Genomic DNA, 72,089 nt, shown 5'->3' with positions numbered 1-72,089 from the left:
AATAAATTTTGTTATTTTTTATGAAATTGTTTTTTTTTTCCTTTCTATTATTTATCTCTCTACAATACATAGGCAAGGGTATTATTGATAAATTAGTAGTTAATGTTGCATTGAAACTTGAGAGTGACAAGTAAAGTTAAACAAAATTATTCTTCAAAAGCGACATGTATTGTAAAACAGAAGAGTTATATTAACATATGTCTCTCATATTTACCTTTAGCCAATGTGATTTTCATGTAGTAACAATATCCGAAAATATTTTGCTTTGGGAGGAGCAACTACAAATAAAAAATACACTTTGGATGCAATTGATGGTAGAGATACAATGATATGGTCAAAAGACATTGCTATCGAACCTTGCGAAAAGATGTCATCCCGCCATAGACTTCATAATCAAATGCACAAAGTTCGCGCACCTTTGAAGTCTAATACTAAATGTCAAAAGGTACATTCACAAATTATTAAATTTAGTGTATAGTATCTTCCGTTCGAGGACATAAGTTAACATTTTTCTTAAAAAAATATTGACACTCCTCTATATGATTTATACTTTTTTTCTCTTTCTATTCATAACTATTATTTTTTCTAGTTTAATGGTTATCTATGAAGAAACATAGTGATCATTTTTTAGTGGACCTTGTTAGAAAGTGTTAGACATCTTATCCAATAGATATCTCACTTCAAATCGTTTTTTATACTCTTCCTATAAAATTTGGAACATGGATAATGTCCATGCTTATTTGATAAGATAGAGATTCTTATTCTTTATTTTATATTGAAATACAATTCATTGCGATGAATTGAAGAGTAAAAATCAATTTGATAAATTGATAGAGACTCTAACACCTTGTTAATTAAGGCATACTTCTCTATAAATGTATAGATTTGTGAATAGTTTTGTTTATAAAATAATTTTTTTTTTCTATTTCAGCAGAGGAAATTTGACCAATACATATTTGATGGCATATTCACTACTAGTTCTGAACTGATTAGTAGACAAAAATATGATATTAAAAATGTCAAAGATGTGAGAAAAAGTCCATCTTCTCCCCTTTCATGTTCAACATTATCTGAAATGTGTATAGAGGAATATTCTCAGTTAAGCGACTCTGAAGATTCTATTAAGGGGCCAAGTTACCCTATAAATCAAGGGAGCTTGAAAATCCAACCGAGAGATTTAATGGCTAGTAGTAGAATTTCTTTAAGCTCAACATATGAAGACCTAGAATTTGCTTTCCCAAACAAAAAATTTCTACCATCCATGGGTAATCATCTTCCAAGACTAGTTATTCCCATTGGACCAAGGTTTCAAGCAAAAGTTCCTAAATGGGAAGGTGTAACCAACATAGACCAACATATTAGTGATGATGGTTTGAAGTGGTTGGGAACCCAAATTAGGCCAATTACTATTATTTCTGAAACTAATACAAAAAGGAATAGGAAAAGGTAGGGTAGAATCATGCTGGTTTGTGGATCTTGACAATATTGAATTTTTAAAAGACCATGCTTTATGATGACATTCAGTCATATAGTATTTTTAAAATCAATTAAGCGATATTTTAGAGTTTTTTTAGCAGGTTATCAATTTTTTTAATCGAGTTTATGTAACTAATTCAATGGATGGTCATGGGAAAGTAATTTGAAGCACAAGGCCTTGAACCACGTCAAATCACTCAAACGGGACAACTTTGTGGCGTGCTATGCTATTTACAAGACTGATCAAGTGATTTCTTGGGGGCGTAGTCACCAAACGTTTTAGTGAGGAGGAATAGGACAAGTGATGAAGAATCAATGAAGGTTCAACTACTACCTCATGTGTAATGCGTGCTAGGAGCTACACATTGTGCAACCATGAAGGATGATCATGTGTACAACTACTGGACAATGTGCGCATTGAGCTGCGCTTGGTGCAGCTTGGAAAGCATTTGAAGGTGTTCAGTCATTGCCGCATGCGCGATGCGCACAAAGTTGTGCACGTCACGCACAGTCTGTTTCAAAGATATTAGAAAACGTTCATCTAGCTATAAATAGAGATACTTTGCCTTATTTGAAAAATACGCTCTAACGAGTAGAAAGTGATGAAATCACGATTTATGAAGACTACTAACGATCAGAGACATCTCGAAGGTGGGGAATCGACCTACGATGATCCTATATCATGTGTTATTTTTACATATTCTTTTGTTTATGTTTAGATAGTGGGTAACTAATTTCCTAGGTTAGGTCAATGTAATTGACCTTCTCTATAATTACTTGAACCATGTAATTAGTCGAGTTTCCTTTGAATACAATTTCTATGTTTAGTTTTATTCAATGATGATTTATTCTTAATGTTTTTTTATGTGTTTGCAGATGTTCATAAACCAATATTGTCTAATTAACTATTAACCCTAGCTTTGGGACTTTACTTAATTATAATTGTTCAAATTGTAATAGCTTTAGACATATTCTATTACCGCTTTTGTGACAATAGTTTGACGCTCATTAAAACCTTCAAAGGTTACAAGCTCACCTAAGACATTAGAGGATTGTAATAGGAGAAGAGTGCTAATTATAAAGTTATTGGCATAGTTACTTTGTTCAAACGTCGTGAAACTAAGTAGGCAATCGTAGATATTAGACCCAGAGACCAAGGAAATAATGAGTGTGAAATAGAACATGGCCCAATTGGTGCTTTATCTATTTTTGTTGTGAATTTGAATAGAATCACACCATACTTGTGTGGAGCAAATCAATGGCGACTAAAACCAAAAGGAATGCAATAATAATCTTGCACAAACATAAAGAACAATATGAAGAAAGAAGGAGAACGAAGAAGAAAAACACACAATATTTATTTACCCAGTTCGGTCCAATAATGAATTACTCTGAAGGAGAGAGCATCTCTCCCCGTTTCACTAGAGTAACTTTACACAAAGATTACAAAAGGAATTATAAGAATAAATCTTCAAACCTAATTCTACCTTTTTCCCAAATCTCAGACTCTATGATTTAGTATTCTAGAAGGAGAATCCAGTATGATGATATTCTCCCAACCCTAGAGCCCTTAACAAGAGAAAACCTAAGAATTCTCTCTAAACCCTGGTTTTAGTGTTGGCTGTAAAACCCTTGTTCTTCACTCTTGCTGAAAACAGGAAAATCAAATATATATATATATATATATATATATATGAGATGGGATTCGTTGACACCAGGTGTCAACGGATTTGTTGACACCAAATCTTAGTTATTTAATACATTTAATCCAAGGGTCATAATTATTTGAAATTAACTCACGTGAACTTTTCTCCATTTGATCCCTCCTAATCTGCACACTCCTCATTCTTCTTTGCTCTAACCAACAAAGCTTGAATGAACAACAATGAAAGTGTCTATTTCAAAATTATAATTGATCAACCAACTGAATTATTTCATAAATTGATTGTTGTCGGTGATTACATTTTCAATTTTACCTCCTTGTTCAACGGCCGACGGAATGTTCATCGTCTCTTCTCTTCCTCATTTTCTTTATACCAATTTGCATTCTAAACATTAAGGTCAATGGGGAAATTAAAGTTAATGGAATAGTGTATGTGGAACGTTTTTGATTAAAACAAATTAAAAGTTATACCCTTTAATTTCTTTGGTCAAATAAAAAACCAAACCTATCGAATCAATTGGTAAGATCATGAGTGCTCTTTGTTCATGCACAAAACTCAAGCCTATGATATCAATTGTATTACCTATCTTATGCACAAAACTAACGCTCTCTTCTTGCATCCATTTTTACGACGACCAAACAATTTGAAATTTGGATAGATTTGCTTTGATTGTTGGTCATTAACTTCTCTGTGTTGAAGCTGGCGGAGAAGAAGAATGGGCGTGGATCAGGCAAGTTAATGGAAAGCAATGATCATGTGAGATTTCAATTAAATAAATATGAGCCTTTTGATTAAATGAAATGTACGGTTGAGATTTGGTGTCAACGGATCCTGACTCTCTCTCTCTCTCTCTATATATATATATATATATATATATATATATATATATATATATTGTTGTCCCATTGCACCTGGCCGCAAATTTCCATGCCTAGACGCAAATTGATAGTAGCAAACCCAATGCTATGCGTCTGGGCGCAAAAATGCCATGCCCTGATGCAAATTGGTAGCTCTGAAGATTGAAAAAAATCCTTTTATCATATCTGCTGATTTTCAAGTCAATCATCACAGTTTTCGTTCTTTAGTGCTCTCTAAACATTATAGGATTTAACATGAAGCCTAGTTACCCACTAGGGAAGAATTGATACGCATGAGTCGTATTCATTGTGTCCATGATAGTTTCAATGTATGGTGTTTTTAATTCGGTGAAAATAATAGTCCTTTGTTTTTTACTTTAACTTTTGACTATAAGGTTTGGTCAGCAATTTGAAATTGTTTACGTTTGGTCATTTTCTACTATTTGGGAAATTTTCTACAATTACTCATTTTTTTACAATGGCTGCCATAGCATTTTCGAAAATAGAACAACCAGACACCAAAACTGGTTGATTATTCAAAAAATCTATTAGCAAAAACCATTGCAACCACCTTATAAATTACATTGCAAACAGTAATAGGTAGCCAATATCTCTTAGATGTTTTCTTATCTCCTTACGGAATAAGATTGAGAGTATAGGGAAAAATACCCATTACTAGCAAAGAACAACATTCTTGAAAAGTATTGGTATGCTTAAGTTCAAGAAAACTTTGCTTCAAGAAAATCCTCTATGCTAAACTGAGTTGTAAGCATAGCATTGTCATATATAGTAATGGTCAGAGAAACGACATTAAGGATTTGTGCTATTCTGCATATGAACAATATCATTGAAATAGTTTTGGGAAACATTGCATAACTCTAAAGCTTTAGTAACTATAGGATCCCATAGGTAAAATATATGATTGACCTATATGAGTAAACCATCAAATTGGTCTTTATCTTTGTAAGCCACTCTCAAATTAATCCCTGACTCTATTAATATATTTCGAACTAATCCTTGTTCTTGTCAAAAAAAAATCTCAATTAGGTCCTTGTCTTTCTATTTTTGTCATATAATGAGGGACTTGATTGAGAAACTATTAACAAAGACAGAGACCAGTTTGAAATATTAACATAGTCAATTTGAGATTGACTTATAAAGACAAGGACCAATATTTGGTTTACTCGTCTCAATATCATGAAAAAAAATTGAGTATTGAAGTTGTCGTCTCTAAACTAGTGTATCATAGCATGTTGATGCCAATAGGAGGGCAATGTCTAAGTTAGGCAAAAATAATAATATTGTACAATACTTTTGAGTCCTAAAAAGTTCTTCCATCTACACCCATCAGTTGTAAGTAAGGCAAAAAAAATATGGTGGGAAGCAGTGGAGGAAATATTTGAAGGTTATGCTATGGATATAATTTTGGATTCCTTTGATGGTGTTGAACTGGATTTCTTTGAAGATGTCACTGCAGTACAATATTTAGATTTGAACAACATGTTTAAGAAGATGAAGTTCAATTTGAAAATATGGGACAGTCTACTACTCTAGGTGTTTTCATTGAGGTGCAGTCATTGAGAAACAATTTCTAGTCATTGATTTGAACAAATTTCCTAAAGCAAAATAGATCTATGCAGAAGAGTATAAACCATTGTTCAATGATGTAAAAGAATTAAAATTGATCCTCTTCCAAAGTAGAACCAACTCATCAGCTTTTAAAAGTAAATCATAATATAATTGATTTTTTTACTCTATACACCAAAAAAAAAAATAGAAATGAGGTAGAACCTTCTTTCCTTGGTCATCAATTTAAGTTAATCAACACAAAGAATAAACTGCACTAGCAAAACTGCTAGCTAAAACTTAAAAGAACACATCAAATAATTGGCACACCATCAAAGAAAACATTTAAAATGTCTAAACCGGTCAAAAATGCATTAAACACACCATAAATTTTCCAAACATTGCTTCTCGTGGCACAATCCACATTCAAGACCAATTCAGATTATATAATCTGAATTTATTTCCATATATTTTGGATTATACGATCTAAAGGGTCTTGTCACACAAGTGTGTTGGAACAAAATGTGTTTCACAAAGAACCTTATTAAGTTTTGATGATAACAAGGTATTAAAAATTGTCAATTGGTTATTACTAATAATTGTTCAAGTGTACAGGACCAAAGGCTACTCAAGTTATTTCAATAGGTCTTGGAAGAACAATGGAAAGAAAAAGAAATTCTGAGCATCTGAAGAAAACTGCTCCTGAAGCTAAACTGCTCCTGAAGAGATGACGTCATCAGAAGCAGAAAGTCATCAGAAGCAAAAGTTTTCATCAGAAGAAATATCTTCACCAGAAGCTACATTTGATCCTTTAATCAAACTGAAGATTCAAAGTTGCTGATTCTCAATTCAGTCTTATCAAAGAAGAACGATGAATTGAAAGGGAGGTATCAACGGATATATGGAAAGCACTGAGCACTTGTCTCTCTTTAATAGAGTTGACAAAGTACAAGTGTACAACCACTACCTCCACTACTCTGTTTTCTGTCTACGCTACAAGACAAAACAACAGCCATGCCTGCAGAATTTGTACACTCAAGATGGGAATGAATTTGAAGTTTATCCTTCAAAGGACTACACCCAAATCAGGCAAAGGATCACTGGTGGATAATCAAAGGATTTCAAACGACTCTTTAGACGTGCTGATTATCTCAACGTCTCTTTCACACCTCTATATAAAGGAGTGAAGACTTGAAGATTTTATAGAGAAATACATAAGTTCAAAAGCGCCAAAACTCTGTCAATTTGATACTACAAAGCACACTGAATTTCTGCACTGATTTGATACATCTTAGAAATTCAAAGTCTAGAGTCTTTTCTGTATTGTATTGTGAACACCACTGATTGTATATCAAGTGTTCAATTCAAACTCAATTCTCTGTATTTTTGTTTGATTAGAAGTCTCTTGCCTGCGTGCTTGAGCATTAGAAGTCTCTTGCTTAGTGCTTGAGCATTGGAAGACTCTTGCGTGTGTGCTTGAGCATAGTTTTGTGAAGTCTCATACTTTGAAAGTATTGAGCAGTTGTAATCTTGTGATTATAGTGAAATCTCCTTGGAAGTGCAAGGGGGACTGGACTACTTCCGTGTTGTGGAAGGAACCAGGATAACTGCTTGTGTCTTTGTCTTTCTTTTCTCTGCTCTGTTCTTTCCGCTGCATATCTGATTCTGATCATTTCATCAGAAGCACTCTCAAACTGCTTCTGAAGTTTTATCAGAAGAAGAATTTTCTAGACAGAAAAAGAAAACACAATTCAACCCCCCCTTCTTGTGTTTTTCTCACCTTCAATTGGTATCAGAGCTTGCTCTGTTATCACAGCACTTAACCGTGTTACAGTTCAAGATCTATTAGAAAAACATGTCTGGAGATGAGGAATCAACTACTACAAAATACACAAGTGTCAAGCATGACTATGATACTGCTGACAAGAAAACAGACTCTGGAAAAGCTCCAAAGTTTAATGGAGATCCAGAAGAGTTTTCATGGTGGAAAACTAATATGTACAGCTTTATCATGGGATTGGATGAAGAGCTATGGGATATACTGGAAGATGGAGTTGATGATCTGGATTTGGATGAAGAAGGAGCTGCTATAGACAGAAGAATACATACTCCTGCTCAGAAGAAGCTTTATAAGAAACACCACAAGATAAGAGGAATCATTGTGGCTTCTATACCTCGCACCGAATACATGAAAATGAGTGACAAATCTACTGCGAAAGCTATGTTTGCTTCTCTTTGTGCAAACTTTGAAGGCAGCAAGAAAGTAAAAGAGGCTAAAGCTTTGATGCTAGTTCATCAGTATGAACTTTTCAGAATGAAGGATGATGAGAGTATAGAAGAAATGTACTCAAGATTTCAAACTTTAGTTTCTGGATTGCAGATACTGAAGAAAAGCTATGTTGCTTCTGATCATGTTAGTAAGATTTTAAGAAGCTTACCTTCAAGATGGAGACCCAAAGTAACTGCTATTGAGGAAGCTAAGGATCTAAATACTTTAAGTGTTGAAGATCTTGTTAGCTCACTCAAAGTGCATGAAATGAGTTTAAATGAGCATGAAACCTCTAAGAAGAGTAAATCCATTGCTTTACCATCTAAAGGAAAGACCTCAAAGTCTTCCAAAGCCTACAAAGCCAGTGAATCTGAAGAAGAATCACCTGATGGAGATTCTGATGAAGATCAATCTGTAAAGATGGCTATGCTGTCCAACAAGCTTGAGTATCTGGCAAGGAAGCAGAAGAAATTTTTAAGCAAGAGAGGTAGCTACAAGAACTTCAAGAAAGAAGATCAGAAGGGATGCTTCAATTGTAAGAAGCCTGGTCATTTCATTGCTGATTGCCCTGATCTTCAGAAGGAGAAGTTTAAAGGCAAATCCAAGAAATCAAGCTTCAACTCCAGTAAATTCAGAAAGCAAATCAAAAAGAGCTTGATGGCGACCTGGGAAGATTTGGATAGTGAATCTGGTTCTGATAAAGAAGAAGCTGATGATGATGCTAAGGCAGCCGTTGGGTTAGTGGCAACAGTATCATCAGAAGCAGTATCAGAAGCTGAATCAGATTCAGAAGATGAAAATGAGGTATATTCCAAAATCCCTAGACAAGAACTTGTTGATTCTCTAAAAGAACTTTTATCACTGTTTGAACACAGAACCAATGAGTTGACAGATTTAAAAGAAAAATATGTTGATTTGATGAAACAACAAAAATCAACTCTATTGGAACTGAAAGCTTCTGAAGAAGAACTCAAAGGGTTTAACCTCATATCAACAACATATGAAGATAGACTCAAGAGTCTTTGTCAGAAGCTACAAGAAAAATGTGATAAAGGTTCAGGCAATAAACATGAGATTGCCTTGGATGATTTTATTATGGCTGGAATAGACAGAAGCAAAGTTGCTTCTATGATCTACAGCACATACAAGAACAAAGGCAAAGGGATTGGATATTCTGAGGAGAAATCCAAAGAATACAGTCTCAAGAGCTACTGTGATTGTATCAAGGATGGATTGAAATCCACCTTTGTGCCTGAAGGTACAAATGCTATAACTGCTGTTCAGTCAAAACCTGAAGCTTCAGGTTCACAGGCTAAGATCACATCAAAGCCAGAGAATCTTAAGATCAAGGTAGTGACAAAATCTGATCCTAAGAGTCAAAAGATTAAAATTCTGAAAAGATCAGAACCTGTTCATCAGAATCTGATTAAACCAGAATCTAAAATTCCAAAACAAAAGGATCAGAAGAACAAAGCAGCTACTGCTTCTGAGAAAACAATACCAAAAGGTGTCAAACCTAAAGTATTGAATGATCAGAAGCCACTCAGCATTCACCCTAAGGTACAAGGGAGGAAAAGTAAAACCTCCAAAACTAACCCAAAAGGACCCATGAAGATATGGGTACCTAAATCTGAATTGGCCAAAAATGCAGGTGTGCTTAAGGGCAAGAGAGAAACAAAGGTCATGGTACCTAGACAGCGGATGTTCAAGGCACATGACTGGAGAGAAAGCTTTGTTCCTTACCCTTACAATGAAAGATGGAGGAGAAGTGAAGTTTGGTGGCAACCAAACTGGAAAGATCATTGGTACAGGTACTATTGGTAATTCCTCCATCTCAATTAATAATGTGTGGCTAGTAGATGGTCTGAAGCATAACCTATTGAGCATTAGTCAATTTTGTGACAATGGGTATGATGTAACGTTCAGTAAGACCAACTGCACACTAGTCAACAAGGATGACAAATCCATTACATTCAAGGGAAAGAGAGTTGAGAATGTCTATAAAATAAATTTCTCTGATCTGGCTGATCAGAAGGTAGTTTGCCTTCTGTCAATGAATGATAAAAAATGGGTATGGCATAAAAGGTTGGGACATGCTAATTGGAGATTAATTTCTAAAATTAGCAAGTTACAACTGGTCAAAGGATTGCCTAACATTGATTATCATTCAGATGCACTTTGTGGTGCATGTCAGAAAGGGAAAATTGTGAAAAGTTCTTTCAAATCTAAGGACATTATATCAACCTCCAGACCCTTAGAATTACTCCATATTGATCTTTTTGGTCCAGTTAACACTGCATCTTTATATGGAAGTAAATACGGATTAGTCATTGTTGATGATTACAGCAGATGGACTTGGGTAAAATTCATTAAAAGTAAAGACTATGCATGTGAAGTGTTTAGCAGCTTCTGCACTCAAATACAATCTGAAAAAGAATTGAAAATTTTGAAAGTCAGAAGTGATCATGGTGGAGAATTTGAAAATGAGCCATTTGAACTTTTTTTTAAAAAACATGGGATTCTCCATGAGTTTTCTTCTCCTAGAACTCCACAACAAAATGGGGTTGTAGAAAGAAAGAACAGAACCTTACAAGAAATGGCCAGAACCATGATCCATGAAAATAATTTAGCTAAACATTTTTGGGCAGAAGCAGTCAATACTTCATGTTATATTCAAAATAGGATCTATATCAGACCTATGTTGGAGAAAACAGCATATGAACTCTTTAAAGGAAGAAGACCCAATATCTCTTACTTTCATCAGTTTGGATGTACTTGTTACATCTTAAACACTAAAGACTATCTGAAGAAATTTGATGCCAAGGCTCAAAGAGGAATCTTTTTAGGTTACTCTGAAAGGTCAAAGGCATACAGAGTGTATAATTCAGAAACACAATGTGTTGAAGAATCTATGCATGTAAAATTTGATGATAGAGAGCCTGGAAGTAAAACTTCAGAGCAAAGTGAAAGTAATGCAGGTACAACTGATTCTGAAGATGCATCAGAATCTGATCAACCTTCTGATTCTGAAAAGTATACAGAAGTTGAATCTAGTCCAGAAGCTGAAATCACTCCAGAAGCTGAGTCTAATTCAGAAGCAGAACCTAGCCCAATAGCACAGAATGAAATTGCTTCTGAGGACTTTCAAGATAACACTCAGCAGGTTATTCAACCTAAATTCAAGCACAAATCTTCACATCCTGAGGAGTTAATCATTGGAAGCAAAGATAGTCCTAGAAGAACAAGATCACATTTTAGACAAGAAGAGTCTTTAATAGGACTGCTTTCAATAATTGAGCCTAAAACCGTTGAAGAAGCTCTCTCAGATGATGGATGGATATTAGCTATGCAAGAAGAGCTAAATCAATTCCAAAGGAATGATGTGTGGGATCTGGTACCCAAACCTTTTCAGAAGAACATTATTGGAACAAAATGGGTATTCAGAAACAAGCTGAATGAACAAGGAGAAGTAACCAGAAACAAAGCCAGACTTGTTGCTCAAGGCTACAGTCAACAAGAAGGCATTGATTACACTGAAACATTTGCTCCAGTTGCAAGATTGGAAGCAATCAGGTTACTTCTATCCTACGCAATTAATCATGGCATAATATTATATCAAATGGATGTCAAAAGTGCCTTTCTTAATGGTGTCATTGAAGAAGAAGTGTATGTTAAACAACCTCCTGGGTTTGAGGATCTTAAGCATCCTGACCATGTTTATAAACTTAAGAAATCACTATATGGCTTGAAACAAGCTCCCAGAGCTTGGTATGATAGACTAAGTAATTTCTTAATTAAAAATGATTTTGAAAGAGGACAAGTTGACACAACACTCTTCAGAAGGACTCTTAAGAAAGATATTTTGATTGTGCAAATATATGTTGATGATATAATATTTGGTTCTACTAATGCATCTCTTTGCAAAGAATTTTCTAAGTTAATGCAGGATGAATTTGAAATGAGTATGATGGGAGAATTGAAATTCTTTCTGGGAATTCAAATCAACCAAAGTAAAGAAGGAGTATATGTTCATCAAACAAAATATACAAAGGAGCTTCTGAAGAAGTTCAAGCTAGAAGATTGTAAAGTGATGAACACTCCAATGCATCCAACCTGCACCTTAAGCAAAGAAGATACTGGAACAGTAGTAGACCAGAAGCTATACAGAGGTATGATTGGTTCTCTGTTATACCTCACTGCATCTAGACCTGATATTTTATTCAGTGTATGCTTGTGTGCAAGATTTCAATCAGATCCTAGAGAATCTCATTTAACTGCAGTTAAGAGAATCTTCAGGTATCTGAAAGGAACAACTAATCTTGGACTCCTGTATAGGAAATCCCTAGATTATAAGTTGATTGGATTCTGTGATGCTGATTATGCTGGTGATAGGATTGAAAGAAAATCAACCAGTGGAAATTGTCAATTCCTGGGAGAGAATCTGATATCCTGGGCAAGCAAAAGACAAGCAACTATTGCTATGTCTACAGCAGAAGCAGAGTACATTTCAGCTGCAAGTTGTTGCACACAACTACTTTGGATGAAACATCAGTTGGAAGACTATCAGATCAATGCTAACAGTATTCCCATTTATTGTGATAATACTGCTGCTATTTGTTTGTCAAAGAATCCAATTCTACATTCAAGAGCCAAGCATATTGAAATCAAACACCATTTTATCAGAGACTATGTTCAAAAAGGAATTTTAGATATACAATTCATTGATACTGAACATCAATGGGCTGATATATTTACAAAACCTTTGTCTGTTGAAAGATTTGATTTTATTAAGAAAAATTTGAACATGCATTTTGTGTCTGATTGAAAAATTGCTTGCCTCTGAATAAGAAGTTTGGTTCTGAAGTTTATTCAGGAGCATTTTGGTTCATCAGAAGCTCTTAACTGAGGTTCTGAGGAAAATGTGCTTCTGAAGATGACGTCAGCACTAAAACTTCAGAAGTGTTATTCTTTGCTTCTGAATAGCTTGGTTAGTGGGAACGTTGGAAGTTACTTTATGTAACAGCTGTCTCATTACCCAAAAGGTAGTTTTCTGAAGAGTCTCTGACGTGGTCTATTTGTATTGGAGTATAACAAAAAGGGCAATGATGTTTTTATTCGCTTTTTGACGTACTTACACGCGCCCCCAATTTGTCATTAATGCTGTGTTTGTTTGTCCCCTCTGAATTACAAACGTTTTAATAAAAACACTAAGTCATTTCACACACTTCTCACTTCACAACAAACACTTTCTATTTTTCTTCTCAACCCTCTGCGAACGTAAGCGCATTCTCTCATCCTCTCAAAAACTCTTTAGAACCCTAAAACCACTTCATATCAATGGCTTCTTCAAGTTCTGCAACTGGTTCATCATCAAACAAACAACAAGGAGAAGCTCCTGCATATGAGATAAAGGGAAGAACCATGTCAATCGAAGAATGGGAATTAATTATTCAAGCGGAAAATCCAGTGGATTTCGTTTCTCTAACTCACCATGGATGCGACTTGGTAAAATTTTACAAGAAGCAAAAATTGATGGGTTATTTCAGTCTTCTCAATGGTCCCATTTATGAAGTTCTGGTAAGACAATTCTGGGTTAGAGCTTCAGTGTATGACAAAGTTGCTGCTAAACAGGAAGAAGCTCAGATGATTCTGATTAATCCTACTTTGGAAGGAAAAACCAGAGAAGAGATGGGTCTAAGCGCCTTCAAGGGGACTGAGATTAGATCATCTGTCATGGGTATTCCTGTAACAATCAATGAGCAAGTGATTGCTCAAGCCATGAGAAGGGATGCTTCTGGGACTTATGATGGAGAAGAGATTCCTAACCCCAGAACAAGCCCATGGAAGGAGATAGTAAACTACACTATCTACGGATCAAAGGATGCTAAGTCTTACAGCACCTTAAGCATGGAAAAGAAAATGCTGCTGAAGATCCAGAATGAAAACATTTTTCCCAAAGGTGGAGGAAATGATCAACCCTCTCTTGGTCATAAGGTCTTTCTGCATCACACCATCACTCAAGAAACAACAATGAATGTTCCCAAGTACATGTTTAAGTACATGATCAAGGAACTCAAGAAGAGCCAGATGGAGAACAGAAAGTTCGTTCCTTATGGAAGGCTGCTCTCCATAATTTTCCAGGAAGGAGGAATCTTAAGTGTCCTAAAGGATGTGGGCATTTATGACAATCAGAAGCTGGGAGCAGTCACAGGAAAGATAATAAATGGAGCAACCTTGGTCAAAATGAAGCTGGTCTCAACTTGCCAGAAACTAGATTCAGATATGCATGAATCTGATGTCATATCTGATCTAGTCTCTAATGAGATACACATATGCAAGAAGGATCCTCTGGATGTTCAAAGGGCATACATTTTGGACTTCTACACAACCTACAACAAGAAAATCAGCTTAAAGGATGTCCCTGATGAAATGTATGGTGGTGCTCTGCCTGTGGCCAAAAGCAGAAAGTCCAAGAAGAAGCAGATCACCAAGGAAGAGTATCTAGCTGATGATGCTACTGAGAAGGGTGCTCAGAAGCATCAGAAAGCTATGAAAGAAAAATCTGCTATGTCCACCATTCAGGAAGAAGTGGAGGATTTGGATGATGTCCCTCTTATCAAGAAAAGGACAAGGAGTACTCAAGAAACAGCAGAACAGCCTGATTCTGAACAAGCTGCTTCTGAAAAGCCTCCAAGTCCCAAAAGGAAAAGAGAAGCTGCTCTTCAGACCATCAAAAGGAAGAGGTCTAATTTAACAAGAAATCTGAAGACAGCTGAAGGAAGAAGGGAACAAATGATGGAAGAACTGGAAGAGAACTGGGATGAAGACTCAAGCCCTAAGAAAGCAAAAAGGACTGCAACTTCTGAGCCCATAGTCATGCCCAGCTTCGAAATGACTGAAGAAATGAAGCAGTATACTAGGGAGGTTGCTGCATCCAAGATAGCCGAGAAGAAAAGGATGAAGATGTTGTATGAAGAAGAAAGGGATGAACGTCTCAAGGCTGCAGGGTATGTGCCTACTCCTGACATTGCTGCTTTATCATCAGAGTTAGAAACTGTTAAGTATGGAGCAACTCTGCTTTCTCAAGCCTTGAAGAATAAGCAAGCTTCAGGAGCAACTTCTTCAGAACCAGCATCAGAAGCTCCAGAAGCAGTTCATCCAGAAGCTCAGTCTTCAGGTAATCCATCTAATGCTCCAACTAATACTCAGATTCCATCTCTACCCTCTTCACCCTCTTCATCATCAACAGAATCAGATGACCAACCCCTTAGCCAACACATAGACAAGCTTCTAAAAACCAAACCTACCAAACTAACAGATTTAGGAACACTTGACTGGGAGCAAACTCAAATAGAATTTTCTAAGAATAGAATTAAACTTTGTGAGAAATTCAATTTGCCTCCTACTCATCCACTCTATCCAGATAATCCTGAACCTGTTAGTGTACAACAACCTCAACCAAACCCAGAACCTACAACAAACTCACCACATAACTCAACCACACAAAAAGCCTCTGAAGTAGCTTCAGATGCAACTACTTCAGAAACCCCCCAACACCAAGAATCCTCAACCCTTCACAACTTAGAAAAACATCTAGGTGGTGAAATGCAACCAACACCCACTAAAGCCTCTAAGACAGTTCCTGAAAAGACTGTTTTGGAAACCCAAACAGCAACCCAAACCATCCCTGAGCAAACTGTTCAGGAGCAAACTGCCTCTGAACAAGTTGCTTCTGACCATCAAACAGCTCCTGACCATCAAACAATATCCTCTAACCATCAAACAACAGACCAACAACAACCAAACTCACCCACAATAATAGACTTAACCTCTGACCAACCAATCACATCAAATACAACTCAAACTGAACCTTCACCCATCCCTGACCATATCCTAGAGTCTGAGTATATAGAGGAACAGCTGATCAGACTTAGTGATGAGATTCAGGCACTGATTCTTCGCAGAACAGTTCCTGCACCTCCTATTCACTATTATGATCAGTGGATGGATCTTCAGAAGAGCTTTGATGAGTTGCTGGATCAACTCAGAACCAAATGTGTGTCATCTCACTCTGCAATGCTGAAGAAGCTTTTGGATGATATGCATGAAGCAGCTAAGGACAAAGAGCTGAATTATGTACCTCTTCTGGACATCACTCCTTTCTATCCTGAAGAAGAGTATATCACAAGAGCTGCAAGAATTCATGCTGGGCATGTAAGAAGAATGAGGGAAAAGGATGAGCTACTTAAGAAGAAAGATGAACAGATCAAGTATCTCTTAGAACAGCTGTATAAGCAAGCCCAACCTTAGTTGCACACCCAACTCTAGCTTGTTTTTACTTTTGTTCTGTGTAGTCTTATCTTTGTACCTTAACCTTCATTTATAAATATTGATTTTAATGTCATATGCTCTGATACTTCTTGCTCTGATACTTATTATGTTTTTATTTGGTTATATGCTCTGCTACTCTGTCTTTTGTTCTTATTCTTTTTGTTGATGACAAAAGGGGGAGTAAATGTATAGTATTTTTAAGGCACTGAGCCCTACTATAACAACTTCTACATTTTTTTTAAATACCTCTGATTTGATTTTTTTATGAGTATTTTATTGAAATTTAATTAATAAGAATAGAACTTAGGGGGAGCTTACAAACCTCACCTTAAAGATCTATTAGACTCAGGGGGAGCTTACAAACATCTGTCCCAGTAGTCAACTTATTAATTAGATCAACAACAATTGAACATTTTAAATACTATTGTTTGTCATCATCAAAAAGGGGGAGATTGTTGGAACAAAATGTGTTTCACAAAGAACCTTATTAAGTTTTGATGATAACAAGGTATTAAAAATTGTCAATTGGTTATTACTAATAATTGTTCAAGTGTACAGGACCAAAGGCTACTCAAGTTATTTCAATAGGTCTTGGAAGAACAATGGAAAGAAAAAGAAATTCTGAGCATCTGAAGAAAACTGCTCCTGAAGCTAAACTGCTCCTGAAGAGATGACGTCATCAGAAGCAGAAAGTCATCAGAAGCAAAAGTTTTCATCAGAAGAAATATCTTCACCAGAAGCTACATTTGATCCTTTAATCAAACTGAAGATTCAAAGTTGCTGATTCTCAATTCAGTCTTATCAAAGAAGAACGATGAATTGAAAGGGAGGTATCAACGGATATATGGAAAGCACTGAGCACTTGTCTCTCTTTAATAGAGTTGACAAAGTACAAGTGTACAACCACTACCTCCACTACTCTGTTTTCTGTCTACGCTACAAGACAAAACAACAGCCATGCCTGCAGAATTTGTACACTAAAGATGGGAATGAATTTGAAGTTTATCCTTCAAAGGACTACACCCAAATCAGGCAAAGGATCACTGGTGGATAATCAAAGGATTTCAAACGACTCTTTAGACGTGCTGATTATCTCAACGTCTCTTTCACACCTCTATATAAAGGAGTGAAGACTTGAAGATTTTATAGAGAAATACATAAGTTCAAAAGCGCCAAAACTCTGTCAATTTGATACTACAAAGCACACTGAATTTCTGCACTGATTTGATACATCTTAGAAATTCAAAGTCTAGAGTCTTTTCTGTATTGTATTGTGAACACCACTGATTGTATATCAAGTGTTCAATTCAAACTCAATTCTCTGTATTTTTGTTTGATTAGAAGTCTCTTGCCTGCGTGCTTGAGCATTAGAAGTCTCTTGCTTAGTGCTTGAGCATTGGAAGACTCTTGCGTGTGTGCTTGAGCATAGTTTTGTGAAGTCTCATACTTTGAAAGTATTGAGCAGTTGTAATCTTGTGATTATAGTGAAATCTCCTTGGAAGTGCAAGGGGGACTGGACTACTTCCGTGTTGTGGAAGGAACCAGGATAACTGCTTGTGTCTTTGTCTTTCTTTTCTCTGCTCTGTTCTTTCCGCTGCATATCTGATTCTGATCATTTCATCAGAAGCACTCTCAAACTGCTTCTGAAGTTTTATCAGAAGAAGAATTTTCTAGACAGAAAAAGAAAACACAATTCAACCCCCCCTTCTTGTGTTTTTCTCACCTTCAAAGTGCACTCATGACACTCTTTAAGCATTCTAAAATAATAATAATTATTTTTAAAAGTAAAATATTTCGATTTCCAATGCATTGAATACACGCATTTTCATAAATATTTACCATAAATGGTCCTTAAAGAGTGCCCTGAGACACGCGTTAACATTTCCATATTATGAAAACTTTCCAAACCGTGTAAAAACTTGAAGTTTGAAGGGTTTGATAGAGCTCGTATTATATAATATGGAGCGTGTCATGAACATAGAAAATTGAACAAAAAATTGTCATTAATTAAATCAAATTTTACAACAACTACAACATTAACATACATTAAACATAACAATTTCAACAACATAATTTTTACAACATAGTTAAACGCAAACAAGATCATGAATTAGCCAAACTAAAGCATTTATCGTGTTTATCCATGCAACTCTTAATTTCTTCGTAGGTTCTTGATTGAATCGAAATATTTCTAATATCATGAAAAGATCTAACCAAGGCAACGTCTAACTCGGCTGGTCACTTCAAACTATGCTGATCAAACATGTAGAACATGGTTTTCACATCATCGTTGCTCTAGAGCGTCATCTAGGTGAACCAAGTGCTTCCATCTGAGTCGATCGACGACTGACAATACTCAACATTGTCCACCCTCCTTCTCTCTCTTTGGTTGAGCCGACTCTTTATTTGGTCCAGCTGATCCTTCAAGTTAGACAATGTGACATCAACATGGACCCTAAATAGATTAGGTTTCCCTCTGCTATAGTAAACTGCAGTTATCTTGGTGCTTACAAAGAATAGATAATTGGTCATGGTTTTGTGGTATAGTACCAAACACATAGAATTTTTTGTATGTAGTAGACCATAAAATCTATCGGTGTAATATGGACCATACAATAACCATGTACTTGATTGGTTCAATTTATTGAATTGAACCAAACGTCAACTTTTTATACATAAAATATTTGAGAATTATTTTGACCTATATAATCCAAAATATGTCAGAATGTTGCTAGCTTGGTCAATAAAGTTGGATGGTTTCATGGTCATTTAACATGTGTTTCTTGACTAATCAGTAAGGTTGACCACATTTTTTAGCTTTTATTGACTGTCGTTAAAGTCGACGTTTTCATTTTACCTATAAATATCTTCTTATTCTTCACGATTTTTCATTCTAACTCACATTCTCTTCTTTCCTTTCTTAATTTTTTTTTGAATCATTTATGATGTCAATGTTCCACCATTAACCTTTCATACAAAGGTTTGTGTCATCTTATAAGGATACCCATGAATGGTCATAGGGTGTTGTTTTGCTTTGCAAACTTGCACCCTCCATCTGGATATGGGGTTGTTCATTAGAGTTTCTTTCCGCTCCTTTGTCTTGTATTCACATATCATATTCCCCAGAGGGTGTGCGAGAGCGATGACACATCTTTTCCTCCTTCTTCCTCCATCTTTCTGCACCACAAATTTAACAGTTGATGTTAATATGTTGTTGTAATAAATGTTATGTTAATGTAAATATATTATAAATTCTTAATAAAATAATAAAATGTGTTGAATTCTTGCTAATTTATATTATCTTTTTAAATTTTGTCGTCTTAATAATTTATGTCTAATGAAAAAACTGATTAAACAAAGTTCAAATTATAGAATTCGAAAAATCATCAAATATTTTTCGAATTATAAAATCTAAACACGGATAAAATGATCAAATTAAAGGGGCATGAGAAGTGAGCAGAGTCATAAAACTTCTCTATTTTTTCCTTCAAAAATAATAACTCTATTTTTAAAATGTATTGAATTTTTTTTGGACTTTTTTGCCACTGCACTTACTATGTAGGCCCATTAGTTTCAATATAAAAGTAGAATTCTACCTACCCTAACTCATTTCTTACTTATTGTTGAATGGAGCCATCCTTCTTTGGTTTTTTCCCCTCAATCATGCGCTCTTCTTCTTGATATATGAGGTGACTCATGTTTTCTTTTTTCGTTTTGCCTTCGTTTTCATTTTTGCCTTGTTTGGTTTTTGTTTTCTTATGAATTGAAGAAGCTAGTTTGAGAGGCGATTTTGATCTTCCAATGGTTTTTTGTTCAGATCTGGTTTTTAACTTTTCAATTATTATAATTCTCAAGTCTCTATGTTACTTTTCACTTATAAATAATTATCAAATTCTTTTAATCCATTCAAAATCTTCAAACTTTTTTTGAATCTCTTTCTATTAAAAAATCATCAATTGATGCATTGATTTTACGCTAAATAACAAGTTGTACAAGTGAAAGTACTATAAATTAGGTTAAATTTCACTTTTCTCCATTTAAGTTTTAAAATGTTGCGATTTTGACCCCTTATTAAAAAAATGGCAAAAATAACACCATGTGGGAAATATGCTTTTTTGACCCCCTAACATAAGGGAAATATGTTTTTATGACCCCTTATCTTTACAAAAAAATGTGATTATGGCCCCTTTTTAAGGGACACGCGACGTCTTCTCAGCAATTTTGGAACGAAAGGGACCAAAATCGCATTTTTTAATAGGGGATCAAAATCGCAACATTTTAAAACTTGGGGGGCGAAAAGTGCAGTTTAGCCTATAAATTAATATGTTATTGTTTTGGATTAAGAGGTTTCTAACTTATAGAATTGTTCATTCCCTTATATAAGCCGCCGCTGCCACTTTTAAAACCGATTGAACCGACATAAAAAGTGATTGAACCAGTCTTAAAAGTAACTGTCACTGAAAAATGTCGAGCGACATTTAACTGTCACCAATACAAGGGAATGATCAATTTCGTGAGAGAAGCGTAATTTTCAAGTGATATTAGAACCTAGTTTGGTGGAAGTGAAAGTGGATCATGATGTTTGGATCAAGTATAAATTAATATGTTATGTTTGGATTAAGATGCGGTGTCTAACTCATTTGTATGAATGATCTATGAGTTCTCACCCCAAAGTAGTATTAGAGCCTCGTTATGTGAACGTGAAAGTGGATCTTCAAGGTTGGATCAAGTATAAGAGGTGAGAACTCACACTTGAGGGTGATTATTGGATTCAAGTGTGAGTGGTTAATTTCACATCGTTTATGAATAAGTAAATTGTTTGACATATAAAAGAGGTAAGAGGTAATCAATATACCTAATGCTTGAGGATTTTAGTGGAAATGTGATGTTTCTCTCTTATGTTCTTGGAACATTGACTTGCTGCCTTCGACGTTTCTTCAAACTCCCCAACAAGTTTTTGTTGTCAACCCGAACATGTCTTCAGTGCTTGGATCTAATACTTATGTTACATCTACGTTAGAACACAAACTAGTAACAGAAGGTTAATAAGAAACGAAAATAAAAGGCAATGAATACATGATATTTGTAACACTCTCTAACTATAGAACAACTATAGTCCCGTTTGTATTACTGTGATGAATTTGAGTTTCAGTATTACAAGCAATACATATAATACTACTGCTACGATTCAGTTTAAATATATGAGCCATATTTTAGTGTCTTATATATATGAGTCGTACTTTAACAATCTAGTATATATATTTGGAGAAGTCTCTTATATTTTCCTTTTTAAATGTTAATTTCTTATAGTTAAGATGCTTGTGAATGCTTTTGAGATATTATGATGCGGTCAAACGGTCCAGCTTCCAAATCTTGTGGAAAGAAGTCATCACATCAAAGACTCCAAAATCAAAAACACATAGATCACATGCTTTTGAAATCCACTTCTACAAAACCACAAGTATGTATTTTGTTAGTTAAGTCTAATCTTATAAATAATGATATAGATTTATAGAGTTCGTAGTGAGCCATGTTCTGATTTTAAATGGGTCTCTCCAGTGATTCGTGAAATTCAATCCTTTAGGTTAATCGGTTCTTAGGCCGAATATCAGGTTTTCAAATAAAAACAAATGATATAGATTTATGAGGTGTTTGTTTGAAGTTTAAAACTCACATTCCCCAAAAATACATGGAAAGGAACTGATTATACCAGAGTTTGTTACAAGTTGAGAAAAAATTGTTCCTGTGTATAAAGAACACCCCAAGAATTGGCAACTCCGTTCCTAACAAATTATGAGTCTTAGGTCGTGTTTGAGAAAAGAACTCCTTGCATAATACTTATGTATTTTTTTTTTGACAAAACATCACAATTGCATTAGCTATGGCAATTGACATCTCAACTATATTGGTACCTCAAGTCACCATAATACGATATTTTGAAATCCTAGTTATGATTGTGTCAAATGCACCTCATCCTATATTATTAATAAAAAAGAAGGCTAAATTGTTATTTTTGTCCCTTAACTATTTAATTACTATCGCTTTGATCCCACAATTAAAATTTGTTATGTTTTGGTATTTTAAGTTTATCTATGTTATACATTTTGGTCCTTCGGTTAGTTTTATTAAAAAAAACGTTAGGGTTTGTACAACTGTCATTTTGTCATTGGATGGAATTTGTATTCATCAATTTCTGGAAAATAGGAAAAACACCATCAACAACAACAAGAACAAAACCCAACAGCAAGAACAAACAATAACAACAACAACAACAAAAATATTCAGCGCCAACAACAACATACAATAACAACAACCAACAATAACAACCAATAACAACAACAACCAGCAGCAACAACAACTAGAAAAATGAGTAGCAAAAACAACAGAAAATATCAGTAGCAACAACAACAAAACCCTGCAAAAACATGAACAAAACTCACATAAAAGAGAAGAAAAAAAACAATTCTGTTAATTCCTAAAAAATTTAAAATATCATGTTTATAAAAATAACCTAGAAAATCAAAAGGGAATTAATGTTGGATTTGTAGATTTGAGCAAAGATGAGGTACAACTCATAGGTGAAGAACGAATTTGGCCGCAAGCTAAAACAAGTAAGGGGAGAGCAATTTTCTTGCTTATAACCATTGAAATTAAAAGGGAATTACATGTTGAAATTTTTTCTCATTGAGAAATTGGGGATTTAATGGGTTGACTTTAGAGTTTGAGAAATATAGATAAATGGGTAGAAAAGAACCGGATCTAATAAATCTTGAATGCTTATTGAGTGTTGTTGTTGATGGTGGTGGGCTAGTGATTTCGAGTTGTATGAAGATTTTTTTTTTCTTCAGTTTTTTGTTTTGCTGAGTTTTTTTATGAAGGTTGATAAAGGTGGATGAGAAAGATATGAAGAAGTTGAATGAAGATGATGATCTAACAAACCCTAATTTTTTTTTATTAATAAAACTAACGGAAAAGACCAAAATGTGTAATGAAGATAAACTTAAAATGCTAAAACGGAACAAAATTTAATTATGAATCAAAGCGATACTAATTAAATAGTTAATAGACGAAAATAGCAATTTAGCCAAAAAAAGAATAACAAAACAAAAAAAGTTAGAGGGGTCAACCCAAATCTAACAAAGCTAATTAAAATGATATATAGGTATATCAAACCTATCTAAAAAAATCAGCCATAATAAAACTAGGCTATATCAACCACCATTGAGAATCTACAATTGTTTTCTAAAATATAAATAAAAAAAACTTTACATTAAGTCATAAGATTGTGGATTCTTTAAGTATTTACAGATGCAAAATCATTTCAAATGTCTTTAATTCCTCAAATTTATTTTTCAATAAAGTAATTGACATATCAACAACAATAAGAAAATAGTCGATTCTTATAAATTTGTGATAAAATAATTTTGTTGTAACAAAATTATGTTAATGTAAATGTATTATAACCTTCGATTGTTCTTCTCTCAAAGTCTTAGGTTCTATTCTTTCCGGTGTCAATTTTGATGGGCTAGTTTGGTTTCTTAAAAAATAACTCTTTAGGAAATGGATAGATTTTTAAATAGTTTTATACTCATATTAGCATCAAAATTATTTTATTTTTTTATTTCAGAAGAGGAAATTAGACCAATACATAAATGATGGTGAATTTACTACTAGTTATGAATTCACGTGTAAAGATAAATATGGTAGTGAAAATGTCAAAGGTCAAAGAAGAAACCCATCTCCTCTCACATGCTCAACACTATGGGATGGAAAAGGGATTATTTTACAAGGAACACAAGAATATGGTTTCCTTGCTCAAAATGAGTTAGGAAAAAAAATTGGTATCTATACGGAAGACTACTCTCACCTAAGTGACTCAAATGATTCTATTAAAGGATCAGGTTATCTTACGAACCATGGGAGCTTGAATATCCATGCAAGAGATTTAATGGTGGGCAATAGTCATTCTTGTAGTGCAAAGACATCAATAGAGGAGAAACCAAAAGAGGAAGACATGGATCTCATTCACTCACTCAAGAACTTTTTACCTTCTAGGGGCAACCATCTTCCAAGACCGTTTATTCCCATTGGACCTAGGTTTCAAGCTGAAGTTCCCAAGTGGGAGGGCACAACAAACATAAAACAATATAACAATGATGATTGTGTGAAGTGGTTGGGCACCCAAATTTGGCCAATGCCATCTTTATCTAAAACCAATGCAAAAGAGTATTGGAAAAGATAGGCTTGGCTCATGCTTATGTGACAATCCTGGATCAGATGATTGTTGGTGTAAGTCTTAGAGGTCAATAGCTTATGTTAAACTTATGTTATCTATCATGATTTTTATTATTGAATAATATATTGCATTCTTTATTATATTTGTTATAAGATTAATAAAATTCATAGAATAGATAGTTCGTGTAATGGAATATTAAGAGATTACATTAACATAAAAAACGATATTCTTAAATGTGTCCGTAATCAAGCTTTAATACAAATGGAATGATAGTAAAATGTAGAGACTGTCATGTATGTAGACTAATGACCACATCTCATGGGTCATGAATATATAAGATATTAAGTATTAATAAAGTCCCTATAATAGATAGTTCGTGTAATGGAATATTAAGTGTGACTTAATCACGAGATTACATTAACATAAAGAACGATATTCTTAAATGTATCCGTAGCCAAGCTTTAATATAAATGGGATGATAACAAAGTGTAAAGACTATTATGTATGTAGACTGATGACCACATCTCATGGGTCATGAATATAAGATATTAAGTTTATACATAGGTATGAATATTAGGAGTAATATTTATACTAGATTAACCCACCGTGAGAGTACTACATAGTATGTTATGAAAATGTCATAAGTTATTCTCACAGTGATAATGGTGTATAACACTCTTAGACTTGAAACCATTATGATCCCTAGATGTGGACTCAAGTGCTTTATTGTTATTCAAACGTTGTGTGTAACAGGATGACCATAACGTTGGTTATTGGACACTTGACAAATCATGCTGAGGGACATGAGGGACAAATCATGCAATATTTATAAAATTGCATGGTCATGCCGTATTAAGTCAATATGAGATATTGAGCTTATTCGTTATTCACTATATTTCGGGATCCAGAAATATAAATATTGATCTATACAAGGGTGAAAAAATCTATGCCTTGTGATCAATATAGATACGAAGACAAAAGAGTAATTGTACACATTAACATTATCATGGAAAATGTTTCGTCAGATCACTTAACATTCTCGTCACTTGGGTAGCAGTGATGTCTTGTTAGATACCGCTCACTGTTTATAATATTAAATATAAGATTTAATATTATTGCCAACGTGACAAGAACCTATAGGGTCACAAACAAAAGAACGGTCAAAAGGAGAAATATAAGTAAGACTTATAATATGGGTGCGTTTAGAAAATAACGCTAATTAGTTAGCAAAAGGCTAAATGAGTTAATGGGCTTACATGTAAGCCCAATAGGGACTTCTGACTTCCATAGCACATTAGGAGTTCTATAAATAGAACCCTTGTGCTGAAGTCAAAGGTTACACGTTTTCAAAAACCCTAATTCTCCCAAACCTTTGATCGCTTGGCTAACACCGGGAACCAGAGGAGCACCGTTCATGAGGAAGAGTAGAGGCTCTGCTTTTTGCTTTGTTGTGATCGAGATTCTTGTCTGCAATTCGAGAGGTGACATTCTAATCATTGATCATGTCAAATTCGTAATGATCCAAGGCAAGAAAATCAAAATTTTCATTCTGCTGCTTGTTTTATGGTAATCGGTTTTCCTTTAGATTGTGTTCAAAAACATGTCGGTGAATCTAGAGAGAACTTAAAAGTGAAGATTGATACCAATTTTTCAAAGTTTGAAGTTTAACAGCATGGAAGATGTTTCAAAATCATGGACAATGGAAGATCAATTGGCATTCGAACCTCTAGTAGGGCTGGCCCTAGGCCATAGGTCGGAGGTGCGATGGCCTAGGGACCTTGCTAGTACGGGGTCCAAATGTTTTTTTTTTATGAAGGGGATGTATATAGAAAAATTTAGTTTATGGAGGGTATATATAGCAAAGTTCATATAAAGGCCCCAAACATTGATATGATGAAGGGATGAGCTAAAGTCTCTTAATGTTTTTTGTACTTTTGACGCAATTTGTTATATGTATCCCGTATAGCACAAAAATTTCTATATACATCCTCCCTATAAAAAAATTCGGGTGTTCTTAATAATGTGCCAAAAAATAATTATCAAAGAAATTGTTGATATTTTTTTGGGTCCTTTGTTCCTAATAATGTGCTCAACTAATATTAAAAATATTGGTGATATTTATTATCCAATAAATTGGGATAATTTTAATAACAAAACAAATTATATTTTTGTTGAAAATGACCTACTTTCTTTCAAAGGTTCTAAAAAAATAAATTACATCAGTATAGTAATGTCAACTTTCTTAAATTGATTGAAAGGAATGATATACTTCTAGTATACAAAGGAGTTCTTGTGTCTATGATTCCTCTAAAAAGTTTAACAATAATTTTGTATCATGTATTATTGTTGTTTTGAGTTTAAACATTGAAGAATTTTGCATCCAAAAGTTTAAAATTTATTTAATTACGTGTTGATATACTTTTACTTTTTTGCTGTTATTATTCTTAGGTGTTAATATTTCAGTCTACTTTACATGTGCTATTGTTCTATACTTCTATGATATTTTATTCTATTTTGGTTTCTATGAAGTATTTGATTTATTTTCAAATGTTGTCTAGAAAAACATTTATTTGGTAGTGGTAAGCGGAAAAAAAAAAATATGAAATGAAGAGTTAATAAGATCACAACAATGTTTTTCAAAAAAAAAAAATAAGATCACAACAATAAATTAACAAATTTTATGATGTATTATATAAGAGACATTTTTCTCATATTATACCTAAAGCCCCTAAAACTATGAACGGCCTTGATCTCTAGTACAATTGTATCCGCTAGCAAGCGACACAATTCTGGAAGCTTTCCATGGAGTACTTTCCATCAAAACCTATGAAGTGCATGATAAATTACTATTACAATGTATATACATTCATGATCTTCCTTTGGTGCAGTTGATCATGAACCAAAGAGATAACTGCAAGATCGAACGTGCATGTTCATCTAAACCTGAAGGTATGGCCATGACTCCAAATTGCATAAATTTTAAATGAGTAATACAAATCATATTACTTAGGCTTACACATAATACTTTAGTTTGCAAAATTCAACACCTTAAGAGTTCAATATCTTGTCCCCGTGAGCATAGTTCAGTTGGTAGGGACATACATATGCAGGGGTTGGGTTCGAACCCCGGATACCCCAAGGTAAATTCTAGCCACTAGACTACCTGACTGACAAAAAAAAAAAAGAGTTCAATATCTTGCTTGGTAACTACATTGTCGCCATTCGGAAGAGATGATCTTTAAACACGCTTGAGATCTTTAAAGATCGATCTCTGCAGTTGTACATAACCTAATCATATTATGTGTGGATTAGAAATTTTGTTGATGAGGTTTTTTGTAAAAGGAAAAAAATTCTTTAAATAATGGAATTAATAATGTCTATTGCAGTTTTTATTTTATTTTAGAGAATGAAGTTTAAGAGAGTTGGGTTATTGGGTTCATCAGAGCAAAGGAAAACTTTAAGATTTAGAAAACACTTTCTTTTTGAAGGCGGAAATAAAAATATATTAATACCAACAAAAAATTCTAACTTGTACAAGGAGTGCAAGGTAAAAATTTTAAAAGTAACTACAAACTTAGAGTACAAAGTACAAACCAATCAACAACAAAAGAGAAAACCATCAAAACACTTGCAAGGTGACAACACCGAAACATTAAAGAGTGTTAATCCATCGTTAATGAAGATCAAAAGCTAAATTCTCATTTATTTGTATCTCAACCATCAAAAAGATAGTTCCTTCACTTTGCCAATTAAATGATGAATTGGAAACTGTTTTTACTGAAAAAATATGAAAATTTCTTTCCTTCCAAGTAACTCAAACACAGGACAACCAAATTAGAGTCACCTCCTATATTTTTGAAGTGGTCTAAAAGATGCAACAGGCTCGCTAGGTGAATACCTAACCGTTTTAGACTATGTGACCAAATACTCCCATAAAATGCACAACCTAATTGGGTGCTAATTCATGAGCCACCTTAGAGTTGGTAAAATGAGTATTAAGTAGTTTTTTTTTTGTTATAGGGGAAAAAACAGAGAAAAAAAAGAACACGAAAAGGGCGAAGCTAGCTAGCCTCTATGGAAGCAGGTTCCCCAAGCATCATCACTAATAAGTGGTAACAATCCTAGAATTAATACAAAAATCAATTATTTATAAATCATAGTGGTACTAAATATTAATACTAGATATATTTTGTTTATATTGATATTAAATGTATTTTATAATTAATACAAAAATCAATTATTTATCTTTGCTTTTCATTTCTCTGTCCTTAATTAATACACTAATATATTTTTTAGTATTAGTGTCTGCATTGCTAAAATAGAACCCACTCCATACCATGTTCCCATGTCGCGTCATTTTTTGGGTTGGCCACACTGCATTTCCGCATTAACAACTATGATCCCACATGTTACAAATAGTATCAAAGTTTGTGTCCATGTGAATGTTGAAGGCTGATGAGGGTAGGAAGTGATTGTATGTGCACAGTGCACGTCCATTGAGAGATTGTTGACACACTTCTAGAAATGGCACACATGGAAGAATTGAATTCACGTTAGAATTAAAGGATTCTTCAGTTTTGCAAGTTTGAGACGGAACGGTTGAAGGAACACTCATAAGAGTGTATTGGTATTACCTTTATTAACATGATGCATCTTATTTTAACAAAAAAGTACACTTATATTTCGTTTTTTTTTTTTTTTCCTTCATCAAAATGCTTTAAGTCATTTCCAATTTGTTCAGGATTGCATACTTCAGTGGTGTCGTGTTTCAAGAGATGAAAGTAGAACGAATTGAATGAAAAGTGAAAGAATTGGAAGAACGAATGTAAGGCAGAAGGAATTATCTTTTCCTGATGTGGCAAGGATAATCTTGAAGAGCTTTGCTGAGATCAAATGCTATTTCTGCGACTAAGATTTAGTACACTAGAACTATAAATGGAGTATTAGATTTGTTTTGTATCTTGTATTAGCGTTATATTAGTCTTACACTTCAATGTTTTTTGAGTTGTTGGGTTTCAATTAAATGTTTTGAAGTTCTGTTAAACTTTTAAATCATTTTGGATTGATCATTTTGATGAAGTTATTGTGCCCTTTTTTATCTGGTGTCATGATGAAGTTTTTATGCTATTATTTTTTTATGGGTTAATAGTGTTTTTCACCCCTGTAATATATGTTATTTTTAGTTCTCACCTCTATAAAATTTTCGGTTTGATTTGCATCCTCGTAAAAAAAAAAAAATCCAGAAAACACCCTTAATAGGCCATTCAAAAATCAAAATTTCTTGAAAAAAAATTCTGAAAATGGCCTATTAAGGGTGTTTTCCGGAAAATAAATTTTTTTCGAGGACACAAATCAAACCGAAAATTGTATAGAGGCGAAAACCGAAAATAACATATATTACAGGGGTGAAAAATATTATGGGTCCTGCTAACCGGTGCCCCCGGGGCACTGGTTAAGCATACCATAAAAGGGAATTATTACCATAAAAGGAAACTGTTTTTGACATTATTATAAATTAATTACATAATTTCAATGCATTAACTACTATATAGTTTCCTTTTTCATACCCTTAACTAGTGCCCCGGGGGCACCGGTTAGCATTTCCCAAATATTATTAACCCTTTTTTTATTAGGTACCAAGATTTTGTTTATTTACATTAATAATTGTTTGTGGGATAAATTGTTTCACAAGAAAAATTTGCAGCTTTAGATCAAAAGAAAATTAAATTGTTCATGTATAATAATTGGTTAAAAATGTAAACCTATTTGGGTTGACTTAGTGGTATTGGTTTGGGACTTGGGAGTGTGCTCTTTCTTAAGGTTTCAGATTCGATTCTCTCTGGTGTCAATTTGAATGGGCTAATTTAGCTTCTTAAAAAAAAATAGTTAAAAATGTCTTTGTGAAGGATACAACGTAGAATTGTTGTTTAAAGAAAGGTTGTTGTAGTTGGAGAAGAAACTTGGTTTCTTGGGAGAAGAGCTAGTGAATGTGTGTATAGTTTTTATTTATATGTTGATATCAACATTAATAGTAATAACCTAGAGAGAATCTCTCACTTCTCTCTAAAAACCCATCCTTGACTACCAGTGTTTTCTCTCCTCACCATGGAGGGCACTTCCCCCTCCGCCATGGAGGTCTCTCCTCCCTCCTTTATGGAGGCTTCTCCCCTCCACCATGGAGGTCACCTTCCCCTTCACTATGGAGGGTTGTTTTTTCTTTTTCCTCTTTATTGGTTCTCCATCTCTACCCACCTCTATGGTGAGAAAACCACCGCCGCCGCAATCACCACCAACTCTCACATGATCTTAACCATAACATATATGTTCTCGGCTGAACGGCCGCCGCTGGAACCTTCACCCTTTTTCTCCACTGGCGTGAAGGTCTTTGCGCTACCAGATCCATATTTGTCTCGACTACCACCAAAGCCTCAATGGTTTATTTGCGGTTTGATCTACCTTGTGTTGCTCAATTTATGTTTTAGTATTTGTATGTTTGTTGTTGATCTTACATTTTATGTATGTTGTATTGTGTTATGGGTTTTGTGTTCAAGTTTAGTTTTTATTAAGTGTGAATCAAAATTGAGGTTTGATGCTAGAAATCACATAAGGTGTGTAGTTTATGAGGATGTTTCATACTTCAAGACCTTTGCCTTTTACAGCTGATTTTTGTCCAGCATAACAAAGTGAACAAATACGTGACCAAGTTACGCGCGTGATGAAGTCAAAAAAATTGATTTGTAACTGGATAGAAAAAAAATACTTTGGATTCTCACATCTCCTTTGTTAGCAGTAGAAGATAGAAGTTGTTGATGAAAGGGTTGTTAGGTTATAAAATTTGGTTTATTTTCTTACACTTGTCTACAAAGTTTATGTGTCTTGAAAAGCATGATGTTGTAGATTTTTTCTCTTGTCCTAGCTCTTCAAAATGGATGGGGAATGCCCCTTCAATGTTAACACTAGTTGTTTGTAATATCTTCTATTTTATGAAATGTTAAGCTCTTTGTTTAGTGTCAAAGGAAAAATGTCGCTTGGAACAATTTGATTCCTTTGAAGATTCCAATTTTTTTCTTTGAAATTACTAAATGATCCTTTCCAACTAAAATTAATTTAATCCGTAGAAGGGGATCAAAATTTGGCATTGTCGTTGTGTGGAGAAGAATAGTAATTTGAATGAAACATCCAAACATTTGTTTATTGATTGTCTGTGTTGTTTGTAAATTCTGGTTTAATATATCTTTAGGGTGGTTAAGAATCAACAATGCATTGTTCAACAATGATTTTTGTAATGTGGTGCAATTTATCCCATGGTGGGAGATATTTGACTAGTGCGAGGACATACATTTTTGGATGTATTTACGTAAGACATCTAAGAGTTAGATCGAAATGTATGTTTTTTTGTCTGCAAAATATGTAGTTTTGCTTGGAGAGCCGAGGGAAAAATTGAATGAGAGGTTGAAGACAAGTTTTAGAAGTGTGTGACATCATCTTTAGAAGCAAGACAAAGTATATGAAATGTAATTTTAACAAAAGGCGAAATATTTTTATTGTTGAGGTGAAAGTTTGAGATCAGACCATACCGCAAGTTACATATTTAAACATTTTGGATCCATAGTGCAAAATGATAGAAAAATAGAAGTAAATCTTCGTATGGGTTAATAGAGCTTTACCCCCCTGAAAAATAGAGCTTTGCCCCCTGTAATTTTTTTTTTTAGATTCCGTCCTTGTAAAATAAAGATTCCTCAGGATTGCCCCCTGACCCATATGACTCAGCAGAATCTCTTACATGGCGCTGATGTGGATATTTCTTTTTTATTTTTCATTGGCCACATGTATAATTCATTTAACACATCATATTTAATTAAAAAAATAAAAAAAACCCAAACAAATAAAATATAATTAAAAAATCTGAAAATTAATTTTCGAAAATTTTAAAAAATCTAAAAAAATAATTTTCAAAATAAAAAGCTCAGATTTTTTTTCTCAAAAAAAAAAAAAAAACTGGAACTTAATTTTCTAAACAAAAAAATAGAAAATATATTTGAAATTAAAAAAGTTCATATTTCTTTTCAATATAAAAATTATGGAATAAAAAGTCTAAACAACCTTTTTCAAATAATTTTTTTTCAAGATTTTTATTTTTTATTTTCTTTTCAGAAAAATATATATTATTTTTCAGAATATTAAATATTTTTTGAAAAAAAAACTAAGATTATGATTATGATTTTGATTTAAATTCTGGAACAATATTTCAAGATAATTATGAAAAATTACAAAAAATGAATTAATTAGGAAAAAAATAATTCTTTTAGATTAGAAAAAAATTGTTAAAAAATCTCAAATTTAATATATTTCAAAAAATTATAAAATAATTATGTAATAGATTCTAAAATATTCAAATATAAATTAAAATAAAAAAACTTCGAAGAATATAATATTGTCTAATTTTTTTATTTTGAAAGTTAAGTTCCATAATATTTTTTCAATATTCCTAATTCCGAAAACAATTTGATTTTTTTTTATTTTCGAAAAATATTTCATAAAAATTCAGAAATAAAACTGTAGAAAAAAATCTGAATTCATTTCTAAATTTAAATTTTTTGAAAAAAAACTGAAATTAAGATGTTGATTTTGATTTAAATTCTGGAAAAATATTTCAAAATATTATAAAAAAATATGAATTTTTTTATAAATTTGAAATTTTCAATAAAAATCTGAAGTTAAGATTTTAAAAATTTAAATAAAATAGATTTTTTCAGATTATATAATTGGAATTTAAAAACATTTATATCCAGATTTTTAAAAATTAAATATTTTCCAGAATTTTTTTTTAGAAAAAATTAAAATACTTTTTTATTTGAAAAAGAATCTGAATGTTTTATAATTTTTGAAAAAAAAAACTTTTTTTTCGATTTTTTAATTTTAAAAAAAAAATATTTCAATTATTTCAAATTTTGAATATTAATTTTCAGATTTTTTTAAAAAAATATTTTCGTTTTTTTTAATTTTATTTTATTTTTTAATTTTTTTAAATATAAATGATATGTAAACTATTTTGTACGCGTGAAATTGTAAAGAATCTTCATTTTACAAGGACGGAATCTAATTATTATTATTTTTTTACAGAGGGCAAAACGAAAAGTGCCCGATATTACAGGGGGGTAAAGACCTATTAACCCTCTTCGTATTTAAGCTGAATAATTGATATGGAGAAGAGCCTCATATGTTTTATGTGATACAAAAGTACCGTGTAGGTTCAATGGAAAATTTTGTCAGAAGCTATCAGATTGACAACATTGTATGGAACTGAGTGTTGGGAGATTAATAATCAACACAAGAATAAAATAAGCATATATACCAGAGATGAGAATGTTGCGTTGAATGCGTGGTAATACTAGACATGATAAAATTATAAATGGTAACATTAGAGAGGGGAAACCGGGGTAGAATCTATAATATAAAATATGGTGAAAAATAGGCTTGGGTGATTTGAGCGTGTAAAGAAAAGACATGTAGATTTTGTAGTGAGAAGGGTAGATTAGATGGATGGTAGTTAGATCACTAAAGGCAAGGGAAGATCTAGAAAAATTATTATAGAAACTATTAGAAAAGATTTAGGGATTAATGAATTGGACTCAAATATGATTTAAGATACAGCATTATGATGTAATTTGATCCAAGTAATTGATCTCACTTAGTGCTATAAGACTTTGTTATTGTTGTTTTTATGGTGTCTCGTGAAAAGGAAGTAAAGGAATGCCTTCATTCAATTTGGTTGACGTGCATATGCACAATTTGAAAGCAGCAAAACCATGTAATTTTCGGTAATCATAAATTAAAGGGGTATGATCATGGGATAAATATAAATTAAAGGGTTTTTTTCTTCTTATTATTACGATCAATGGAGCATTCAACCCTTCAGATGTTTAAGAGCGGTTTTATATGTTATTTTATTTTCATTTTGGGTTTGTGACATCGTCGTTTTGAAGACTTTATTTTATTTTGGGTTGATATTGTTGTTTTGGTGCCTTTATTGTAATTATTAAATATTGTAGAGTTTAACGGTGGTGTATCGACGGTACAAAACAATTTTACACATATAATCAATCAAAATTGTTTTGAACTATCAACCTACCACTCATAAAACTCTTTTTATTAATATTTGAATTTACTTTTGTTAATTGATGCGTGTTATTTGTATAAAAAAATTGAGAGTAATTTGAGATGGAGATAAAATGTCAGAAGTTACTTGGCCTATCTATAGCCCTTGGATTGTTGGTTATTGGGCTCACTATGTAGGCCCATTGGCTTCAATATAAAACTCCATTTTCTACCCTAGCACATGTCTTGTTTTTTTTTTTGTTTGTTGAAGGGAGCCATCAGCACATCTTCCTTTAGCCTTCATCTGTCATGTGCGCGTGCTTCTTCTTTTGATACACGGTGAGTCATATTTTCTTTACTTTTCCTATTGCAGGCGTTTTCTATACTTTTTCTATTGTTTGGATTTCTTTTTCTTCCTTATGAATTGAAGAATCCAAAGAAAGTGTAGAAGAAACATAATTGTAACTTAAGCCTGGAAACCATATCTGAGATCTGAGCTTGATTTTCAAGAAATATTTTGTTCAGATCTAGTTTTGTTTGTTGTTTGTTGTTTTTGATAGGTTCCCTCCACATGAGATAATAACAATTGAGGCGTGTCAGACATTAAATACGGGTATTAGGTAACTCTTTTTTATCATGATTAAATTATTAATTCATAATGTTATGTGAGTTTAGCCTCTTCTGTTAAACTCAACTCTGTTAATTAGGTTTAATAGCAGTCTTAGCCTCCTAACTTTTTCAAAATTGCGATTTTGGTCCTCTAAGAAGAAAAAAAAACTACAAAACTGCACCGCCTCCTTAGGTTTTGCATATGTGGTAGTTTTGGCCTCTAAAGCCAATTTTGACTTGGTCTACGCTTATGGCACCCTAGGTGAGGACGTGTTTTTTTTTTTTTTTTTTACCAAAAATTGGCATTCGGGGAAACTACTACAGTTACAAAACTTAGGAGACGGTTTTGTAGCTTTTTTCTTAGGGGGCCAAAATCGCAACTTCGTGAAAGTTAGGGGCAAAATAAACCTAAATATTAATTCGTCATATGATTTAGGTTTTTTTTAGTAATACCTATTTTTGAACTTATAGCTTTATCTGATGTCTTATAAGTTCATTTGACTGAAAAGACCCGTTTAATAACAATCTCTTTCTCACTAGCTCAAAACTTATTTTTATGAGCTTATAATAGTGTGATAAGCTAATTCAAGTAGCTTATAACTTAAAACTTATATCTTATCATTTTATATCACAATTTTACACTTGAAATCTTGATTGATAAAAATAAGGTTTAATAGCAGTTTTGGCCCCTTAAGTATTAGGAGTTGCGATTTTGGCTCACTAACAAAATAAAATACAATCTAGCCCCTTGAATAGTGCCCCTTTTGCAGTTTTGGCCTCCAGGCTAATTTTGACCAAATCAATGCTATTTTTTTATTTTTTTTTTACAAATATAAAATAAAAAATCATTATTTTTATTTTTAACAATTAAAAAAAAATTACACACATGGCGTTCACACCAGCATTGACTTGGTCAAAATTGGTCTGGGGGCAAAACTGCAAAAGGGGCAGTACTTAGGGGGCTGGACTGTATTTTATTTTTTTAGGGAGCCAAAATCGCAACTTCTTGATACTTAGTGGGTCAAAATTGCTATTAAGCCTAAAAATAAATATTAATTAAATGCATATATTTTATGTCATTTCAAGAAGTATCTAGTATTAGTAAAATCATTCAATTGCTATTTTGTTCCGAAGCAAAATCTCAATTTTTACAACCTTACTTGTACTTTCTTAGAAATTGTGGTTGAGTCTAATACAACCTCACAAAATCAGCTTGTGAGATGAGGATATCCCTCTACTACAATCTTACAAAACCGACTTGTGAGGTGAGGACTGCCCCACTTATAAACACATGTTTAAGCCATATTAAACATACTTTACCTGTATCGTACTGAGTACCGCACCTATACCTAGGCAACATAGGTAATAAGTAGACAAGGAGATCAAGTTTGATTCAATTATTTGTTAGTATTTATACAAATCATTGTAGGTTGTTTGTTATCTAGCTATCTCAAATGAAGTTCATTAACCCCATATCTTTTCAAGAATAAGTTTATAAAAGACTTTGAAGAAGTTCATCTATGAATCTCTAAATTATTGTAGTATTATTTGAAGGTGTCTCTTATATTTTTCCTCTTGTAAATCTGAATCTCTTATAGTTACAATGCTTGTGAATACTTTGCTTCAGGTTGAGCAACTACACATGAAAAATATGCTTTTGGGCTATTTGATAGTAGAGATTCGATGATGATATGGTCAAAAGACCTTTTCAACCCTGGTGAAAAGAAATCATCACATCATAGTCTTCAAAGCCAAAACCACAAAGATCACATGCTTTTGAATTCTTCTAATTCTAAAATTAGACAGGTATTTATTCATTTTTTTAGTACAATGTGACACTTAAATCCCTTTTCAGAGAAATTATGCGGAGTGAATTATATTTTCCTACTTTAATTCTCATTTTTCTAAAGTAGTAAATATATATTTTGAACTTAATATTTGTTTCTAACTACCAAACACACCTCTATAATTAGGCGTGCCGTGGTGTTTGACACACGTCGATGTTCAACTTTTGTGTCATGGTGTTCGACACTCTTTGGGTCGGTATCAGACACCTGTATCACCCTCGTACCATAAGTCCCAAAAAATTTAACTTTTTTTTTTTTTTTTGCTTAGAGACTCCTTAGACATGTCTCAAACACATCTACAAGAGTTAAAATTAAAAAGATCTTGAGTGATCAGTTTTGAGTGAAATCGGATTCAACCTGATTTTCGAGTGATTTAATATGGGGTATAATCAAATAAAATCGAGCTAATTTAGTTTGATTTTGCCCAATTTTGAAGAACTTGACTCTATTTTTCTGTTTGTTTTAACTGTTAACAACTTTAGAAACTCAACCCGTGTTTTTTTTAGATGTTTAAGGCCCGTTTGGTGCTCAAGATATGATAGATATAGAATATGATTAGAAAATAGATAAAGATAAAGATAGGATATGAATATGGTAGTGACAAGAAAGACACTTATCATGTCATGCATTTATCATGTGTTGCACACTTGTTATTGACAGGATAAAAATTTAACAAAGGCTGCAGCATATTCCAGCATATCTCTGAGACAAAGTTGAAATCAATTTTCTCACTTGATTGGGAAAAAAAATTATGAGAAAATTGAAATTGGGAATGTATATCATTTCAACTTCTTACAAGAAATTGCTGGAATCGGACGAGAAAATTGAAATTGCTAGAATCAGACGGGGATGTATATATTATGGATATATTATAAGAAATTGCCGAAATCAATTCCCATACATTGTTGGAATGTATATATTATGAGATGCATATCTCTGAGACAAAGGTTAAATAAATTTTTTCGATTGATTGGGAACAAGAAACAATTTTGTCGTTGGAATTAATATTGATTGGGAATAGGGATGGCAATGGGTATTTATGGTTAGGATACTACAGTACCCTTCCCCATACATGTGTTTGTAAAAAATACATGAGCTCGTACCCTCCTACCCTCGTGAACAACAACTTTAGTGTCATTTCCTCATACCCTATGGGTCCCCTTAGTGCTCATACCCGCACCTTAACTATTGAAAGATAATAAAAATAATCACAATTGAAATAAAAATATGATTCAAAAGTTTTCAAAACAACTTATAAAATAGTATGTATCGTAGTATTTAACAAAATAAAATCCAACACTTTCCTAAATTGTATACCAGCAGGAGGGATCGGTTATTGTATTAAGTAGTTTTTAGGTTTAGGCTTAAATAGTTAAATACATTAATTAATTAATTATACACAAAATAAATAAATTATTCATCATATTATATAAATATGTATATGCAGATTGCGGAGTTTGGCAGTACAGTACTTTTACCCGTACCCATACCCATTTAAATTTGCAGGTAATACTCAGACCCAAACCTAAACCCATAAAAGCGGGGTTTTACCCTATTCATTGCAGGTATTTTTTGCAGATACCCATCGAGTCTAGGTCCAATTGCCATCCCTATTTGGGAAGAAAATCGGGGAAAAAAATTAAAAAGAACAAAACATGAAGAAACTTAGAGGATAAGTTTCATGCTTGATGGAACAGAGGATAAGCGTGTTTGATAGCTTTATGCTATCAGGTTGCTAACCCACCAAAAACTAAGGATAAAAATAACAAAGGGTGAGTAAGATAGGATTATAAATAGTTTTAAATTATCATTTTCTATTGGTGCATCAAGCAGCAGAATGAATCAGGATAATGATAGTTTTATCATATTTCGTCTTCCTATCTTGTGCACCAAACAGACCCTTAATGATTTGGCGTGATAGTTTATATTATTTGATACAAGTTTACGAGAATTCCACTTTATTACAACGATTTGCTATATTTTTGTTTTAAAATTGAGTTGAAATTTTGAATTATTGATACATTTATAGAATCTTGGTTGAACAAATTCTGATCGATTCAAATCGAGCTCAGACGAGTAGGGTTTGTTTGATGGTCAGGATAGAGAGTTAAGATATGACATATCTATCATATCCTGTTTAAATCACATGTTTGATGCACTAAAGGGATAGGATAAAATAAACTCAATCTTCTTATCCTATCCTGATTGCCTTTGTAATTTCTATCATAGGTATATGTTGGGTTATAAACTATAATGATAAGATAACAAATCCATTCCTTATTTATTATATGATGTCATTTTTAAAATAAGGTTTATCTTGTCCATATCATATCATGACTCTATCCAGCTTCGTATCCTATTTGTTTCTATACTTCCTGACCATCTAACGAACCCTAATACTCGAGCGCTTAGATGAGATAGTTTAGGTTTCCTTCAAATTAATCTGAGGTCTTGGGTTTAAATCAAAACCCGGAAACCTACTTGGGTTAGCTTTGATGGTATTGCCTTGGGATCTAGGAGTGTATACCTCGTAAAGGTTTCAAGTTCGATTCTTTTGGTACTAATTTAGGTGGATTAATTTAGTTTCTTCAAAAAACAAAAAACAAATCCCAGAAACGGGAAATTGTTAAAACTCTTGTAAGGGAGCTTGTTGGCCATTAATATTCTACTCAATTTCATGGATTTGTCTCTGTTTCGTGCAGACGATTCTCAGTTATTATTATTGTCATTTTTATACATTTTTATTTCAGAAGAGGAAACTGGATCAAAACCATAATGATGATAAGTGTGCTACTAGTTATGAAATCATTGATACAATGAAACATGGTGGTGAAATTGTCCAAGAACGAATAAGACACCCAACTCTTGGTCTCTCATGTCCATCACCACGAGATGGAAAAAGAATTATTATACAAGGATTACAAAAATATGATTTCCCCCCACAAAATGGAAGAGAAGAATTTTGTGGTATTTCTGCACAAGATTATTCTCACCTAAGTGACTTCAATGATTCTATCAAGGGATCGGGTTATCTTATGAATCAAGTGAACCTGGATATCCATGTTAAAGATTTAATGGATGACAATAGTTATTATTGTAGTCCTAAGACACCCATCAAGAAGAAACCAAAAAAAGAAGACATGGATATCATTCACTCACCGAAGACCTTTTTAGCTTCTAGGGGTAACCATCTTCCAAGACCAGTTATTCCCATCGGACCTAGGTTTCAAGCTGAAGTTCCTAAATGGGAGACCAAAACCAACGTAAATAAATCTTGCAACGATGATTGTTTGAAGTGGTTGGGCACCCAAATTTGGCCGATGTCTTCTTTATCTAAAACCAATGCAAAAGGTATTGATGAAGGTAGGCTTGACTCATGCTCGTCTGACAATCCTGAATCAGTTGATTGCATTCAAAAACATATTGGCGAAGCTAGAGAATGCTTAAAATTCAAGTCCGGTACCGTTTTTTCAAGTTGGAAGTTTGATGACATGGGAGAAGATGTTTCAAAATCATGGACAATGGAAGAACAAAAGGAATTTGAATCCTTAGTAAAATTGAATCCACAATCAAGTGGCACAAAATTGTGTAATCTTGCCATGAAGTACTTTCCATCCAAATCTATGAAGTCCATTATAAATTACTATTATAATGTATACATCCCAAGATGTATGAGTATAGACAGAAGATCTTTCTTTGGCGCTGTTGATCGTAAACCAAATTGATAACTACAAGATTGAACGTGCATGTTGATCAAAAGGTATGACTTTGATTCCAATTTCACAAATTTTTAAATTGAATATGGCAAATCATTCTACGTGGGTTTACACATCATACTATAAATTGCAACATTGAACGCCAGTAGTTTGATATGTTGCTCGTGTATATACAAAATCATCTTTTTATGAGAGTAAGAAGTCTATGAGAGTTAGGTTTCCACGGTTTACGAGAAGAAGTATACCTTCAAAGCTACTCCATCCGTCTTAAAATAGGTGTCCTCTTTCATATTTTCTGTCTTAAATTATTTTTATTTTTTTTTTCTTTTTCAGGTAGTCTAGTGGCTAAATTTTTTACCTATTTCAAGGTGAATAAATGGGGTATTCGGGGTTCGAACCTTGACCCCTGCATATAACAATGCATGTCTCTGCCAACTGAGTTATGCACGGAGACTATTTATCCCTTTTATAATACCAATACAATATTTATTTATTATTCTTTTCCACTAAAACTTAAAAGGACACCTAATTTAAAACGGAGGGAGTAATACAAAGCTTACAAATGTACTTGCATATTATCCTAAATGAGATCATCATATAAGCAACAAAATTCAAATCAAGTCGCCGTCGGATATGAAGTTAATCTTTACCAACTTGGCCGACATATGCGAGTCCTTTTTGACTTACTTTCTTATGTAGAGCACATATGATTGACATGGTTTTGAATACTCTTAAAGAAAGGGGTAGCAACACATTTTTTGACACAATTTCTAACATATTCCCATCAATTGGTTAAAACTTTTATGGATGTCACCAAAATATGTGGGTTTCAATTAAATTTGGTGGAATCCATATGAAAGTTAACCAATAAATGAGTGTGTCGATAGCATTATTCCACCCATACAAGATAAGTTAGTTGTGTTTTTAAAAATTAATAGTCTTAGGGTGTTGAAATTGGGGTCTAACTCACTCTTATAAAACTGGTTTATAAGGTGAGGAATATCTTCTCTTTATAAACTCTTATCAAGAGTTTATCTATCCGACGTGGGACTTTGGTTTTTTCAATACATCCCCCTCACGTCCATCACTCTTTGGGTTTGGTGCGTGGATAGGTAGGTGACCCATGAATTCTACAAGTTTTGATACCATGTTGAAATAATGACTAACTTTTTCTTACAAAACCGGCTTATAAGGTGAATAGTGTCTCCTCTTTACAAACTATTATCAAGAGTTTTATCTATTTGATGTGGGACTTGGATTTTCTCAATATTGTGCAATGCATAAGTTGACTATGACTTGATTATGTAGAAAGCCCCAGAGAAGAGGTTAAAATTGTTATATTAAGAGCTATCAAGGAAATGTATGAGTGAGCTTTGACTATGTGAGGATGCAAGATGAGGTTACTGATGATTTTTCTATAACAACATGATTGCACCAAGGGTCAACCATAAGTGCTTATCTTTTTACTATAATTTTGGATGTACTTATGCAACACATTTAAGAGTTAGCATCGAGATGTATATTTTTTGCGGATGATGTGGTTCTTGGTGAGTCGAGGGACCAATTGAGTGGGAGGTTAGAGACAGGCTTTAGAAATGTATGGAGCAAGACATAGTTTATAAAATGTAATTTTAGCAAAAGGCGAAGTAGTCTTGCTTTAAGGGTGAAAGTTGGAGATCATACTGTTAGGTACATGGTTAAAATAGATTGGGTCAATAGTACAAAATAACAAGGAAATATATGTAGATGTCAATCATTGTATTTAAGTTGAGTGGTTGAAATATAGAAGAGTTTTAAGTGTTTTATGTGATATGTAAGTACCACTTAAGTTGAAGGGAAAATTCTATTGGACAACTGTTAGACCGATGATGTTGTATGAAACAAAATGTTGAGTGGTTAATAACCAACACAAATAAAGTAAGTTTAGCGGAAATGATGATGTGCGTTGAATGTGTGGTAAGATTAGACGTAATAATGTTAAAAATGACTATTAAAGAGAGTTAGGGTGACACCTATAATAAAAGAGATTTTGGTAAATAGGATTAGGTGATTTAGGCATGTAGATTTTATAGAGGATAGTCATATTACAAGAGATAGAGGAAGACCTAGAAAAACTATTAAAAAATTATTAAAACTATTTACATATTAATGAGTTGGATCTAAATATGGTTTATAGTAGATCATTATGGTGTAATTTGATCCACGTAGTAAACCACACTTTGTGGGATAAGCTTGATTGTTGTATAATTATATACCCCCTCTAGGCATGGCAACAAAACTCATACACGTGGTTACCAGCCCGAACCAAACCCAATTTGACGGATTTTCTCCGTTTTGATTGGGTTTGAATTTTCTCTGATTTCAAAACACGGGTATGGGACGGGTAACGGGTATATAGGTACCCACCCTGACCCCATTTCCAAACCCGTTCCAAATGCATAAAATTACTATATGTTGATATGCCATGTTATTCTGTTTGATAATTATCGTGTTATAAAAACTACCATTGATATTTAAAGGACAAATAAATCAACCGGTCTAACAAATGTTAAAGTGAGCATATTGTTAAAAAAAATGATTCAATGCAGGGACGGGGATGATACCCGAACCCGTCGGGGATGAGAATGGGGTTCAATTTCATCCTCGTTGGATATGGGTAGGGTAACGAACAAGTATATGAGAATCGGATATGGGGATGGGGAATGTAAAACTCGTCCTCACCCCGCCCATTGCCATGCCTAACACCCTCTCTTTTAAAATGAATGTGACTTGAACAAAAAAAGTTGTTCCAAAATGAATGTTATTTTTAATTTCTAATGCAATATTAATTATTTCTTTTCAATTGTATTCTTTCTAATGTTGGATTTTTCCTTTGAATGACTTCAAAGAAATGCTAATAACACTCTCTTTTTGACACTCTTTTTAATACTTACTTTTTTATTAGTTAAAATCAATGTGGGTATCGCACGATATACATTAGTCAATGTAAAGTGGTGATCTCTACGTGGATTTCATCTAAGAGATTGAGTGTTAGAGAGAGTATTACAAAGTGTTCTTAATACTCGTCTACATATACTTCTACTTTGTATTTATGATAGTGGAAAAGACATCAATAGTCAACAAGAATGATACAATAAATACTCCCACTGTTTCAAAATACATGTCACAATTTTACTATGTTCACTATTCACATTATTTTGATCATATTTTTTAGGGTTAATTAAGTTTTTGGTCCCTATAAATATCTGCAGTTTTGTTTTTAGTCCCCATAAAAATAAATCACACTTTTTAGTCCCTATAAAATTTTCTGTTAATGTTTTTAGTCCCTGTTAAATTAAAATTTGTTTAATTATGCTTAAAATTTTAAATTTTTTAATGATTTTTTACATATTTGTTTAAAACATTATAGAAGGTTCCGCCACAATAAATTAACTCAAAATTTTATTTTTAGGTCTAAATTTTCGTTAGTTTTATCTTGAATTTTTAGTGTTTTAAAAAAATTATATTTAATTCATTACATGTTAAAAAAATCTAATTTTTTATAAAAGAGATTATTATAATGTTCTTAACATGTCTGTTAAAAATCATTTAAATATATAAAAGTTTAAGTATAATTAAACAAATTTCAATTTAATTAGGACCAACACATACTTTTAGTGCTTGTAAAATTAAAATTTGCTTAATTGTGCTTAAACTTTTAAATTTGTAACATATTTTTCACATACTTACTTAGAATATTATACAAAGTTCCTCCGTAAAAAAGTAACTAAAAATTTTATTATTAGGTCCAAATTTTCATTAATATATTCTTGAAATTTTGGCTTTTAGAAATATTCATATTTAATTCATTACATGTTAAAAAACTATTTATTTATTTTTTATAAAAGAGTGTCTTAGGATGTTATGAACATGTATGTAAAAAATCTTTCAAAAATTTAGAAGTTTAAGCATAATTAAACAAATTTTAATTTAACAGGGACTAAAAACACTAACAGAAAATTTTGTAGGGACCAAAAACTTAATTAACCCTTTTTTTTAACTAAAATATAAATATAAATCTTATCATGCAAGATGTTTGATTTGTCATGATGAATATTTTTAAAATATCAAATTTTAATAATTTTATTATATATAAATAAAGATATTAATGGTCAAAGTTATGTATTGGAATGTGTGCAGTGGTTGACTGCGACATGTATTTTGAAATGGAAGTTAGTGGTTTTTTTTTTGTCTTGCTAACAAGTGTCTTATAGGTAAGGGCATTTGTTAAGGATTAATAAATGGAAACAATCGATGACTTTCATGTAGAAAAAGTTGTTTTTTGGTGTTTCAATGTGTTGAATACATAAATCTCAAGATAAAATTTTCAATTTAACTTCTTATCAAATGTCCTTAGAACATTTGTTACTATTTACTTTTTTTTCTTTCAAGTATTGATACAGGGCATAGTTATTCATTATTTTTTAATAATTTCATTTTTTTTAAAGTATGCATAAACCTTATTTTAATTAAATTACTGTTTTGAGATTGAAACAATTCATGTGGAGACGAACTTATAAATTTTATTACTTCAATGTATTTTTAGTACACTTGCTAAAAGTATATCAAGTTTTTGGCATATTACTCTTATAGATATTTGCCATTGATTTGTCAAAACTATGCTGGAATTGTTCCTATTAACATTTGATCATGAGTAAAAAAAATTGTTTTTGTCCTTTGTTTTATATATCAAAATACTTCAAATTGTTACCAATCTTGTTTCCAATTTGTTCAGGATTGGATATTCCAACGACGTTGTATGTCAAGAGTTATAATGCAAGTTATATCAATTTTAAATGAAGACTATTCGATAATGACGAAGAAATAGAAGCGGAAAGAATTGGATGAAATCGTGAAACAATTGGAAGAAGAAAGGTAAAGAAGATGGTTTGGTCTAGTCGGTTGATAGCTTGATTTTCGCTCCTTGGTCATCGGCTCAATTATTTGTTGACATCAAATTATCTTTTGATTTTTATTTGCGAAACGGATAAAAACACGATAAATTGGCACTGGTTAGTTTCAAATCGCTACCCCCATCGGATGTTCTCAAGGGTTAATCAGTACACCTGTTGTGGGTATGCAATCTATGTTAAGGATTTCAAAGTATCCTGAATGTGATTCATCAATTTTCTCACTTGCTTTCGGCTTACATAAATTGGTGAGACCAAAAACTTGGTGTCTCCCATAACACTGATTATTTTAAAGGGGGAGAAATTGAGTGCAAGTATACAATGTTTAAGTTATGGTATAAAAAGATATCCATCCCATCGGATGTTCTTCAGTAGAAAACTTGTTTGCAAGAAAATAAAATATTATAAACACACCTAATTTATTTCTATAACATTCATCGTATCCATCTTGTGCAAGTTATTTGCGAGATACTACTAAGATTTATGTCGATATCATGAACTATTACCTTTGTCCAAGTCATCCACCGCAATCTTTTGTTAGTTAAAGTCTTTTCAAACAACACACGGCAAAATAGAAGAAACACTTCAGTTATGATTAAAATCGACGATTCATTTGTCATGTAATTCAAAAGGCTATATCATGTTGACAGTGGTGACACTGATATGACGTTTTCGTTTTTTGATGGAGAACCAAGAGGCGAAAGGCCTTATGGAAGAAACGTTGTATACATATCCATATCTTATCATCATATCCATCTTGTACAAGTTATTTACGAGATATTATTGAGATTTATGTTGATATCATGAATTTTTACCTCTGCCTAAGTCATCCGCCAAAATTAGGGGTGGGAATAGGCGAGGTCAGGCCAGGCTTTGATAGGCCTGAGCATGGCCGACGAATTTTTTTGCAAGCGTGAGCCTGGCCTATGGCCTTTCATGGGCCTATTTTTTGGTCTGGTCTGGCCTATTTAAAGGTCTGGCATGGAAGCCTATTTACAGGCCTACTTCATATTGAAGTCATTAAATAGGCTAAATTGACCTTAAAGCCTATTTCGCCGCAAGGCATATCTATTGCTATAAGGTCTTAAAAGCTTATTTCACTATAAGGCCTCAAAGCCTATTTAAAAAGTCAATTATTTGAGTTTTTTCTTGATTTTTATGTTTAATATAAATAAAAAATAAATTTTAATAATATGTATAAATAGGTCAGCCTATTAGGCTTAGTAGGCTTTTTTGATAACCTAAGTTTGGCCTATTACTTAAATAGACTTTTTCAAAGCCTAAGCCTAGCCTTTTTCATAAACAGGTCAGGCCAGGTCGTAGGCCCCTGTAGACCGGTCTGGCATATTCCCAACCCTAACCACAATCTTTTGTTAGTTAAAGCCTTTTCAAACGGCACATGACAAAATTGAATAAACACTTCAGCTAGGATTGAAATCGACAATTCGTTTGTCATGTAATTCAAATGGTTGTATCATGTTGGTGGTGGTGATACTGATCTGAAGTTTCCGTTTTCCAAGAGGCAAAAGGTCTTTTGGAAGAAACGTCTTATACATATCCATATCTTATCGAAAGTGGTAAACGTAAATTCGTCATCGATGATGAGCACAACAAGAATAAACAAGAACACAAGTTATCTTCCCAATCTTGATGGTGAATCCATCAATGTTTGGTTTGATTGAAGTGATTGAAACTAAATCGATTATGTTTCTGAAACTGAAGAAAACAATTTGATCTTTAAAGCTTGTTTGTGCAATTGAAGATTTTAGAATTTTTCGTATGAAGGTGTTGAAAACTTCATCACCATCGAACTACTCTTCATCTTTTTCTAGTATGAAAGAGGAAAAAATAATATTCATAGTTGGATATTACGAATCAGAGAATATCTTGGTTCTAGATCTAATAAAATGGAAAGATAGAGAAAATACTACTCTCGAGGAGTCATTGTAATTGATAAAAGATATGAAATGATACAATGAGTGTTCCTATTTATACAACTAGTTGGTCTAACTTACTTCCTAACCAAATTTACTAATCTGACCAACTAACTATACTAATGAATCTAACTAATAAACTATATTGAATCAATAAAGACGGAAAAAAAAATTGAATGATTTAACGACGAGTGTTAGAAACATACTCCTTACCATGTTTTTTACATTACACTGTTTGATTGGTTAAAATGTATATAGAACCCATCAAATTATGTGGATTTCATATAATTTGATGGAAATTCATATGAATTATAATCAATAAAAAAAATGTGTTAAAGAATATGTCGCTAACATTATTCATAACTTAACAATATCATGAATATTCTATATATCTATCACTTGTGCTGTGGTGGTTTTTAGTTTTAAAATAATAACAAATTGTTAAGTTGAAAATAAAGGATAAAAACTTTAGTGGAGGTTGATGTCCATTACTGATTTTGAGGAGTGTGTCTCTCATTAAGCCTCATAGGAAATTAGTGTAAGTTCCTTTTGGTGTATTTAGTTAAACATAGACAAAGTTTGTTGTATATAGTTAAGCATGAACAACAAAGTGTTCGTTGGATAATCATTTGGTGACAAATCTATGATCCAATAGAGTAAGTTGTTCCTTTTCGAGCTCCTAGGAAATAATTTAGGAGGAATTTAATGGTATGAACATGCAGATTCGTGCTAGTTTCTCTTTCTCCTTGCAGAATCGGTTACTAGAAAAAAGAGAGAAAAAAAAAATAAGTGATGAGGTGGCTCCAATAGAAGAGAGTGTGTCCAAAGAGTGTGTTAGAGGGTGTGACCCTAGCATTCCTCTTGCTAAATAACTAATACCGGTGAAGGTGCCAAGTTGATCATTTAAATGGTTAATTACTTTAAAATATAGTTAATTGTAGTTTTTGTCCCCAAAATTTATCACACTTCTCAAAATAATACCGTGATTTTAAAATCAAACTTCTGACCACTCAAATAGGTTTGGTCGCAACTTAGGTTTTTGACTCATAAAATGGTGATTTATTGCCCTCGTTGTAAATTTAAAGAGAAAATACCACTTGTTTTGTGTGTGTGTGGTGACTCCAAACATTATTTGTAATGCCACCATTCATATTATGGACTGCTCCATATTATATATTGCAAAACCATTCTCAAACATGTTAGATTATATAATCTAAAACATGCGTAGACTTTGTTAAAACTTGAGCTTTAGAGGGTTTGATTGAGTTCAAATTATAATATGAACCCTCTTCATAAGACAACAAATTGAAGAAAAAAAAAATCATTAAATCAAATTCAACAACAATAACATACGTTAAACATAACAATTTCAACAACATGATTACAACAATAGACTTTCAACAACATAATTTAAAAACGTAGATCGATCAAACTTAATTCTTCATCTGGTATATCCGTGCAACCCCTGATTTCTTCGTAGGTTCTGGCTAAACTAAACTTTTCATATTATTTCCGTAAGATATGATCAAGGAAGCGACTAACTCGATCGTTCCCTTCGAGCTATGGTGACCAAATATATAGAACATGGTTCAGATGGTGGGGGAGAAGGGGATTGAGGTAAGATATGTTTATTGTCTAATGCGAAAAAGACTTTCAATTTCAACCTTCTACACAAACAACCTGCACTTCTTTGCATTGTGTTGCCATCTCCATTGATTGTTCATACAATCCCTAAAATTTTTAAAGAGGCCTCTTTCTATGAAAAGCCAAGAATGGAAAAACATTGTTGCTGTAGAAGGAAGAGGATGAGAGAATGAGGAGGGGAGAATGTGAGAAATGGTTAAAGTTGGAAGAGTATTTATAAGGGGAATGCAAGCCTATGTTGTATTTAACCATTATGATGGGTCAAAAACGTGGTAAATCATCTGACCACCGGCCAAACCGTCCAAAAAACGTGACAAATGTGGTGAAGAAAGGTGTGTGACTTAACTCACGCTGCGTGAGTTAATTCACGCAAGGGTACTTTGACCATTTTAGTTGGGAATGAACAAAACTTATCGGGAGAAGAGCATTTTTCTCTTTGGATTTGTTTGTTATTGGACTTGCTTTGTAGGCCAATTAGGTTGACTACAACCACTACAAAAGTACTCTTTTTTTACCTAACTCATGTCTTCTTTGTGAACCAATGCTACATCCTTCCTTTAGCTTTTTCATTTGTCATGGGCGCCTATCCTTGATCTGGGTTAGTCATCTTTCTTCCTTCTTGTTTCGGTTGTATTCCTTCTTTCTTTATCGCAAGATTTTTGTTATTTTTCCTTTTGCTGTGTTTTCTCTATTATGTATATTGCTTCTTCTTTCTTTGGGGTGAATTACCTTGTCTATTGTTGAGTTTTCTTCCTCTTCCTGATGTATTGAAGAATGTAAAAAGACAGACAGACTTGTTATTTTAGTCTTTACATACTTATATCTTAGATATGATTTTGGTCTCCCAACAATATTTTGTTCAGATCTAGTTTTAAATTATTATAAATTTTGTTGTTGTTAGACTTCGGTTTTCAATGATAAAAATGTGATAATCTATTGTTCGGTCAAGACTTAAGTAAAATAATTTAAATTAAGAATTGTTTCACTAAAGCATCAAACTCGTAATTTTTTCAATTATTATAATGAAATCCCTTTTTCACTTTTCATTTATAAATAGTTTAAAATCCTAATTTATTTGGGTTAGCATGGTAGTATTGACTTGAGACCTAAGAGTGTGCTCCTCCTCAAAGTTTTAGATAGTTTTTTTTTCTTTAAATATATTTGTGTTTGTATCTCTAAATAGAAGAAATTGAAATCATCCTAAATGGATAGATCTTAACATGTTTCAATTGGTGGGTTATAGCTTTTTCCAAGTGGCTTAGTTTATTTCAAACCTTGCTCGTATCTTTCTTCTTTTTGGGATTCAAAATTAAGAAATTAATTTTAAAAATATCACAATTTTTCTACACTTAAGGTTTCTAAAAACATATTATTTAAGGTTCTTAAATAGTGTTGCAGGACATTTGTTAGCTTTTCCGTATATATGTTGGAGGTTTGCAGTTGCTTATAATTTACTGAAGTGTCAATAGTTGAAATGTCAATAATATATAATGATCTTTCTGCCCTTCTAATTTTGCTTAAAAAAATATAGAGCTACCAAAACAAAAGTCCACATGAAAATCAAAACTAATCTCTGATCACATGGTCTTTCCACAATCATGGTCACTGTACGCACTATAGGACTAGCCCCACTGTACGCACTAATTTCTAAAACAATGGCTACGAGTTAAGATATCCTCTTCATTTTTAAAAAGAAATGTATAGCTCTATCACTATTGTTTTGTATGTACAAAGCCATAGAAATTATGCTTAATTACTCTTTTGGTCCCTTAACTTATTTTTTGGTTTGGTCCCTTAACTATTAAAAGTTTCGTTTTGGTCCCTTAACTTACTTTTTGGTTTCGTTTTGGTCCCTTAACTATTAAAAGTTTCGTTTTGGTCCTTTAACTTACTTTTTGATTTCGTTTTGGTCCCTTAACTCTTCCTCTGTCAACCACTTTGGTCCTTTATGTTATAATGAATGTATTAGAGTTAAGGGACCAAAATGAAACAAAAAAATAAGTTAAGGGACCAAAACGAAACCAAAAAATAAGTTAAGGGACAAAAACGAAACTTTTAATAGTTAAGGGACCAAAAGAAAACCCAAAAATAAGTTATGGGACCGAAACAAAACTTTTAATAGTTAAGGAACCAAAATGAAACCAAAAAATAAGTTAAGGGACCAAAAAAGTAATTAAGTACTATATGTTATAAAAGAAATGGAGATGATTCATACTCAATAGTCACATACCTTATTTTCAAGAAAGAATGATTTAATTTTAAATACATCTTACGGAAGTTTAGTTTCACGAAAATATATGTTCCCCTCCTAAATTTTTAAAATATTAAAACAAAAACTAAACTCGCACTTAATTAGAATCAGATTGCAAAACTACAAGCAGGAGACTTTTGGGTTAAAAAATACGTTTTAAACATCTTGTATAGTGAGATCTCATTAGAGAAAGGATTTAAGTTTTCTCTTTTGATTTCTCTTACGATCCTATTATGGGTTGAGAGATTGGGAAATTAGGGTTTGTTCTTGAACAAATTTTGAAGCTAAATTCTCGTAAACTCTATATTTCTTGTAAAGATTCGTTAATAGTAGATATGAGAGTTTCTCCCTCTCCCCAAACATAGGTTAATTTAAGTCGAACTGGGTAACTAAATCTTGGTATGTTTGTTCCTCCACTCTCTTTATATTTTTGTTCTTTGGTTTGATTATGGATTTGCTACACATAGGTTGCTAGATTTAGTCTTGATTAATTATTGTTGTTTGGTTTTCATTTGCCATTGTCATTTGCTTCACCTTTTATCCTTGTTGGTTTGAGCAAGGTTTGAATTCACAACAAATATTTAATAAACATATTGCATCTAACATTGTTAAGAGATGTCTCTCACATTTTCCTTCTGTAAATGTGAATTTCTTGTAGTTGCGATGCTTGTGAATCCTCGGATGTAACAAGACATGAAAAATATGTCTTAGGGTTGATTAATGTTAGATACACGATGATATGGTTAAAAGATAAAACTTTCAAACCTTGTGAGGAGAAGTCATCACATCATATTTTTCAAAATCAAAAGCACAAAGATCAAGTGGTTTTGACTTCTAGTTCTAAAGATCCACCGGTATGTACACATTATTTAAGTCTTATATAAGGTATCTCATGTTAAAAGGATATAACAAATCCATCATGCGATCTTTTATATTATTTATTTATAACATATTAGTCATTTAAGTTTTTTATCAAATAAGTCTTTAAAATTATAAAATGAGCACACCGTTACTTTGTTTTTAAGTTTTTATTAGAAACACGTGGTTATAAAGTTGACGTGTATATAACGGTACTGACGTGACAATGACAAGTAGTCCTTTAGTTAAAATTACATCTTTAAATTATTTTTTGTTATAAATAAAAACCTCAAATAAAAATTGATTAGGCTTACCTTCTTATTTAACCTTCTTCTTCAAACTTTCGTGGTCTACACAATGTATTATGTCTGTCTAATATGATGAATTTAATGGATCGTAGATCGAAATGATGATTTTAATGGTTCAATTTCGTGGTCGGAAACTCAGAATTTCATAAATTTTAATGAATTTGACGAACCCTAATAATTTCAATTTAGAGGTTTTTATTTTTAATATTTTTTATATAAAATATAATTTTTTGAATTAAAAAACCATGTGGACTTGCCATATGAGCATAAAAAGGCCACAAAGTATTATGTCTAATACGATGATTTCAATGGATCAGTAGATCGAAATGATTTTTTTTAATGGTTCAATTTATGAGTTTGAAACTCATAAAGTCATAAATTTGAATGAATTTTAAGAACCCTAAATAATTTCAATTTAGATGATTTTATTTTTAACATTTTATAAAATGTAATTTATTAAAGTCTATGTTGACTTGCCATATAACTATGAGCATCAAAACAAACATGTAAGCAATTTTTGATAGAAATGGACGAATTTTTTTTTTTAACACATTTGGATACAATATTTTTAAATATAATTTGCTAAAATTAAATAATTTAAAAGACCGCAAGATGTATTTGGCCTACAGAAATCCTAGTAAATTTTTATTTATAAGTTGATCAATGGTTTATTTTTTAGAAAATATATGGTATAGATTTAATATCATAAATATTTTATGTAAATTACACTTTCCACTCTTTAGAGAAATTTGAATTACACTAATCTCCCTTCTAATGTTCAATTCTATACTTTTCTTTGAGAAGTAATTTAAAAAAAAAAAACGGTGAAGGGGAAATATTTTGTTAATTTAAATGACACCGATGAATGTTTCACAACCCATTACAAAATTTATACATTAAAATTACAATGTTAAACTCTTACCATTGAGCTATCACCTTATCTCGAGAAGTAATTATGCATAGTAAATTCCATTGTCCTCCTTTAAAGATGCTTGAGAGAAATATTTTTTTCTTACGTCTCTGTTTGATAAAGTTTAACATAATCATATAATGGTATCAAATAATTGTGAATCCTCATTTTAGAAGAATTTTACTTTTATTTCTTTATAACTTTCAATGCTAAAGATAATTAATTATGAATTGTCATTACTTTATTTTTAATTGTATTTAAAAGATAAAGTTCTATTTGACTTATGTTTGAGCTTATGCAAATAAATAATTTTTTGTCAATTCATAAGTTTCGTTAATGAAAATTGTAACTCCATAAGTTGTTTTTTTTATAAGCTATCTTGACAAGCTTATGGATAATACATAAATGTTTATTTATTTACATAAATTTTTTTGCATAACCTCATAAATACGTCAATTCAAATGGACCATAAAGCGCAAGTATATTTTTAAGGGAGGGGAATGTAGTTTTAATATCATTGGAGAGGAAATGTAATTTAAATATCTTTTAGAAGAAGAAAGTATAATTTTCTCTAATAAGTTCAAATATAAGAGAAAAGAAGAATGAATATTTTGTCCATGGGGTGCAAGTTTTGTGGTAAGATCTTAGCATTGTAACTTTTAGAGACATATTTCAAAAGATCTCAAAGACAATTGTAAAATGATCGTAATTAAGGTATAATTTTCTAAAGAGTGTATCGATTCATAACTAGTTTTATACTCGTAATAGAATCAAAATTATTTTCTTTTATTTTTTATATCAGAAGAGGAAGTTTAACCAATACATAAATGATGGTAATTGCGCTACTAGTTTTGAACTCATCGGTAAAGAGAAATATAGTGGTGAAAATGCCAAAGATCAAAGAAAGAACTCATCTCATTCTCTATCATGTTATGCGCTACCGGATGGAACACAAGAATATGTTTCCCCTTCTATAAATGACAATGCAAAATTTTGTGGTATTTCTACACAAGACTATTCTCACCTAAGTGACTTTGATGATTCTATTAAGGGGTCTAGTTACCTTGTGAATCAAGAAAGCTTTAATATCCATGCTAGAGATTTAATGGTGAGTAATCGATATTTGTATGGTATCGAGACATCAATAGAGGAGAAATCAAAAGAGGAAGACATGGAAGTCATTAACTCGCTCAAGAACTTTTTACCTTCTAGGGGTAACCATCTTCCAAGACCAGTTATTCCCATCGGACCTAGGTTTCAAGCTGAAGTTCGTAAATGGGGTGGTATAGCCAACATAAAACAATATAATAGTGATGATAGTTTGAAGTGGTTGGGCACCCAAATTTGGCCAATGCCAAATGCATGTAAAACCAATGCAAAAGGTATCGGAGATGATATGCTTAACTCATGCATGTGCGACAATCCTGAATTAGTTAATTGTGTTAAAAAACGCATCGGTGAAGCTATAGAATGCTTAAAATCGGAGATTGATACCGGTTATTCAAGTCGGAAGTTTGATGACATAGAAGAATATGCTTTAAAATCATGGACAGTGGAAGAGCAAAAGAAATTTGAATCTCTAAAGAAATTGAATCTGCTATCAAGTTACACAAAATTTTCGAAGCTCATCATGGAGTACTTTCCATCCCAATCTATGACAAGCATGATGAATTACTATTATAATGTATACATCCCTAGATGTATGAGTATAGAGACAAGATCTATCTTAGGTGCAGTTGATCGTGAATCAAAATTGAATTAGCATGTTCATCTAAAGGTATGAACTATGATTCCAATTAGCAAAAGAATTCATATTATTTGTGCTTAGACATGGCGGAAAGACGGTCACTATATTTTATGTTGTTTTTAAATTTAGATTTGAAAAATATATATGATTGCTATTAGAAAATTTGAAGAAAAAAAAATTCAATTAAATCATAGTTTACTTTCAAATTTCCTATAGGCTATAATTTAGGCACAACTTTAGAATTAAAATTAAAACAAAATTGCCCAAACAAAAAAATTAAAAGACTTGTCTAGCATAAACACCACACATCAATGGTGTGTCAAACCAAACATTTCTTATAAGTGTGACTTCTTTGTAAAATTAAAATGGTGTGCCAACTCTACCTTTTAATTAATACTATTTTCGTCATTCTTAAATCAATATATTTTAGTATATTTAGGGTAATGACTAAGGATATTACATCAATATATAATAAAGGATAATTTAGTAAAATATCATTCTCTCGTTTACTTATCCATTTTCCTAATCTATATGTGCTTTGCACGTTAACTCAAAAAGAAATGGATTTGCGCTTTGAAGGTGAACAACGCCCTAGATTCTAGAGTTCCCTGCTTAAATGATCAAAATGGTCACTCATTAAAGGACGAGAGTAAAATGATTTTTAAAGCAGCATGAGTTTTCCACCAAAAAAGAACTATGTAAATTTAAAATAAAATCAGTTTCAGACCTGTTTGAACTAGTTTGGCATCGGTTCACAATTTCCAAATGATTTTTGAAAAATGATTTGGGTTGTCGAACTAGAACCATAAAATGGACATTTTTTAGGGTCAACTTGCTATCAATTAAGAAAATGATTTTTTTTAAATGAATTTTATGAGAATATATTTAAAAAAGAGTAGAAGTTATTTTAAACGAATTTGTTTTTTTATTGTTATTAATTAAAAAAAAGTAATTTTGATATTCATTAACTTGAATGTTCATTGTTAGAGATTTAACATAATAAATATTATATATTTTTATGATCCTTCCAGACCCGAGGGTTGGGTGTTGCCGCAAAAAGGAAGGATTCCGATGTGGGTCGATCATGGTCCACCGTGTATCCTTCTCCACCGAAGGGGATGGTATACTTGCACGTGTTCCGACCCTCAAGTCAATGATTTATCAAGAGAGTGGACAAATATTAGGGTAAAGAGGAAGATATCTGACCCAATATTGTGCATTAGTATTTATAAGTGATAAATATGATTTTTGGCCGTTAGACCTTCACCTAGACATGTGTCTTCTAAGGACGCTTGTAATGATGATCTGCGGTTAATCACAACATTGGATCTGGACAGACAATCCCAAATAATGGTTCGAACCTTGATCTAGTTGAATTTAGGGCATATCCATTATATGAGTTCGCATGCATTTGGTTGTTGTTGGACCCATACCTTAACCCATATATCTCGGACTGAAACTATTGTCCTCCAAGCTATAAGCTTAGTGAGTCATAATGTAGTTTGTTTGAAGCTTTTGGGAGTCCATCCTACAAAACAGGGGGACAATTTTCTTGGGTCTTTTTCATCTATTCTTCGTAAATTTGTTGGATTTTTGTTACCTCTCAAACAATGCAATCAATCGTTTCTCATCGATGTCAACCACAAGTTCATCTTCCATCAATTCCTAAATTATTATATTAAGGTCATTTGAACTGTTTGGATCCAATGGATGATCGAGTAAACAAGAGTTGATTGCAAACTACATATACACACATTTTTAACAAATTGAGAATATTGCTTCGGGTTCATAATGAGTAGATTCTATACCATAGGTTTCCATTTCAATATAGAACATGTTGAGGTTAGTGCTTATATGAATTGAGAATTAGGATGTTGAAAATTTTACATAAAATACAAAAAAGAATGTTGAAAATTATATTTATTGTGTTCTTTTTTTTTTTTTTTTTTGGTCTTGAGGGAGTGAGGGGTGGGAAAGGAATCAACACATAAGTGGCTTGGATATTCTCAATTTCTAAGCCCCCTTGCTTTTATATTTTGTTTAACACTTGCATTTGCATTTAATTTGAGATTGCTTATACTTGATATTTCAACAATATTCTATGAAGTGTGAATCTAATCATTTATAGGGTATGCTCCCCTCTAAAGCAAACTTTTATCCATCCATCTACACTTGCACAACTATTGGCACACAACATCAATGAGATAGAGCAATCAACCATTATTTTCAAGGTGTCATTCAATACAAGGAACCAATAACCTTTAATCTAATCATCGACTTTGATATCACTGCTGGTTCTTGAGGGGATCTTGGAGAACATCACATTGGTCTAAAAGAAACCGTAAGAGATTATATATTATTTCTCCATCCAAAACCTTAAGGCATTTTACATATTTGTAACTTCTTTTTTATATCTAACATTTATCTCATTTTTTGTAACTTCTTTTATATATCTAACATTTATCTCATTTATAATCGATGTGAGACTAATCATTCACACCATAAGTCAACAATCTCCCACCTCAAGTAAGAGTCTTCCACATCTTATACTTGCATTGTCGTTAACCAACGAAAATGAGTTTTAATGATAGATGGATACAATGGATGAGTATCTGCGTGGAGTCGGTTGACTACTCTATGTTGGTCAACAATGAATCAGCTAGGTTAGTTATTCTTGTGCGAGGTTTATGTTAAGGAGAGTCGATGTCCCCGTATTTGTTCATTATTTGTGCGGAGGAGTTGTCCTCTCTCATTCGAGATGCTGAAGATCATGATGTTATTAATGGTACTTAAGTTTGTAGAGGTGCACCCCCAATGTCTCATCTTCTCTTTGCCGATGATTGTTTCCTATTATTTAAAGCTGAGACGAACCAAACTCAAATAATGAAAGACATTCTTACTACTTATGAGGAAGCCTTGGGAAAAACCATTAGCTTACCTAAATTTGAAATTTATTGTAGTCGGAATTTGTTGGATTCCATGAAATTGACCATTAATAACATTTTAGGAGTAGAATATGTTCTAACACATGAAATGCCTATCCCGACATACGTCACGAGCATCTTTTAGTTACCAACAACCCTTATTACATCTACAGAGAAAATGATGAATTCTTTCTGGTGGCCGCATGTTGGCTCCAATAGTCGTGGCATCAATTGGATGTCATGGGTGAAGTTATCTATGCATAAAAACTATGGTGACATGGGGGTTAAGGACCAATCGACTTTTAACTTGGCAATGTTAGGTAAGCAAGGTTCGAAATTTGTCTTTGAACCCAATGTCTTGTTTCCCATATTTTTAAAGCCATGTACTTTCCTACAAAAAGCTATCTCACGCCCCCCTTGGGTCATAATCCTACCTATGTTTGACGTAATATTCTTCGTACTCGATTTATTGTTCATGGTGGATCACAATGGAGTATAGGTTCAATTACCTCTATTCCCATTCTTGATGAACCTTGGTTGTTAATTGGTAGTTGTATCAATGGTAATATCTCAGGGGCACATTTTGTTTTCGACTTTACGATGGATGTTTAATGGATACTAATTCTTAAAGTTGGAATGGTGATTCAGTGATTTTTTTTAGTGAGGACATAGCTACCTATTCTAAATACACTAATGTTTAATCAAGTTGCAAATGACAGGTTGATTTGGAAAGTTAAGAAAAAAGGTTTGTATTCTATTTGAAGTGCGTACATGTTTTGTGTTGAGGATTTGGTTGATAGGACCCATTTGAGGCGCCTGAAGTTCTGGTCCGGCATATGGCGGCTACAAGTTCCTTCCAAGGTGAAGAACCTTATTTGGCGAATGTGTAGGGGCTGTTTGCCAACACGTGTTTGTCTTCAAGACAAAGGAGTCTAGTGTCCAACGAATTGTGTTAGTTGTAATTCAAATCATGAAGATCTTGCTCATATTATTTTTTAGTGTCCTTTTGAGATGTAAGTGTAGCAAATGGCAGGTATTTGGAGTGAGGTAAACTATGTTTTTCTAGTTACTAACTCGGCCATAAATGCTATTTTTTTTGTTACGAAATCTATCTTAGGAACATGCTCAACATTTGCCAGCCATTTGCGAGAGTTTATGGAAGCACTGTAACCTTAAACTCTAGAACGAGATTGAACTTTGTGCCAACGTAGTTGGCAGAGCGCATTACCTCATTGAAGTATGGCAAGATGCTAGTATCACTCTTAGTGCGAGTAGCAATCAACTAACCACTCTGGCTTCACACAAAAGGCTTCCCATGTCGTCATGTTACTCGTCAACTGCAGGTCGTGGTGTGCATTGGCAAAGGCCGACCCCTGGTCGTCTCAAGGGCAGTATTGATGCTTCCTTTTAGCAGTCTATGAATCGTATATGCATTTGTATAAGTGCGCGCGACAATGATAGAGCATCTGTTCTAGTCAAAACCATGAGTTTCTATCTTTTATGTTATGTTCCTGTTGGTGACGCTTAAGGTTCGTTTAATGCTAGGTATAAAATGGTTAAGTGACATGCATATGTGCAATGTCGACTTTGTAGCGGATTCTAAAACAAGCAATGATGCTTTTCACTCCAACAAACCTAATGTTTCAGAGTTTGTTCATATCATATCAGGATGCGAGAGACTCTTTCATTCACATTTCACAAACTCTCGGATAAAGTTCAACAGACAACAAACAAATACGGTAGCTCGTGCTTTAACTGAAGAATCGTGTTATCAACTAGTCCACTATTTATTTTCATATCCTCATTGTATTACCGATATTATTGTAATGAAATGCATAATCATCTTTTCTTAAAAAATGTAATTTTTTAGGGGATGTTTTATGTTTTTTTTTTGCTAGGGTTTGAACTCCGGAAGACGTTTTATGTTCTTTAGGCGAACTCATTTGTTTTTGTTTATTTATTGACACCGATGATTTTTAAAGAATTTTTTTTTTTTGACACAATGATGATTATTAAAGAATTAATAGTACGTGAAAATGAAGCAAAGGGAAATAAATAAACTGTAAAGTTTGTTATAATTGTAAAAAAAAAAAAAAAAAAAAAAACTTAATATAAAGTATCATCTTACTCATTTATAGGAAGAATATGTCCTCCAACTTCAAATTAAAGAGAAATGAATAACCAATGTTCTGGACTTTATTTATTGGGAGAACATTCTGGATTTTTTTTTTTTATTAATGTGTTCTGTAGCTTTTTGTCATGTTCTTTTAGTTTTATGCTGTTGTTATAATCTGGATATCCCAATCCTCGAATCATGTTGTATCATATAAAGAATATAATTTCCCTTCAAGAATTTTGACGTTGCTACATATGATGTGGCTTGTGCATTTTTATTTTTGTCGCATTTTACTAAGAAATATATACTCTATGAATTCAAATACAAACAAACAGGCCACCAAACATGGACTATAAAATAGTAAAAAAAAAACCATGGACTATAAAGGAACTACTTAAAAAAAAAATAAAGCATCAATTTAATTCCATAATCATCATAGTGTCTTATGCTTAAAAAAAAATTGTAACTTCAATTTAATCTCTAAACTATAAAATATATTAAATAAGTAAAAAAAATGTTTAATAAAAAAATATAATTTATAACAAACTTTAATTCATCAATGAAAGTGTCCAACCTAAAAATGTCACCATTACCAATTTTTTTTATTTAAGTCGGATGTCTTTACATGCAATTGCAAACACTAATCTATCAAACTAATAGAACAACAATAGGTGGCAAAACAAAACCCTTTAAAAGATTTAACAATATTACATTCTCAATACTAGATTGAATCAAAATCTTTCATTAATATGAAAAAGATCTTTTACCATTTCATCAAAATATTTTTCAATATATTGACATTTTCAGTTGAGCTAAAACATACAAACAAATTAAAACATAATTTTTGTTTATATACTCTCTTAAGTCATATTTATAAGAAAAAAAATCAATTTTTAGATTCATTGAACACCTAATGTATTTAATATGTATTATAGACAATATACATTATGTGTTGAATGATCATAAAAAGTGGATTTTTGTTTATAAATATAACCAGAGGGAGAAATCAGATTGTTTGGGCTCCAATGGCAAAGAGCTCATTCCATGGATGTATCTGAGGAATATCAAGTTCGATTATCAAGAAACAACGCTTGACAAGTGCGCATGCCTCTACATACGAGCCAAATTATAAGCGTAGATGGAGTAGCTAACTAAACATAAATTATTCCCTAAAAAAAACTAGGGTTAAATATGTTTTTGGTCCCTATAAATATACAAACTTTTCGTTTTAGTCCCTCTAAAATTTTCCTTCCACTTTTAGTCCTCCAAAAATTTTCCATCTTCATTTTTTGTCCCTCTTTTAAAGTAAACTCATATGTAAAATTTATATTTTTGAATAAAATTTTGCATAAAAATTCATAATAGTATAATAATCTCTCCCAAAAATATTTAGAACTTTTTAACAAAATATGAATTTAATATGAATGTTTATATTTTTTATTGTTAAAAATTCATATTAAATTTATGTTTTGTTAAAAAATTCAAAAAAAATTCGGAAAGATTTTTACAATATTCTACAAATTTCTGCACAATTTCATTTAAAAAATACTAAAATTAACTTAAAAATAGGGACCAAAAGTAGTGATTGAAAATTTTATAGGGACTAAAAGTTGAAGGAAAATTTTAGAGAGGCTAAAACAAAAAGTTGGTATATTTATAGGGACTAAAAACATATTTACCCAAAAAACTATGCATAAATTATGAGTAGTAGTAAGTATTGTTGGGGTGGTCAAAAATGAGTTGATTCCATAACTGCCAAACCGAAAAGAGCTGTATTCATTGATTATTGTTATTGTAAAACACACTCTCACACATAAGAAGTATCGCCCTCTAACTATTCATTCATTCACACACATTTGGCTTTTTCTTCTTTCAAACCCCAATCTCTCTCATTCATTCATCTCACTACTACCAACAATATTAACAACTCTCTCATTTTTTCTCCTTCATTGACGATCTCTACGAAGCAAAATACCCTTATAATTATTTCAACAACACACTCTTTCTCTTTCTATCTTTCTCTCTCCTTTTTTGGATCTCTACTCAATCACTGGTAATAATCATTCTCTTATACCCATTTTATCCAATTACTATATCATGTTCATTTTCCTCAATCTTAGAAACATGTTTCATTGTTGTTTAGGAACGTGTTTCATGGTTTTTTTTTATTTTTTTTATTTTTACGAGTTGATGAATCAATGACCCATTTTTTGATTTTGGGTTTTTGTTAATTCTTTTTCATTGTTACTGTGATTTTATCGAAATTAAGCTTAATTAAGTTAATTGGCTAGTTAAAAGTTTTGTTTTTGGCGTTAAGATCGAGGTCACGTTTTGTTTTTTACACTGTTTTTTAGCTTTGCTTTCTGGGTTTTGTTCAACATGATGTTCATTTTCCTCAATGTTAGGAACATGATTCATTGTTTTTTATTAACAATTGAACATGTTTCATGGTTTTTTTTATGAGTTGATGAATCAATAGCCCATTTTTGGATTTTGGATTTTTGTTGAATCTTTCTCATTGTTACTATGATTTTATCGAAATTAAGCTTAATTAAGTTATTGGGGTTTTTCAAAGTTTACTTTTTGGTGTTTAGATCGAGGTAAATTTTTTTTAGTCACTCTTTTTAGGATTTGCTTTCTGGTATTTGTTCATTTTGTATCATTTTCTTAATGAAGTAATGGTTTTTTATGATATGTAATTAGATACTCGTAGTGATCTTTTTCTGGGTATTGTATAATTTTTCATGAATAATAGTGTAGTTTTATAAATATAATTAGATGCTGGTAGTGATCATTTTTCTGGGTTTTGTTGATTTTGTAGACTCTAATGGTTTTTGTTTGATATATAATTAGATACTGGTAGCGATGTTTTTTCTTGGTTTTGTTGATTTTGAATTATATTCTATGAATTTATAGTTTAATTGTAACCACCAAGCAATCCGGCCTGTTAGTGAAGGCTTCAGACCTAAGAGTGTTCTCCTCTGTGAGTCTCAGGTTCGAACAATTCCTGTGTTGGGCCGTCCATACAGGGCTTTCCTCATACTTCAATTGGGTCCCCTTTTAGTGAACGGTTGGATTGGTCCCCTGGATTAGTCGGACTTTGGCCCGGATACCGAGTTTCCACAACAAAAGTTAATAGTGTATTTTTATGATATATAATTAGATACTGGTAGTGATCTTTTTTTGGGTTTTGTTGATTTTGTATCGTTTTTATGATTTTATAGTTTATTTTATGATATATAATTAGATACTCGTGGTGATTTTTTTTCTGGGTTTTTGTGTTTTTGTCCTGTTTATAGACTTTGGTGATTTGGGGGATTGAGTTTAAAGGAGTGTGGTTAGCAAATATGGCTTCCTCTTCTGCAACTCTTGCTAGTTCTGCTGCTTCTGATCTTCTGAGGAGTTCGACTGGCGGTTTCACTGGTGTTCCTTTGAGAACCTTGGGAAGGACAGGGCTGGTTTTGAAAAGAAGGGACTTAACAGTTAGTGTTACTGCTAAGTTGAGGAAGGTGAAGAAGAAAGAGTATCCATGGTCTGGTAACCTTGATCCCAATGTTAAAGGTGGGGTGTTGACTCATCTCTCTCCTTTCAAGCCACTCAAAGAGAAGCCAAAGCCGGTCATTTTGGATTTCGAAAAGCCTCTTCTTGATCTGGAAAAGAAGATCAGCGATGTAACTTTTCTAATTTTTTCTGTTGTTAGTGTGTGTGGATATATTTGCTTTGTTTACTTAAGTGAGAATGAATTAGGTATAAGAATATATTTTTCAAGGTTGCGCTAATTGTAATGTTTTTTTAACGGTTGAGAACAGGTTCGGAAGATGGCAGATGAAACTGGTTTGGATTTCAGTGATCAGATTTCCTCATTGGAGAATAAGTACCAAAAGGTTTGACTGTAATAACGATTAAATGTTATTCCGGAGAAAATTTGATTACTTGAATGATAGGATTGATGATGAATACTAGATCGAATATGTGCACAATCTTGCTAGGTTTTGAATTGTGATTGCGGTCGCAATTGTGTATCAATCTTTGATATTGTGGAGAATTGTAGATGAATGTGGCTGCAATTGCAGTCGTAAATCAAAATGTGGTCACGTAGACCTCAAAATTTTAAAGCCTTGATATGCAGCCGCAATTGAAGCTGTAGACCGCAATTTAAAACCACTCATGAAAAAGTTGTGATGTTGCTGCTCTGATTGGCAATGTCATATTTTGTTCCATTTCCATGTTGCAATGTCATAAACGAATTAGTTAAGCTTAACTGTTATTGATGCTGGCAATTCTCATGTTAAAAACCCTATATTAGTATATTTGAATTGGCTTCTTAGTTGCTTATCTTTTATCTTTGTTTCTGAAATGCAAATTTATCAATTTAAGCAATTGGATATACTTTATTATTGCAGTTCACCAGATAATATTTTTCTTCACATAAAAGTAACTAAAATATATTAGGGTATGTTATGCTGAAGAATGTTGTGTTTTCATAAGTGCTGGTATGTTGTGAGTGTTATTCATCTGGACTTGTGTATATTGCACTTTTACTTGACCTTATACTTAGTATACGTAAAATAAAAGGTTTGTAATAGTTATTCATAATTCATGGTTTAAACATATACTGTTTCTTTTCCTTATATTCCCCAAAATTTTCACCGGTAAACGCTGGTAAAATTCTCATGCTTTCACTGTCTCCATTGCTATTTCAGGCTTTAAAGAATCTATATACACATTTAACTCCTATACAGAGGGTCAACATTGCACGACATCCTCACAGGCCAACTTGCCTTGATCACATCTTTAACATAACTGATAAGGTCTTCTAAATATTATTTCTGTTTTAACCTTTTTCACTTAAATATGTAATTTCTTGCATTCTTATATTTTAATTGGTTGATTGTTATTGACCCACTACCTGTAATAGAATTCTCATCTTTCCTCTTTTTTGCAGTTTATGGAACTCCATGGTGATCGAAATGGTTATGATGATCCTGCTATTGTTACTGGTTTAGGGTCTATAGATGGTAGGACGTACATGTTTATAGGCCACCAAAAGGGTAGAAATACTAAAGAAAGTATTAACCGTAACTTTGGGATGCCAACTCCACATGGGTATGTCCACTAGAATTCTAATTGATACTGAGTAATTCACTACTTGTTAAGTGTTAGCAATGCAAACTGCAACGCTATCCTAGCTTTGATATTAGGACAATAGCGGTCGCTATACCAGTTTCTGCTGGCTCATCTAGCGGCAGCAGTGGAAAAAAGACAATTTAAGGTTTTTTTTTTAAAAATAAAAAATATTAAAACGGAAGTGCATGTATGTGTGCCAAATAGGACCTATTTTAAAGCAGAAAACCGAGGAGTCAATAATTATTACTCCTTTATTCCCAGTAATACGTGGTCGTTTCAACTTTCAATGTGTAAGCTATGCTCTGCTTCCATTCCTTTTTTATTTGTACGCACTATGCAGCATGACTTTTTTTTAATATATAATCGACTTATTTCAACCACTATGTTGCTTTCTTTATTTGCCTGCAACACTATTTGCTATTTCACTTGGAGGATTTTTGGTATTTCACTATTTTTCACAATCTGCTATTGATAACACCGTATGATATGAATTCAGATGAATCGTATAAGTTTACATGCTGTCAATTTCTCCCCATTTGACACTGACAGATGGTAAATTTTCAAATCAAACAGTTATAGGAAAGCTCTACGCATGATGGAATATGCAGATCATCATGGATTCCCAGTAGTTACTTTCATTGATACACCTGGGGCATATGCTGACCTCAAATCTGAGGAACTTAACCAAGTATGTCGCTAGTTATGCTTTATTTATATTTTGGCATTGTTTTTGTTACCATGGTAATCCGTTTGATAATGATCGACTTTCATGTATGCAGGGTGAAGCAATTGCTCATAATTTGAGATCCATGTTTGGTCTGAAGGTGCCGGTTATTTCTATAGTTATTGGGGAAGGTGGATCTGGTGGTGCCCTTGCCATTGGATGCGCTAATAAATTACTCATGCTTGAAAATGGAGTGTTCTATGTTGCCAGGTGATTTAATTTTTAACTCCATCATTTTCAAGTTTTATAATATTTACATTAATCTTTTCAATCATGTGCCTTTCTTTTGTCCTCCCTTCCAATAGTGCATGTTAGATGAATCTTCCTGAGCTTCTTTTTAATGATGTTTTCTTTGCAAATTATATGTGGCCAACTCTGTAGTACCGACACTTCAGATTGATGGCGTGTCCGATGGTCGGCAATGACACGAAACTGACACATGTGATTACATTCAATTAATCCATTTTCTCAAAATTTTACTGGTGTCAACGTCAATGTCGTGTTCAGTGTCTGTCCTTGCTTCGTAGGTGCCCAAAAAATTTCGTAGTTTTGTATTAACATGTATATATTGTTAGTACAAAACTGTGTTGTGTGATTATGTTCAAACCGGATATAAGATTGTTAGTTAGTTAATAATGTGCTTATGATGGAATACAATTTGGTTAATGTTTAACCAATCGTACAAAAAGCATCTTAGGATGAATTTATAGGACTGATTACCTGCGTTATTTTTCCTCATTTACTAATTGGGTTTATGTTCTGATTTGTTCTACTGGTTTGGCCTTTATTTATTATGTGATTTAGTCCAGAGGCGTGTGCTGCAATCTTGTGGAAGAGTTCTAAAGCTGCTCCCAAGGTATATATATATATATATATACACAAAACTGGTGCTTATAATATTTCATTTTATAATGTATATTCAATTATTTATTTTATCTTTGCAGGCTGCTAAAAAACTGAAGATTACAGCGACTGAATTGTGCAAATTGAAAGTTGCAGATGGAGTTATACCTGTAATAATCTTATTAATTATGCTTTTTTTCCCGTAATTTTTTTTCGTATGTATGAACTATGCCATCTTAACGGTTTAAACCTTTTAATGTCTTTAAATGTCTATTTGGAGTTTTGATCTTAACTTTTGACCTTGGTAACCCGTGTTACCATTTTTCAAGTTGATCCTTTGCATGCAGCAAAGGATAGTTTCATAAATTGATAATAGCCCTATCTATAAAATGAAATCTAAGTAGAATTTCTTTTTCTTTTCAATAGGAGCCCCTCGGTGGTGCACATGTTGATCCAAGTTGGACCTCTCAACAGATAAAAATTGCAATCAATAAAGCTATGGATGTAAGTTTTACTGGCATGATGTGTTTTACAGAAATCAAATATGTTGAAGCATATGCTGATAATTTATCTCGAACTTTGGCCTGTTCATTGTGTAGGAACTCACTAAGATGAACACAGAAGACCTGTTAAAACATCGCATGCTTAAGTTCCGAAAACTCGGTGGGTTCAAGGAAGGAATTCCTGTAGATCCCAAGAAAAAAAGAAACATGAAGAAGAGTGATATACCTCCTGCGAAAATTTCTGTCTCTGAAGTAGAAGTTCAGATTGAGAAGCTGAAGCAACAAATTTTGAAGTCCTCTTCTCAGCCTCCGAAACTCAATTTAGATAAGACGATAAAGAAACTGGAAGAGAAACTGGAAAAGGAGGTTGATCAAGAATTGTCTGAGGCTGCTAAAGCCTTGGGCTTAACACAAAGTTTGTCGAAACTACGTGATGAATTTTCAAAAGCAAGTTCAGATGACCAACCTCTTGATCCATTGCTGAAGGGTAAGATAGAAAAACTACAGGCAGATTTTAATCGAAGGTTGTCAGCAGCTCCTAATGCTAACAAGCTGAAGAAGAAGCATGGCATGTTGAAAGAATTGACTAAAGTGAAGCTTCTTCTGTCAGATAGAAACAAGGATATACCTCCTGCGAAAATTTCTGACTCTAAAGTAGAAGTTCAGATTGAGAAGCTGAAGCAACAAATTTTGAAGTCCTCTTCTCAGCCTCCGAAACTCGATTTAGATGAGACGCTAAAGAAACTGGAAGAGAAACTGGAAAAGGAGGTTGATCAAGAATTGTCTGAGGCTGCTAAAGCCTTGGGCTTAACAGAAAGTTTGTCGAAACTACGTGATGAATTGCCAAAAGCAAGTTCAGATGACCAACCTCTTGATCCATTGCTGAAGGGTAAGATAGAAAAACTACAGGCAGATTTTAATCGAAGGTTGTCAGCAGCTCCTAATGCTAACAAGCTGAAGAAGAAGCATGACGAATTGACTAAAGTGAAGCTTCTTCTGTCAGATAGAAACAAGGAGGTCGCTTCTTCAAAAATAAACAAGGAGGCCGCAACACTTACGCAAGAACTGAAGAAGAAATTTGATGATGTCATGAATAATCCTAGAATAAAGGAAAACTATGAGGCATTACAGTCTGAAATCCAGCGAGCATCCTCAGCAAGCGATTTGGATGATGAATTGAAGAAGAAAATCATTGAGTTCAATAATGAGGTAGACTTGCAGGTGGCTAATGCTGTGAAGTCGGTCGGGTTAGATGTTCAGTTTGTAAAACCAGGACAAGATGGCAACAAGTTTTTGGTGCGTGAGATAGAAGAACTAAACAAGGATGTGAAAAAGGAAATTGATGTTTTGGCAAACTCGTCGACAGATATTAAGAGAATGATAGAGCAATTGAAAGTGGAGGTCGCCAAAGCTGGAGGGACACCAAATTCGGAATCGAAGAATAGAATTGTTGCTTTGACGCAAAAAATAAAGCGGAGCCTTGCAGAGGCCGTAGGCTCTTCTAGCTTGAAAGAGAGATATGAAAACCTGATGTCTGGAACCTCTGGGGATGGAAGTTTGAAAGTAGGAAATGGTCTCACCGATGATGAGTTGAGAGAGAAAGTTGGTGCAAATTGCTCCTTTTCTTAATGTGAGTTCAACTAATCTCGACAGAAAATTAAACTATTGTTTTGTCAATGCATTATGAGAATATTTAAAGCATTCTAGGGAGCGTTATCTGTAGCATTTACCATTGAAAGTTGTACTATCCTTCTAAAAACTTTGCATGGCATGCTACCTAGCACCAATACTTCAGATTGAAGGCATGTTTGGTGTCCGACACATGTCAGTGTCGGACACCAAAACTATCCTTCTAAAATTCCAAGTTTTACTGAAGATAGATTTAATGTAGTATGATCTTGGATTAGAAATGATTGCAGAGAAGAAGTGTAGCTGCATTAATAACTGATTTCATTATGTGAATATTATTTTGATATTCCTTTAAACCTTTATCTCTTAATAATATTTTGTGGAATATTTCTTTTTGTCAGAGAATGCTGCTCATGTGGAGTTGGTGAAGATGGTGCTGACAGTTTAAACTGCATCAGTGTCTTCCTGATGATATATTTTACCAATATCTTCAGCCACTTGTACATCATCTAGCATCATGGCCATACATTTCTTAGAAACATGTTTTGAAGATTTAAAAGATGAGATACCATGCGAATTGTGGCTGATATATTTTTCAATCATCTAGACTACAAGCGCGAATAAAATTTAAAACCATTTTGTATTTGTTTGAGTTAGAATGTTGCAGTTAATTTTAGAATAACTTGCTTTATCTCCATCTCTTTTTCCTTAGTCTTGAATGTTTCCCTGAATAGACAAAGATGAACATATAAATTATTTGTGTTTGAAGATAATAACATGATGTTGTGGTGTTGAAATGTCTTATTTGCAAGAATGATTGCCCTACTTAATTTTGAAGAATACTTGTATTGTCTTACTTTGATGGTGTTGCAACAATTTCTAGATAACAATCAACTAGTTATCACTTCATTGTTGCCTTTTGACAATCTTCCCTCAAAGATATAGAGTTGAATGTAAATAATCCAGCAAGTGTTGCAAGTGAATGTAAACAATCCTTTGACTGATCAATCATTTTTGTCAAATAAAGTTAACCTGTCTGAGTTCAATAGTCAATGTTGTTTGGATCACATGGAGGTGCATGAACAGCCTTGTTTTTGGCAATAACAGTGTCGAAAACAACATGGTTGATCAGCTAAAGGTGCACCGGGATCGACTTTTGTGGTGGTATTTTTAGAGACCGCAGTGGAGCTACCTTGGATTTCTTCTCTAATATCGAATAAACCATTGCTTACAAATGCAGATTGCTATTGAACTGGCCAAGAAGAACAAAGAAAACGGGTCTAATATACATTAACATAGTCTGAACTTGACTCATCATGAAGCAACAGAATTTTCCACCAAAACTTTCATGGTTTCATGAAGAAACCAAATTGTAAAATTTTTATGAAGAAACCAACTTAAAAATGAGAAAATCCATTCTTAATAACCAAAAATCACCAAATCATATTAATTTTGTGTATATACACACCTTAATATGTAAAAATCTAATGTCACATGTTCAATCCTACATAAACAAGTATTAATTTTCGAATGCGATATCATATACATAAGTTGTGTATCTCTGACCAAGATCATAAAGAACTAGATGAGTATTCATATTTCCATTAAAGTTACAAATTTACTTAACCACAAATAAATCATAAACTGGACTTAAAGACTGTATGATCTTGTGATGGGGACTACAACAAAACTTGAACATCAAGAAGATGGAGAACATGTTGTTTGTTGTAAAAAAACAAAATACAAAGTGTGTGTGGTCATACTAAGTTTTAAGTTCAATTCACGCCACCGGACTATACAAACTAGATGCAAATGAGAAAATTGAAAAATCCAATTCAAGATACTTTAGAAACCTTGACATGAATTGCACATTCACATAAAATTATCAATGATATTTTATAAAATAAGCATACCTTTATTACTCTTGTGCACTAGAGAAAGGAAAAAATAATATAGAAACAATTGGACAAAATTTTGACTCAGACAAATATAAATTTCATGTCTTTTTGCTGCCTCTAAAGTATCTATGGTTATACAGAAAAACAATATGTTATAGTTTTTGCACAATTCAATCCAAACCGTTATATCAAATTAACGTTCAGAATGTTAATCAAACAACATGTTATGGTCTGTTGACAGGAGTCAACACCCATCATCTGTGGGTAATCAAAACTGTTGAGAAACACACTACTAACACCATTTGATCTAACTAGGAGACTATTCCCAACCTTGTAAATATTGGCTCAAAGTTAATTTTTTTTTTTTTTTTTTTTTTTGGGTCAGGTAGCCTAGTGGCTAGAAATTCACTTTTAAAGTGAATAAGTAGGGTGTCCAGGGTTCGAACTCCGACCCCTGCATATAATAATGCATTGTCCTGCCAACTGAGACATGCTCACATGGACCCAAACATATCTCTTATTTCTAAATATTAACCCGTGATGCAAAATTAACCCTAAATTTAACCTATTTTTTCGCATGACTTTACTATATTAACCCTAGATTTAATTTATGCAAAATGTCATCTCTAATTTTAAAACCTAATTTTTCCCTCCACACTTTTTCATTTAATGTTTATCTAAAGTAAAATAAAATTATGTTCCTAATTATATGTTGTTTTTTTGGAAAGGAATAACCGTTAACCCGTCTCGCTACACTTAACTTAATCTCTTACTTATAAATGTTAACCCGTCTTGCTATACTTAACCTATTATGTTACGTTACAGTATCAAGGACGATGTCATGGAAAATTATGTTATGGTACAATATCAACGTCTATGCTTCTTAATATTATGAAATACTATATGACAATCATGACATTCATCTAAATTATTTTGTTACCTATTACCGTCAAATATTACCTTCCATATATATGACCCGTGCGTTAACATGGATCGATGGTCTAATATTTCTAATATTACTCTCATGGTCCAGCCCCTTTGTCAAAATCTAACCC

At 32.8% G+C, this 72,089-nt stretch overlaps 3 protein-coding genes across 10 annotated transcripts; all 3 read left to right on the top strand.

The window, feature by feature from the left end:
• The first annotated feature begins 19,787 nt into the window (after nt 1-19,787).
• Nucleotides 19,788-24,465, top strand: LOC25498722 (uncharacterized). Its single transcript, XM_024769587.2, has 3 exons — nt 19,788-19,852; nt 21,474-21,624; nt 23,791-24,465. Exons 2-3 carry the CDS (start codon nt 21,505-21,507, stop codon nt 24,403-24,405), a joined length of 735 nt encoding a protein of 244 aa, XP_024625355.1. The 5' UTR covers nt 19,788-19,852; nt 21,474-21,504; the 3' UTR covers nt 24,406-24,465.
• A 10,230-nt stretch (nt 24,466-34,695) lies between these two features.
• Nucleotides 34,696-55,384, top strand: LOC25498720 (AT-rich interactive domain-containing protein 2). 6 transcript variants are annotated; one of them, XR_005643008.1, is made up of 6 exons: nt 34,696-34,836; nt 35,058-35,110; nt 36,734-36,912; nt 39,704-40,713; nt 52,106-52,301; nt 54,326-55,370. XR_005643008.1 is itself a non-coding variant. In XM_039827559.1 (6 exons), exons 4-5 carry the CDS (start codon nt 36,790-36,792, stop codon nt 40,676-40,678), a joined length of 1,098 nt encoding a protein of 365 aa, XP_039683493.1. In that variant the 5' UTR covers nt 34,696-34,836; nt 35,058-35,110; nt 36,281-36,371; nt 36,734-36,789; the 3' UTR covers nt 40,679-40,713; nt 45,444-45,997. The 6 variants fall into 6 exon arrangements, 5 of the variants coding, with proteins under 5 accessions (XP_039683493.1, XP_024626486.1, XP_024626484.1 ...); XM_039827559.1 differs by lacking the exons at nt 52,106-52,301; nt 54,326-55,370 and adding exons at nt 36,281-36,371; nt 45,444-45,997; XM_024770718.2 differs by lacking the exons at nt 52,106-52,301; nt 54,326-55,370 and adding an exon at nt 45,444-45,997.
• A 6,718-nt stretch (nt 55,385-62,102) lies between these two features.
• On the top strand, nt 62,103-69,992 carry LOC25498718 (acetyl-coenzyme A carboxylase carboxyl transferase subunit alpha, chloroplastic). 3 transcript variants are annotated; one of them, XM_039828164.1, is made up of 13 exons: nt 62,103-62,363; nt 63,610-63,981; nt 64,120-64,194; nt 65,014-65,121; nt 65,256-65,416; nt 66,011-66,125; nt 66,217-66,371; nt 66,966-67,017; nt 67,106-67,174; nt 67,431-67,508; nt 67,604-67,771; nt 68,174-69,137; nt 69,538-69,992. In XM_039828164.1, the coding sequence occupies exons 2-12, from the start codon at nt 63,658-63,660 to the stop codon at nt 69,134-69,136; spliced, it is 2,268 nt and encodes a 755-aa protein (XP_039684098.1). In that variant the 5' UTR covers nt 62,103-62,363; nt 63,610-63,657; the 3' UTR covers nt 69,137; nt 69,538-69,992. The 3 variants fall into 3 exon arrangements, with proteins under 3 accessions (XP_039684098.1, XP_039684097.1, XP_024627202.2); XM_039828163.1 differs by adding an exon at nt 63,305-63,479 and having other exon boundaries at nt 67,604-69,137; XM_024771434.2 differs by having other exon boundaries at nt 62,104-62,363; nt 67,604-69,137.
• The last annotated feature ends 2,097 nt before the right edge of the window (nt 69,993-72,089 follow it).

The sequence above is a fragment of the Medicago truncatula genome, chromosome 7, assembly GCF_003473485.1.
Source record: "Medicago truncatula cultivar Jemalong A17 chromosome 7, MtrunA17r5.0-ANR, whole genome shotgun sequence".
Lineage (NCBI taxonomy): Eukaryota > Viridiplantae > Streptophyta > Magnoliopsida > Fabales > Fabaceae > Medicago > Medicago truncatula.
This window is presented reverse-complemented; position numbering and strand designations above follow the sequence as displayed.

Coding starts and splice junctions, on each gene's coding strand:
- LOC25498722 (XM_024769587.2), top strand. CDS start 21,505: ATGATGCGGTCAAACGGTCCAGCTTCCAAATCTTGTGGAAAGAAGTCA. Junction 21,625..23,790: donor CCACTTCTACAAAACCACAA/GTATGTATTTTG, acceptor TTTTTATTTCAG/AAGAGGAAATTAGACCAATA.
- LOC25498720 (XM_024770718.2), top strand. CDS start 36,790: ATGATGATATGGTCAAAAGACCTTTTCAACCCTGGTGAAAAGAAATCA. Junction 36,913..39,703: donor CTAATTCTAAAATTAGACAG/GTATTTATTCAT, acceptor TTTTTATTTCAG/AAGAGGAAACTGGATCAAAA.
- LOC25498718 (XM_039828163.1), top strand. CDS start 63,658: ATGGCTTCCTCTTCTGCAACTCTTGCTAGTTCTGCTGCTTCTGATCTT. Junction 65,122..65,255: donor TCTTTAACATAACTGATAAG/GTCTTCTAAATA, acceptor TCTTTTTTGCAG/TTTATGGAACTCCATGGTGA. Junction 67,018..67,105: donor GTTCTAAAGCTGCTCCCAAG/GTATATATATAT, acceptor TTATCTTTGCAG/GCTGCTAAAAAACTGAAGAT.